At 38.6% G+C, this 61,409-nt stretch overlaps 2 protein-coding genes across 2 annotated transcripts; both read right to left on the reverse strand.

Annotated features, from left to right (window-relative positions):
* Window positions 1-7,236: 7,236 nt before the first annotated feature.
* On the reverse strand, window positions 7,237-23,978 carry LOC121386405 (BTB/POZ domain-containing protein 2-like). Its single transcript, XM_041517291.1, has 3 exons — window positions 23,915-23,978; window positions 12,726-13,013; window positions 7,237-8,737 (listed from the first exon to the last, which is right to left on the reverse strand). Exons 2-3 carry the CDS (start codon window positions 13,004-13,006, stop codon window positions 7,645-7,647), a joined length of 1,374 nt encoding a protein of 457 aa, XP_041373225.1. The 5' UTR covers window positions 13,007-13,013; window positions 23,915-23,978; the 3' UTR covers window positions 7,237-7,644.
* Window positions 23,979-26,924: 2,946 nt separating this feature from the next.
* LOC121386653 (tyrosine kinase receptor Cad96Ca-like) lies at window positions 26,925-54,675 on the reverse strand. The gene is made up of 11 exons (XM_041517632.1): window positions 54,561-54,675; window positions 49,047-49,210; window positions 48,430-48,495; window positions 46,865-46,930; window positions 42,383-42,551; window positions 40,531-40,641; window positions 38,713-38,888; window positions 34,825-34,947; window positions 34,026-34,137; window positions 32,805-32,901; window positions 26,925-29,900 (listed from the first exon to the last, which is right to left on the reverse strand). The coding sequence occupies exons 1-11, from the start codon at window positions 54,613-54,615 to the stop codon at window positions 29,723-29,725; spliced, it is 1,317 nt and encodes a 438-aa protein (XP_041373566.1). The 5' UTR covers window positions 54,616-54,675; the 3' UTR covers window positions 26,925-29,722.
* Between the last annotated feature and the right edge of the window lie 6,734 nt (window positions 54,676-61,409).

The raw sequence follows: 61,409 nt of genomic DNA on the forward strand, positions 1-61,409 counted from the left end.
GCCAATGCACCACAACTGGTATATCAAAGACTGTGGTATGTGCTGTCCTGTCTGTGAGATGGTGCATATAAAAGATTCTTTGCTACTAATGGAAAAATGTTGCGGGTTTCCTTTCTGAGACTACGTCAAAATTACCAAATGTTTGACATCCAATAGCCAATGATTAATAAATCAATCTGCTCTAGTGGTGGCATTGTTATTAAAACAAAACAAACTTTTATTGGCACTCAGTTGTTACTAGTCCGTGTCATTTTATCACAAATATCAAAAATTGAGGGAACAGTATCTGGCTGTCTTACTGGTCCAAACAGGTCATTCATTAACCATGTCCCAAAAGGTCAATGCATAATACTACTAAATAACATGGGCAAAATATAGCCAGAAGGCTTACTATTAAATATATATATTGTTTTAATTCTTTTTCTAATTCTAGAAGTGAATTTCCAATTCCTAGGAACAACATGTAAGTGGATCAGTAACTCTCAACGAAGTGAAACGTGTGACAATTATGGAACAACAGTGTAAAGTGATATAGTTTGGATCAGTACATCACTCTCACCGAAGTAAGTTTGCTTAAAGTCAATGAACTGTGTAGTGAGACCTAATTTAATGTTTTTTTGAAGGTGTGTGATCTGAAAAATATGAATTACTGGGCTAACTTTAGTGATTAAGTTGACATTATATGTAATGTATTTGATGGCTATAATGCATACGTCAGTTATGGACTGTCACCCGAACTCGCAGTTTGCGCGCACATGTACATGTGTTCTAATATGCTCGTTTGATGTTAAATGTTTAACGCTGTTCCTGAAGTTGAATACAGTTTAGAATTTAGCATGGCCTCTATGAATCTGTTGTTAAACAACGTAACTGTAACCATGACGCTGCTGCTAAACAATGTCGTCGTAACCATGACGCTGCTGCTAAAAAAATGTAATTGTAACCATGACGCTGCTGCTAAACAACATCATTGTAACCACATCGACACTGCATGTAAACAACGTCATTGTAACCACGACGCTACTGCTAAATAACGTCATCGTAACCATGACGGTGCTGCTATACAACATTGTTGTAACCACGACGCTGCTGCTAAATGTCATTATAACCACAACGCTGCTGCTAAACAATGTAATTGTAACCACAATGCTGCTGCTAAATAACATCATTGTAACCACATTGACACTGCATGTAAACAACGTCGTCGTAACCACGACGCTACTGCTAAATAACATAATTGTAACCATGATGGTGCTGCTAAACAACATCGTTGTAACCACAACGCTGCTGCTAAACAACGTCTTAACCACGACGCTGCTGCTAAACAACGTCTTAATCATGACGCTGCTGCTAAACGTCACTGTAACCACGATGCTGCTGCTAAACAACGTCACTGTAACCACGACGCTGCTGCTAAACAACATCATTGTAACCACGTCAACGCTGCATGTACATGTAAACAACGTCATTGTAACCATGACGGTGCTGTTAAACCGTCATTGTAACCATGACGGTGCTGCTAAACAACGTCGTTTTTACCATGACTCTGCTGCTAAACAACGTTACTCTTTCATTGGTTAATTAAGTTAACCATTTTCATTTGGCACCATTGATCGTTGTTAAATACATGTATATGTAAACGACTTTAGTTAAAACCATTGTAATTTGTTTAGTATGTGTCCAGGATTTCTGCCAGAAAATAATTCAAGGGTACGTAATAAAAACAAAAGATTCCATATCAGGTGGACATGAGTGTGAAATGTTTGAAATTGGACATTGCATTTTATGTCCTTTTTTCCCCCTTTTGTGAGTCCCAATAGCCGATGGGTATTTTATGCTGGGGTGTCGTTAAACAAACATTTATTCATTTATTCATGTGCTTTAACAAATGGTAAACAACAGGCCCTGTGCTTATAAACCTTAAAGTCTAGACTTTAATAAAGTCCAGACTTTAACGTCATGGCAACGCCATTCAAATAGCATTACGTTAAAGTCTGGATTTTATTAAAGTCTACACTTTAAGGTTTATAAGCAAGGGCCCTGGAGTTCTCAGACTACCATCTATCTAAAAATTACACAAATATTAAAATTAATAGTAAATTAATTTGAAAGATTTTAAGATACATAATTGTACCCATTGTACCCAGTAGCAGAAACCCAGGTGTCGTTACTGGTACTCATAATTACACTGTTTATAGTCCTGTAAAAATGTGTTATCTTAATTAAAGTTACATTGTTCTCACATGTTTGAAAGTTGTTCGATTGTTTTAAGAAATTGTATTCGTATTTCTATGCAGTGTGTTTTATTAAATAAGATGTTCATGGGCAATTCCATAAATGTACGGCCATTTAAACTAATATGCTTCGTTTTCATCACTTTCAATTAAAAAAAAAGAAGGGTTTTTTTAAATTTCAAATTTTATTAGTTTTATTATTGTATATCAACTAATATCTATTATCTATGAAAGCAAAACATTGTAGGCTTTTGTCACTTTAATTCAACAGCTACATGTATCTTAGAGGGGATTACTTTCTGTCGCAGCCTTAAATTGGGGAAATTCAGTTGGTTCTCTCTCTCCCTCTCTCTCTCTCTCTCTCTATATATATATATATATATATGCCCCTCTCTCTGTCTCTCTCTCTGTGCTCCGCAAGGCTCAATGGGTAGGTGTAAACCACTTGCACCGACCAGTGATCCATAACTGGTTCAACAAAGGCCATGGTTTGTGCTATCCTGCCTGTGGGAAGCGCAAATAAGATTCCTTGTTGCTAATCGGAAAGAGTAGCCCATGTAGTGGCGACAGCGGGTTTCCTCTCAAAATCTGTATGGTCCGTTACCATATGTCCGACGCCATATAACCGTAAATAAAATGTGTTGAGTGCATCGTTAAATAAAACATTTCTTTCTTTCTTTCTGTCTCTCTGGTTAATTTTATTACAAAAGTACTGAAATTAAATTTAAGAGTATGCATGTTCGTGTGAAATAAAAGTAAATCATTTCACAGAAGCGGTGATATTCTACTCTATGCTATTTTTCTTTAGCTGTGATGCAAAACTATTCTCTGCTAGAACTGCATATCATTATGTATTTATAATCTGTTTTCAAGAAAATGAACAGATTACACTAAGGATTGTACTTGCTTCACAATGCTGTACCTTTTCCTAAACCATTAGTCATCTGAGCTATCTACCCATTGGGCTATTTTTTACGTTCCAGCCTGCGTATCACAACTGGTATATCAAAGGCTGTGGTATGTGCTATCCTGCCTGTGGGATGGTGCATATAAAAGATCCCTTGCTACTAATGGAAAAAAAAGATAGCGGATTTTCTCAATAAGACTATATGTCCAAATTATCAAATGTTTGACATCCAATAACCGATGATTAATAAAGCAATGTGATCGAGTGGTGTCGTTAAACAAAACTAACTTTACTGAGCTATCTACTCCATTTTTATAAGGGCAGGACGTAGCCCAGTGGTAAAGCATTCGCTTGATGCACGGTCGGTCTTGGATCGATCCTCGTCGGTGGTCCCATTAGGCTATTTCTCACTCCAGCCAGTGCACCAAGACTGGTATATCAAAGGCCGTAGTATGTGTTATCCTGTCTGTGGGATGGTGCATATAAAAGATCCCTTGCTGCTAATCGAAAAGAGTAGCCCATGAAGTGGCAACAGCAGGTTTCCTCTATCAGTATCTGTGTGGTCCGTAACCACATGTCCGACGCCATATAACCATAAATAAAATGTGTTGAGTGCGTCGTTAAATAAAACATTTCTTTCTTTTCCTTTTGTATTTATAACGTTCCTTTGAAATACGTGTACATGTGGTTGATAAAGACATATTTGTTGTTGCAAGTTTTTGGCGGTTTTATTATCGTTGTTGTTACTTATTTGCGTATCTGTGACGTGTTGTATGACATGGTGGGATCAATTTCATGCATTATGAAAAAGTTTCCTCCGATGACTAGGAGTCAGAATTACCAAATGTTTGACATCCAGTAGCCGATGATTAATTAATCAATGTGCTTGTTGTTAAACAAAACCAACTTTAACCTTGGGCTTACAGAGTTCTTACATTGTTTAAGTTATTTGATGGTTTTAAGAAATTATAATCCTATTTCTATACAGTATGTTTATTTAATTAAATAAGAAAGAAAGAAAGAAAGAAATGTTTTATTTAACGACGCACTCAACAAATTTTATTTACGGTTATATGGCGTCAGACATATGGTTAAGGACCACACAGATTTTGAGAGGAAACCCGCTGTCGCCACTTCATGGGCTACTCTTCCGTTTAGCAGCAAGGGATCTTTTATATATGCCCTATCCCACAGACAGGATAGTACATACCACGGCCTTTATTGAACCAGTTATGGATCACTGGTCGGTGCAAGTGGTTTACACCTACCCATTCAACCTTGCAGAGCACTCACTCAGGGTTTGGAGTCGGTATCTGGATTAAAAAATCCCATGCCACGACTGGGATCCGAACCCAGTACCTACCAGCCTGTAGACCGATGGCCTGCCACAACGCCGGTCTAATTAAATAAGATGTTCATGAGCAAATCCATAAATGTATGGCCATTTAAACTAATATGCTTGGTTTTCAAGCGCGGTCGGTCTAGGATCGTTCCCCGTCGGTGGGCCCATTGGGTTATTTCTCGTTCCAGCCAGTGCACCACAAATGGTATATCTCAAAGGCTGTGGTATGTGCTATCCCATCTGTGGGATGGTGCATATACAAGATCCCTTCCTACTAATGGAAAACTGTAGTAGGTTTCCTCTCTAAGATCATGTTAAAATTACCAAATGTTTGACATACAATAGTCGATGATGAACAAATCAATGGGCTCTAGTGGTGTTGTTAAACAAACCAAACTTCTTTTTTGTTGTTGTTCTTATCATTATTAATTGTGTGGATTTTATTTTTATTTATTTTTATTATTACATACATGTATCTATATCTATTATTGGAGGAATGAAAGCAAGACATTATTTGGTTGACTACATCTTCCTAGATTCGAGTTACGAATGTACAAGTAAGTTTACTGATTAATGGAGTCTGCCATCTTTGAAAAGAGTCAATATCAGATGTATTGTATAGCAAACATTTGTCAAATTCTATATTACCCAGTTTATTTTTATTGTTTTACTTTTTCTTGGATTTTATATTTGTAATTATTATTATTATAAAATATTATATACTTTAAAAAATGTTTATTGTTAATATTTTCTTCTTTCTAATAAAATGTATTTATAAAATAAAAATATGTATTTTAACACAAATTGGTTTTTAAGACTTAATTCAATGTCTAAAATGTTTAAATTAAAATTTTGTTTTCAAATAAATATGTTGTTATTCTTCTTCATCGTCATTTTATTAATATTATTATCTTCTTCTTTTTTCTTTCTTTTTTTAAATCCCACTGACCCCTTTCCTTTTTTTCTCCTTTGAATTGTATCTAATTTTTTCCTGATCTATGTTTCAACTTCTTTTGCTGTCCACCTCCACATCCCAGTCCTTGTCTCTCCAAACCACAGCACATGCTTGTCTTTTGTGGCTATCCGTGCAACACCTGTCATTCCACATCAGCTTTTAGCCGTGGGCTTAGTCTGAGGATGAGGGTGCATGGAAGTACACAGCACAGGAAGTTGAGACAGGTAGGCGATGGTGTCGATAGCTCAGAAGACGGGTCAGAGGAAATTAAAGTTCAAGAATGCTGTCCTGGGCACACCTCGGCTATCTGAACCGTTTATGACAGTGGGTTAGTAGTTAGCGAGAGAAAAGATGGTGTAGTGTTCTTACACCTACCAATCAGTGTACATATTCTAATGAGCTCCGTCTGTCATGTCATGTCATAGGGTTTTACGTGCACATTCAGAGCAAGCTGTTGTAGCGCACGCCCGTCGTGGGCTTGGCCGGCTCTTCCGTTCATGACAGGAAAGGTGGGGGGAGGGGAAGGAGGGACCGCCTGCACTGGCAGGTGCAAGGGAGCACCAACAGCCTGATTGAACCGCTAGTTTTGCTTTAGTAAACTAGTCTGGGAGTGGCAGTCCTCTTTTTGGTACAAGAGGGATGACATCTCCAGTGAAGGATCTTCTCGGGGGGTGTCTGTCTACCTTTTGACAAGACACTAGATAGAGATCCACTGAATCAATAACTATTTTGTCAAATACCCATAGTGCAGAGATAAGACCCAGGGCTCTGTTCCATGAAGCGATCTTGGCCCTAAGATTACCCTAAGCCCATAGCTACCCTATGTACTTGAGTTGATCTTAGGGCTAAGATCGCTTCGTGAAACAGGGCCCTGGTCATGTGTTACGGTTTTGTTGTTCAGATGCAACTTGTGCTATGTTGTTTTACCTCTTCTAATTAAAGTACTACAACAGAGAATCCGCAAGACCGTGTTTGGGGGTAATGACCAATTTTAATCAACAATAAAATGCATTTTAAAGGCATATTGTCACAGACCACTGACCTATTTAATGGTCTACCAAAGTATTACCTGAACAAAAATAATTTGATCTGTCCCTAAATGTACTTTATTCAACCATCTTCATAACCACCATACTCCATTTATTAAATGAATGAACGAATGTTTAACGACACCCCAGCACGAAAAAATACATCGGCTATTGGGTGTCAAACTATGGTAAATGTAAACACAATGTGATGATCAACATCATCCATTTATTAATGACATTTAGTAAAAATAATTGAATTATGGCAATGGTCCATAATTCAAAAACTAAAATTGCCGAGAGGGATGACATGGATTTCACTCCATCATGGTTAAGGTGATGCGATACCTAAATTTGGTTTCCAACAATTTATGTAATTTTTATTTATTATCCATTTTCAGAGAAATAAGTCCTTAAATCTGTGACAGTATGCCTTTAATATTCACATCTAGTAAAAACTTTCACTTGTGAATAAACAAAATCAGATTTGGAGTCTTTGCTGACGCCATTACAAATAGAACACTGATGCTGCACATCTACAATGGAAGCCTTCCTATTTATGTATGCGCGCAAAGGTGGATCTATGGGTGGCCCTAGCCCCCCCCCCCCCCCCTAAATTTTGCAATAGTTACAATCTTATTATATATTAATTTTCGCTTTTTTACGATCCCGTCCAGTTTCCTTGGCATTCCACCTCATGTCACTGCCCCCCCCCCCAATGGATTTTCTTGATACGCCACTGGCGCGCATATATGTTAAATGAAAATAATCACTCAAGAGCTATTTATTTATTAATTATCCTGAACAACAATTAGTAAAATGGAGAACCTTCAAGTCGGTGTTTAGGGTAATGGTCAATTTTAATTGACAATAGAATACATTTTAATAGTCACAAATAGTAAAACCAATGTCTTCCCTCTCTCACCCCCACCCCCCACCAAACCATCTTACTGTATTGAAATCGAAGACGTGATAGCCATATCTGTTACTGCATGTAAGTTGATCGAAGTACATCGCTCGTACATATTCAATTTCCAGTTGCCATGCAACTTAGTCAATAACAGGGTCATCCCCAATCCAGAAGCACACAGCCACTATACGGATGGGGCAACCATTATTGTGGCTTGGACACTTAGGTTGGTCAACTCAGTGTTTACTGTACTGCTGCCAGTTATAAGATCTCATGCTAAGAAAATCAGCCCTGGTATCTGTCCTCGTTTCACGCCTGTATAGGGGTTATCTCTGTTACTATGTTTAGATTTCTGGTAGTCGAAAAACGAGCACTTGGTGGGTATCATACATCTGTGGGAGTTCCCAAAGGCGTCAAATCGTGCTGCAGATCTGCCAAAGTCCCCATAGTACGAGTCAGGACCGTTGATGTTAACAATGAGGTTGTATTTCTTATTCTGGGTCAGTCTTATGGGACGAGGAAACCCCACGTCATATGTTGGTGTCTTAGCCAGGACTGTCTTTGTGACTGACGAACCATCGATTATGTCATCTGTTGTCGGGTCCGTTATGAAGGCTCTGATGTCATAGCTTTGAGTAGTATTGTCAAGAGCACCGTACAGCTGAAATCCTAGCAGCGACACATTTTGACTGACAGAAAACATGATCCCATCGTCATGGTTACCAGAACAAGGAATCCGATAAAGAGTGCTGAGGGTGAGACGCCCTATGACAATTTTGTCTTGCCAAATCACCCCCAGGCGCTGGTCGGCACTGAATGGTGAAATGTCTTCATCAGGACACACCCAGTAGGTGAAGATCTTGAGTCTTTCTGCGTCAGTCAGCACGTTCATTGGTACTACATTTTTCACGAAATATTTCTGATCAAGTAAGGGAAACCGCACGTGTTTCATGGCTTCCCCAAGCACTTCACGTCTGTTATCTGGAGTTAATTGTTTGTTCTGTTTCTTGCACGCTCTCTTGCTCCAAGTCACAACTGATTCAAAGACAGATTTCTCATCAGCGTTCAGTTCTTCTGCTTGTATAATCTCAACCAAGCATTCACGACAAAGGTAGGCAACTCCTGCCGATTTCAGAGCTGCGTCACCATTTTCCAAAATATACGTCAGAGTTTCTTCTTTCAGGTTCTTCTCCTCATAAAAGTGAGCATGTTCCATAATTAGGCATGCGTTGTCTGACTTCATTGATGACGACAAATACGTCAGACACAGCTGTTCCAGGGTTTTCACGTCATATTTCTTCGACAGGTACAGCAAACCGGTTGCATTGGCAAAATCCATGGTGACGTCATCAGTATAGAGATATCTGAGTAATAAAAACAAGAAAAATATTAACTTCCTTTACCTGCAAACCGCAAGATGACTAAGGGGCTGTCCATAATTTTCAACATTTTCACGAGCCCCTAACTCCCTCCCGCGCGTACGGTTTGTACGCTCGTGAAAATGTTGAAAATTATGGACGGCCCATAAAATATGACAACAATTCAAACTTAAATAATTAGTTTATTTACATAGCATAAAATAAAACAAAATAATTATATAATGTAAGAAACAGTCGGTGTGACCTTTCAATAGGATACATTTGTACGTGATATTGCTGACTTTTCAAAGTTTTAAAGGGACATTCCTGAGTTTTCTGCGTTGTAAGATGTTTCCAACTAATAAAATATTTCTACGATTAAACGTACATATTAAATATATTTTCTTGTTAGAATATCAGTGTCTGTATATTCAATGTGTTTCTGGTCGTCTTAATATTTGTAAGAAGCCCAAACTGGATTTTGTCTTCAAATAATTTCGTACATACGAAAAAATAATATCTCAGGAAATGAAATGAAATTTAACCTAGTACAAATATTAGAACGATCAGAAACATTTAATATACAGCCACAAATATTTTATGTAGAAAAATATATTTGATATGTAATTACAATAGTTAAAAAGTCTGTTAGTTGATAACATCTTAAAAATTCCAGCAAACTCAGGAATGTCCCTTTAACAAGAAAGCAAATGACACAACTATATATGAAGGATCCTATGTTGTCCTAAAGGACAAGGAAGGAAGGACATGTTTTATTTAACGACGCACTCAACACATTGTATTTACGGTTATATGGCGTCAGACATATGGTTAAGGACCACACAGATATATATAGAGGAAACCTGCTGTCGCCACTTCATGGGCTACTCTTTTCAGTTAGCAGCAAGGGATCTTTTATATGCATCATCCCACAGACAGGAAAGTACATACCACGGCCTTTGTTACACCAGTTGTTGGACACTGGCTGGAACGAGAAATAGCCCAATGGGGCCAGCGACAGGGATCGATTCTAAACCAACCACGCATCAAGCGAGTGCTTTACCACTGGACTACGTCTCGCCCCCCTAACAGATAAAGAAAGGTTTTATTTCACGATGCACTCAACACATTTTATTTATGGTTATATGGCGTCAGACATATGTCATATGGTTAAGGACCACACAGATATTGAGAGAGGAAACCCACTGTCGCCACTTCATGGACTACTCTTTTCTATTAGCAGCAAGGGATCTTTTATATGCACCACCCCACAGGGAAGTACATACCACAGCCTTTGATATACCACTCGTGGTGCACTGGCTGGAACGAGAAAAAAGGTCAATGGGCCCATACCGACCGTGCATCGAGCGAGTGCTGTACCACTGGGCTACATCCCCCCCCCCCCACCCCCCAACAGATAATTACCATGATTAAGGTCAGGTATGTCATGGTCACAATGACACAATAAAATAAAAACCTATAATTATCATTATTATGGTAGGTCATTAAGAGATGTCGGTAAATAACGCTTAGTCTGTCCCATCATTCTATTAAAAACATTTTGTAAATAATTTCAGTTTGAATTGACGTAAGAAGAAAAGTAAAAGTGTTTTAAAAATATCAAAGAAATACAATTTGCGTGTGCAATTTACAAATTAATCGGCTCGGAAATAAATAACTTGTAAATTACATAGTATGAAATTTTTTTTATCTCTGTGGAATAGACTATAGGTATAAATAGTCCATGAATGCAGTTATAAATTTTAAAATTAAAACATATCACATTATCAGAAGTGTGACATCATTTGACATTCGTTATTTTTTAGGACATACACAGCTAACAAATATATGTGTGTGTCAAGAATTTAAAAGAAAAAAAAAAAAATCTTTTTTTCTTTAACAACGCACTCAACACATTTTATTTACGGTTATATGGTGTCAGACATACATGTATGGTTACAGATCACACAGATTTTGAGAGGAAACCCGCTGTCGCCACTACATGAACTACTCTTTCCGATTAGCAGCAAGGGATCTTTTATTTGCGCTTCCCACAGGCAGGATAGCACAAACCATGGCCTTTGTTGAACCAGTTATAGATCACTGGTCGGTGCAAGTGGTTTACACCTACCCATCGAGCCTTGCGGAGCACTCACTCAGGGTTTGGAGTCGGTATCTGGATTAAAAAACCCATGCCTCGACTGGGATCCGAACCCAGTACCTACCAGCCTGTAGACCAATGGCCTAACCACGACACCACTGAGGCCGGTATCAAGAATTTAAAGTCATACGACCGACTGCTCCTATAGGACCCTACTGCCATATCATCCAATGAAAAAAATATAATTACTCTGTGATGTCACGCATACATGTATGTTAACCTGAAATTGATTTATTTGTGATGCATAAATTGACTATCAGCACTATGGCCGTAAATAAATTTTAGTTGGAAAAGACATTTACATTTAAATTTAAAATTGGCGTTTCAAGATATATGTAAGAAATAGAATACTGAATTCGTGTCCATAATTTGTTTAAAAGCGTATACAACGTGCTTTCGGTTGTTAGATACTTTTGCTAACAACTTGTAAGATAAATGGTAACAAACGGCGACTCCTGTATTATTCTCTATATAAACAACTTGTAACATAAATGGTATCAAACGGCAATTCATGTAATATTCTGAATATAAAGGAAGGAAATGGTTTATTTAACGACGTACTCAACTCATTTTATTTATGGATAGATGTATATATGGCGTCAAACATATATGGATAAGGACCACACAGCTATTGAGGGAGGAAACCCGCTGTCGCCACGTCATGGGCTACTCTTTTCAACTAGCAGCAAGGGATCTTTTATATGCATCTTCCCATAGACAGGATAGCACATATACTACAGACTTTGACGTACCAGTCATGGTGCACTGGCTGGAGCGAGAAATAGCCTAATTCTAAATAAAAACCACTCAAGATAAATGGTATTAAATGGTGACTTGTGTCATATTCTAAATATAAATGGCTTGTTGTAAAATAAATGGTATCAAATGGCGACTCGTGTAATATTCTAAATTATATAAACAGCTCGTTGTAAGATAAATGGTATCAAACGGCGACTCGTGTAATGTTCTAAATTATATAAACAGCTCGTTGTAAGATAAATGGTATCAAACGGCGACTCGTGTAATATTCTAAATTATATAAACAGCTCGTTGTAAAATAAATGGTATCAAACGGCAACTCGTGTAGTATTTTCTACGTATCATCCCTCAGGTTATGCCAGTGAGGATTTTACCAGTGAAATTATTTGCTAACACTCGGCCTTCTGAATATGCCATTGGTATAATCACCGTGCATTTTTAACGTCATTAATAGTGGAAAATATACATGCAATACAGGCACGATCGAGCAGGGGACTAGGGAGTATATACGATAACCCCCCCCCCCCCCCCCCCCCCCCCCCCCCAGGGCTGGCTCTGGGTCAGCAAAATGTTTCGCCAAATTGACTACTAAACTTCAAAAACTGCAGAATCCCAGTTATTTTATAACAAAATATCAATTATTTCATGAAATTATTTCGCCAAATTAAAATAAAATTCGCAAATTGTTATTGAAATTCACAACTGATGAATTTGGTGACTGCCAGAGCTATAGCCCTGCCCCACCCACCCCTCCCAAACAAATATCACAATAAAAATATTTTATTAAATTATTCACATTTACCAGCTTTTGTCTTGATCATATTTATTATAGGTGAATGCAGATAATATTCCCTACATAATAATAATGATACAAGTAAAAGACACAACCATTAAACATACAGGATATCATAGCCAGGATCCTTATTCATAAAGCTCTCTTAGGCTCTGCTAGACAACAAAGCATCCTCTTTGTAAGTCTTTTAGCATTGTACTGCGAGATCGCAAAGTTGCGAGAATTTAGTGAATAAGGCCCCTGGTGTTATGTCAAAAAAACAAAAACAAAAAAAAACATACTTCAGGAATTTTTCAAAGAGGTCAAGTTCCACATCCGGAATGACGATTTCATCCTGCTCTGCCAATGGTCCGTTGAACATGGCCTCAAACACGCAGCTCCGGATGCTGAGAATCAGTCTGTGAGCCTGGACGATATTCTGTTCTCGCCCCACCTTGAACGTCACGTCAGTAAGAACTTTATTTTCAAGAGAGTATCTCAGACACTGAGTGATGGATTTTTCTCTCGGCCAGCTGTTCACGAATCCCGACTGAGATAATCGAGGTCTTTTTCGAGTTGTCATCTTGTAGCTGAAAATATTTTTAAATTTTATTAGCGTCACAGGGCCCAGGTTTCACGAAACGATTGTAGCTACAATCAAACTTGGTGATGTACAATAGACTTTATGCCACAGAACATAAAATTCATATCCAGTAACTGAAAAGGTATTTTATATATACACTAGAATCTGAGCTCGATCTCAGAAGGGTCGTACATATACACGTACCACAATGCTCGAACTAAAAAAGAAGTCCCCAAGTTTTTTTTATTCGGTAAACCCTTATATAATTGATGATGGATCAAACATGCCTAGGGTCGACTATAAGCCTTCGCTCGAACTAAATTATCGGTGCCGTCTGTGTTATTAGCTATATTTCCCTCGAACTGGTGATCCATCAAATATCAAATGGAAAACCAACCGAAAAGGACCAACAATTGCTGTGCTTGCACAGTTGGTTATTACAACCTTCGGATTAATTATTTAGGTGGAACGAGCTAGAGATGAATCAGAGAATCGCAACAATAGCCATGCAATCCTTTCTTTACCATACTTGTCATGTTGTTTGTTAATCGGCTATCGGTAATGATCTTTCAAGTACAGCTAGTGTTATGGTACCTGAACTGTAATACCAATCAAACAATATGTGCACAAAATGACTCGACATGAAGCGTTCTTTTGAACACGTCTACAAGACCAGTTTTAAATGAAACAATAGGCATGTTAATCAAATGTCATCACTTCAGCAACCACATATTTAAATAATACCGACAAGGGCTTCTGCAGCACACAGTCGGAGTAATTTCTAATACATTCTTTCACTAGCTCTGATATTTTACTATATATAACACCTTGGTGAAATGTTTAAGTTTGTAGTTACCAAAATAATATGTATCTAATTCAACTTTCTAACAGATGTTACGGAAATATCCGATGTTGGCCGAATGATTCGGTCAAACTACCCGATGGGTCAAACACTTTCTCGAGCACCAACATGGTTCAAGCCAACGGGATTCAACCGTGTGTATATATACACATATATATAATATATATATATATATACATGTATGTGTGTATGTGTGTGTGTGTGTGTGTGTGTATTATGTATGTATGTATGTATATGTGTGGGTATATATATATGTGTGCAGGCTTCGAAATTCACGACGGCTCCACGGCATTTGCCGTACTGCCTTGTGCCTTTGCCGCGATGCCTCAAAAATACCAGTTACTTTACGGCTATGAATAACCGTGCCCTGCCGTGGTGCCCCTTTTGTGTACGTTTTTTTTTTTTTCAAAACTTATATAACCCTAACTTTTATTTTAAAACATTAAACATGCAAGAATTCGATGTAACTCGGTAGTGTTTATATACCGTTTTTTGGTCATGTATTATAATTGCACATCGAACGTAACAAATGATAAATTACGGTTGAAACGTACAGCGTTACGGGGAAAAACCCCACAGTAAATTGCCGAGTTTTAACGTCGTACATTTACGAAAAAAAACGTAAATAGCCGAAAAAGAATCCCGGTCATTTTTTTTTTTTAAATAGGCTAAACCATGCCTAGAAGAAAAAGAAGACTAAAGATGACAAAAATTGCCAAAACTTTTTCATTATTTCAGGTAAAAATTATTATTATTATTATTAGCTGCTTTCAACCAGACCGAGTGGAAAAACGTCCGCTAGACTGGTTTATGCGCTTCACAATAAACCAAATGGCCATGTTGAGAACCAGTCAAATAGTTCACGAACGTTAGACAAACGTTTGATGGCTGAACTTGGGGTTGTTGTTATTGATATTCTTCATGACAAATTTTGAATTTTTGCTATTAATTTCAGTTTTGTTTGACGTAACAAGAAAAGTAAAAGTGTATTGGAAATAACAAAACAATTTACAAATCAATCGGCTTAGAAATTAATAACTTGTAGTAAATTTCATAGTAATAAAAAAGGCGTTCCCTGTGGGACGGACTTATAGTTTTAATGTTTATTAGCCTATTGAACGGACCCATGCTAAACTCACTCAAATTAATTTATTCCCAATTAACTGAAACACTGAAATAAATGTGAACTGTTTAATGTTTGTGGTTATTCTTGAATATTCCGTTTATTTAATTATTACTCATGCTCAGCAGTTGATAGGCCTATACATCACTGGCGTTGGAAGCGAGGAAGGGGGTACTTTGTAGCAGCATCAATGGTTTATATATTAATTTTATACGTGTGTCTGTGTGCCCACCCACCCCACTTTTTGGTATCTTCCTACAGGCTACACCCGTGTATATTAACAAATTCTGGGTACTAGGCCTAAGCAGTAGCCAACAACGAAAATTGTACCACGTCTTCTTCAAATGACCTTCACCTTTGCATGCGAAAAAAACCCGCGATGACTTGTAGTATCGAGCATGTGGTATCGAGAAATCCTTGATTGTTTTGTTGAGATCGCACGTTGTTTTTGGAAAATACACTTACAATGTATGAGATGACTGGAGTTACGATAATACGATATATTTTCCTCTATAGGCCTACAGTATTTAGCAGTTTGTAATAAAAGCCGCTTAATTGCCACACACGTTACCGTACTGTCATGCGATCTCGTGTGTCACCAATTACCGTGGTACCTAATAAGAGCACATGTTAATGATTCCAATTTCAAACAAATTAGTTATGCTCATATCCATTCAACGTCCAGGCATGTCTAGTCTGGGTCCAGTCTCTAACAACGCCAGTGATTGGGTCCAGGGCACGGCGTAAGAAGGTGCCAAAAAGTGGGGTGGGGGTGTATAAAAACCATCGCTGCTGCCCCCCCCCCACGCAACCCCACCCCCCCCCCCAACCTCCATTTAACACACAAACACACACACACACATATTAATCCATAAATGCTGAAAACATACTTAAGAAAATAGACCATGGTGTCCTCCGACAATGTTTAAGTTTTTGTGGATACGGTCACATGACAGAATGGGATTTCCCTCCACATTTTTTATTCTATAATTAAATGGGTTATTTGGTTAATCTTGTTATTACAATTATGTTTGTTGGAGAAAAATTTGAAATTAGAGTGGATTTTTTTTATTATTATTAAATATAGAATTTACAACAAAAATAATATAAAGATTAAATTTTTAAAAACCTAAATGATTTGGTTTGAACATTTATTTATTTAATTATTTGTATTTCAAATAATTTAACACTGAACATTTCATCCCTTTTCCTAAAGCTTTGATTGTATTGTTCTGAAACGTAATACACACATTCTCTTGGTAGTCTCCACAAAATAGTAAAGATGTCTAAACTTGTAAAAACGTTGTTATTGTTGAGTTTTTTTGTGGGTTTTTTAATTAATGAGATTGTAAAATTGAAATAGAAATCTTGATTGGTTAAATCTGAAACTTAGTACCTGTATTCTACAGTGATTCTCTGGAGATACCTTCACAAACTAATAGATACAATTAACAGATCTACTTTTATTATAGATTATTTTATTTTATTTCTTTAATGTTACTGTCCAGCCATTCAAATATAATTTTCTTTCAGTCATACTCCATCTGCTCAGATGGTCCGAAACCAGTGGACTTTGATCCATTACCTGCTGTAATGAGATGGAACAGAAGCAGTGTTTGTTCAAGGATACCAGATACGTCATAATCTCTCTCCACCAAAGTTGTCTTTAAGGACACCACAAAAAATTAAAATACTGTTTTGTTTAATGACTCCACTACAATACTTTGATTTATTGATGAATGACCAATTTAACAGAATTACAAATAAATGTATTTTTTCTGGTTAAATTGAATTCCTAAAAAAAGACTGCCTTGGTGCCCTTTGAAAATGTATGAACGTAGCCTTTGTGCCTTTTAGGTTAGCCTTGGTGCCCTTCATTTCCTAGATTTTAAAAGGCTATTATAGCCTGCCCTTTTAACACCGAATTTCGAGGCCTGTGTGTGTACATCACGGATGAATGGTGAAGAACTTGAGGAACGCCTATTCATAGATAATAATTAAGTATGAAGTGTCTGAGAGTTTTAAGAGAGACTGGCACCACAAAATTATGCGACAGGCTCACAGATAGGCAGTCTAGATCAGACAACACCCATGCCTGGCACTAATAGTTGGCCTAAACGTGCTACTGACTGTTGAAGCATATATTGTCAGGTGAATGTGCTGGAAATGGAGAAGTATCAAGAGACTTTCTGACAGATGGCACTCGTGCACTATACACCATTCTGGTTTCTAAATTTGTATTGTCGTAACGCACCAATCGGTATATCCACTCTATTATTCCAGACATAATTGTGTGCATGTATGTGACTGAAGTGTAAAATGGCTAAAAATTAAGTAAATAATAAAAATCTACAAAATTTTGCAGTTGGTGGTTTAAAAAAAAATGAAAGAAACAAAAAGAACAAAATAATGTTCAGTCAAATCGTGGGTTTTCCCCAACCATGTAGGCTACTCCCTACTGTCCGTACAACTTTCTATCATATATCTACCATGCCAAAACCATTAAATGTGTACATATTTGACTGATAACACTTGAGTGTTTGCAATAAAAAACAGTAACAGCATTTAATAAAGTTTTTATTTGTAACACACCACGTTCCATTCTTCGCTGTTTATACTTCCGGGTTCTATTCAGTATTTGTTATCGCGATTTAATATGAAGATATACATGTTTAAAACCACAAATTATTCGTTGGCAGAGTAGTGTAAATTCAACCAAATTTGTCAACATAATTATTTTTAATAAATTATTTCAATGGAATAAGAAAAACCCCCAAACCCAACCCAAATAAAATTATTTTCCTAGCTTGTTTTAGCATGGTGCAGCACCATGCCTCAATAGTCTAGCACCATCTTGCCTTAATCAGCACCATGCTGCCCCGAGATTAAACAAGCCTTTTTCATTAATTAATTCTAAAATTGTCTTTATAATTAAACACCAAAAAAGGTATTATTAATTAATAAAATATGCATTTTATATCTTTTGCCATTCATTTATTAAAGCAAGCACATAAATTACATTAGTGTTTATTTCAATTTATTTTTGTGTGTTTTTAATGAAAAACAAGTACCCAGAAAATGGTAAAAATGCCCCAAAAGTGTTTGGGCTGCCATGCCTTGTCTAATTTCTAGGGAAATCACTAAAAGTTATGGTAACACAAATAAAAAAAAATAATAATATAAAAAATATATATATATAAGCAGCAGTATTATTATTTAAGCATAAATATAGAACAGAAAATCAAATTACGTTTGGTGCATATATGACGCCTCACTCCCCATTGGTTTCACTATGCTGGCTTATCCAGGTCAAAAACAAAGCCAGTATTTCGAATGTGGGACACCTTTGACGGGCTCCTACCAATCTCGGTTTTCACTGGCTTATCACAAGTGTGGAATTCCCCAACAAGGGATCACGTGACATTTCGCAATTTTTTAATAAATTTAACTGTCTTGATTGAGGGGTCATCTCATATCTCCAAAACATATTTATATCCATAGAGGTATGGTACAACACCTTTCCAGGGGTCAGTGGATCGGGGATTTGCCTTGAAATTTTGATAGTGGCCAGCTGTTGGCATACGCGTTACATGTAAGGGGGTGTTACTAATTACTAACGCTCTAGGGGTAGAGGAAGAGGGTACTATGTTCGATTTACGTAACATTTTTCAAGATGTGACGGTACATGCTCTTAATTTCTTTTCGCCTGCGGCGATATTAATTGTTTTAGAAGGCCGTGTGCAGTTCCAAATGCACTTAGCCCCGATGGGCAACTTGTTACGTAATACCTTCGCGCGATCGTGCATTCCAATATGCACTTAGTCCAGCGGTGGAGGCCATGCGGCCAGTAGTTATGTAATACCTCTGCGAGTGCGGTTTTTACAAACGTGATTTGGCGAATGGCGACAGCCAGTCTGACGATCAGAGAAAAATATACCGACTCTGGGAGAGGTGGAAATATCAAATGATAGGTGAGGTACCGCCTTGTACCCCCAGGCGATATTCGCTGTCTCTGAGAGTTTTGAATAAATAGCTGGGATTTTAGATATATCGGGGAGAAACATTTGGAAGTATCCAGGGGCACGGACGTTGTCCACTGAACGATCTATATTAGTTCAGACGGGACTTTGGTAAATATATTTTTTCTGCTCTGTGTATAACCTTGATGTGATTGATGTGACTTTAAATATTTTAATACTGTATTATACCAATATTATTTAGACGGTGCTGCCGGTCATCTGACGCAGTATTCTGTAGGCTCACCGTTCTGATATATATATATAAAGCTTAGCCAGTCATCCTAGAGGACCTAGGTAAACTGTAGGTTATTGTCTTTATTGTGATAGGTACCAGTATTAATTCTGTATTACAAGGTTATTGAATGAGTAGTTAGGGTTAATTAAAAATTAACCAGTTAGGAATAGTGTTGTAATTCCTTTATTAATTAAGTTCCCCTGGAAGCGTTTCTCCATTATCGCACGTGTGTGTGTTAGCGTTTCTCAATTATCACACGTGTGGGTGTTGTGTCACGGTGAAGTGATTAGCATATTGTGTAAACTAGACACCTAGAGATTAACTAATTAAGTGATCAGTTCTGGGTTGTTATTATTTGTTGTTAATTAACTACTGCGGCAGTACATTTGTCAGCGTAGGTTAATACAGATTCCAAAGTGTATTGTGTTTTTGTTGTGTTTTCTAGTGAACTAAACGTGCTATAATAATATATACTTTATATAAGATCTTATCTCTGATCATACCTAGACGAGCCACATTAGGGTATACCGCCCGTTACAGAGAGATCTAATAGATATACAGTTAGGAGAGATATTTGGACAATCGTGTTTTATTCAGTTACGGGTATTATAGAATCCCTGTGACACAAGACTATATGTTATTTTTATTCATTGCTTAGACCTAAAGGTGTTTTTTGGAAATGCGCGGTCAGTCTAGGATCAATCTACATGTACTTTACTATATTTTATTTTTAAAAAAAGAATCGATCTAATTTAGTATATTTTATTTTTTAAAATATATACATGATTAATGTGTATACAAACTAAACTTTGAAAGTTCTACTAACACTTTATAAAATATTAATTCTGAAACAGGAAGGTACGATTGTCGATAATACGTTGTCAAGATCAAACCAGTTTTAACAAAAGACTCTAGTACCGTATCCTCAACCGAACGTTCTTCGTACAGCACAAGATTTCTCTTTTAATTTTTTGAGACAAACCCTACAATTTGAAATCAGCAAACGCATGTGTTAACTGAAACTGACAACAGGCCGTCGTTTGTGCTTTGCTGAGCTATGGCGGCACAGGCGACAAATCAAGCGTATACTTTTGACGATCTCCATTCATAGTGAACACTCAGAAGTTTTTTAAAAGTGTGTTTGAGCTTGTATTTAATTTTTGCACATGATGTTATAATATGGTAACCAGAGAATGTAACTTTAAACTGGTGATTATATCATCGGTGTCTGGACTGACTCATTATTCGTTGAAACTGGCCTCGGTGGCGTCGTGGCAGGCCATCGGTCTACAGGCTGGTAGGTACTGGGTTCAGATCCCAGTCGAGGCATGGGATTTTTAATCGAGATACCAACTCCAAACCCTGAGTGAGTGCTCCGCAAGGCTCAATAGGTAGGTGTAAACCACTTGCACCGACCAGTGATCCATAACTGGTTCAACAAAGGCCATGGTTTGTGCTCTCCTGCCTGTGGGAAGCGCAAATAAAAGATCCCTTGCTGCCTGTCATAAAAGAGTAGCCTATGTGGCGACAGCGGGTTTCCTCTAAAACAAAAAACAGTGTCAGAATGACCATATGTTTGACGTCCAATAGCCGATGATAAGATAAAAAATCAATGTGCTCTAGCAGCATCGTTAAATAAAACAAATTTTACTTTTTTATCCGTTGAAATCGTGGAAAGACAACAATCCTGCCCCTCTAAGAAAAGAAACACACACACTTTAACATGCCTCTAAAGAAACTTGTTTAAAAGTAACAAATAATTGGGAGATGAGGCGAACTGACAAATAGTTGGGGGCTAATTGGTACATGGGACGAACAGGTCAAATTGGGGCAAACTGCCTTGGGGGTGAAACATCATGGATTCTAGCAATCGTAACTGCAGGATACCAGACGTTTCGCCCCCATGCATGCCCCCAAATAGGATGTCAGTTCGCCACCACGTGCATAACCAGTTCGCCCCCACAAAAGGGTTAGCCAAAGATGCATAATCAGCATCAAGGTTATGTAGCTGATTAACCATTGTTTTAAAATCAAATAAGGTGGAAGTTTATATCGTTTTATTTGTGATAGTTTGTTGATGCTCATAATTCTTTTTACTCAAAATTATTTTTTTATTCTTAAAACAGATCCTATCTCTGGCAGGAATGTTGATGATGTGGTTTATATGTGTAAAAGTGCTCTTTTGAATTTCATGAAACACTATATACACATGTATATGTGTGTATATATATATATATATATATATATATATATATATATATTATACAATGGACTCTGTCTAAACCGGACTCACTTTGTACTGTCAAAATAGTCCGATTTACATAGAGGACCGGTTTAGACAGAGTTCATCCAGAGTTATGGTTCTTGAATGATTGACAACTCGCAATCAACAACAATGACATTTGAACCCATGGATAGTTGGGAAACACTGTCATACAACCCAGACTTGCAATCAATTATTTCAAACATAAAAAATATACCTAAAGGGACATTCCTGAGTTTGCTGCAATTTTAAAGATATTATCCACTAACAGAAACTTTTTAACAATTGTAATTACATATCAAATATATTTTATAGTCGCTGCATATTAAACATGTTTCTGGTCGTTCTAATATTTGTACTAGGTTAAATTTCATTTTATTTCCTAAAACATTATTTATGCGTACGTACGAAATTATTTGAGTACGAAATTATTTGAATACAAAATCCAGATCTAACAGCCTACCACAATAAGAGTAAACTTCACACAAGTGCATGTAATTACTCGGCAAGTGACAATCATTGTTCAACTAATTAAGCAGCCTGTCGTTCAGTCAAATCCCAATCCGGTGTAGACAAAGGTAATTAATGCATGAACGGTTTTTTTGATCCAGAGTCCAGAGTAGACAGAGTACGGATTAGGCAGAGATTTACCTAAGAGATAAACGGTAGTTGGACGGGGCTTTAGAAATGGACTGGTTTACGCAGAAATCCGGATTACACAGAAACCGGTTTAGACAGAGTCCACTTATAATATATATATTATATATATATATATATACTGACACACAATGAAAACGCAAAACAGATATTTTTCAATATTTTGTTGCGAGTAATGAAAAATATATTTATTGGACTTAAAATAACAATTTATGAGAGGAAGCCATTGATTGGTACTTTTGTCTGGGTTTTAATCCTGGTTTTGTTCTCGTTACACATACAATAGCAGAAACACACAAAATGGTGTTAAATGTATTCACTACATGCTCAATCGGGCTGCATGCAATGCACGTGAAATGCCAGTATTTGGACACATAAAAGTCACGTAACAGTGTCATATTCCTCGTCACATTAAGAATGCCACGTCTCAGAGAAGAACAAAGGGAGCGAGCGTTGGGCATGGTTCAAGAGGAGACTTCGCAAAGCCAAGTTGCTTGGACTTCAGAGTCCATCCATCAATTACTGGACGACTTGCTGAACGTCATCAACAGACTGGGAGTGTCCGTGATCGACCTCGACCTGGTCAACGTCCCGTTACGACCCCACGCCAAGATCGGCAGATTCCACGACACCACCTTCATGACCAGTTCAGAACTACGACGATGACAGCAAGCAACACAACAGGATGTCATAGAAGGCCTATCCATCTGATGACGGTCATCCGTCGACTCAGAAAGGCTGTACTCAGATGCAGACCCCCGTACAACGGTAACATCATGACACTGCGACATCATGCTGCGAGACTACAGTTTGCTCTCCTGAATGGTAATCATCCACCATCTTCCTCTCATAAATTATTTTAAGTCCAATAGATATATTTTTCATTAATCACATAAAATATTGAAAAATATCTGTTTTGCGTTTTCATTGTGTGTCAGTATATAATAATTATATATATATAAATATATATATATATATATTAATTAATTAAACAGGTGATTATATCATCGGTGCCAATACAGTGAATACTGACTCATGATCCATCCAAATCATGGAAAGACAACAATCCCTCCCCTCTTAACTCTAAGAAACGTAACACACACACACATACACACACACACTTCAACATGCATCTAAAGAAACAATAAAATAATTGTTTAAAAGTAACAAATAACTGGGAGTTGGGGCGAACTGATTAAAAGTTTGGGGCAAACTGACAAATTGTTGGGGGCGAATCGACTTGCGGGCGAATCGACTTGGGGGGGGTGGGGGTGGAATAGCCCGAGTACTCTGACTGTAAGAGAGCTAGACGGACATTTGGACATTTATACGCTCTCATTACAGTAAGAGACCAAGCTATGTATCTTTTTGGCAATTCCCGACAACCAAAAAGTTGGCAAAGATTTCCGCTCTAGAGTCTAAATTCTAATGCCACAACAATCCTATGTTTGACATCAAATACCTTTACATCGATCATCGGGCGAACTGACAAATATTTGGGGGCGAACAGGCAAACATTTGGGGGCGAAATGGTAGATGGGGCGAACTGGTACATGGGGCGAACAGGTCAAACTGGGGGTGAACTGACTGGGGGGCGAAACGTCATGGATTCGTGTTTCCTGTACTGTAGCCCGTACACTGACCTCCACATTCCCGTGATACGACCTACATGTAACAATCAGCGAATTATTCGCTAGCAGAAGACATGTAACACAATAATGTTGAAATTTAGTATTAAAGTGAACATACCCTCAAATTCGTCCTTCGTGGAAATGTGCGAGCTCTGTGAAGTTGTTTCCTCGTTCCTCGTTCCTTATTCAATATCGAATAAGTAACTGGAAATTCTGTTTCACATTCGCTTTGCGCGTATTACATGTTTAAATTTATCGACTGGTAAGGTCTGTCTGAAACCTTGCAATATTGTCAAAAACAAGTGAAAATTCGGTATTATCGTTATTATCAGAAATATTTTACAAATAAATGAGTTGCAGCAACAACAACGACTATTAGTATTACTGCTACTACTACTACTACTACTACTACTACTACTACTACTACTACTACTACTACTACTACTACTACTACTACTACTATATACGAGTATGCGTTTTCTGCCAATTTTCATTATGGCGACAGGCCATAGACGAACGACGTCGTGACGATGGGTTAGACGGCATGGACCACCACCCCGTTGCATTAGATATGTACTTATAATATGTCTGAACATTTTCAAACCTAGTCTTGCCCGGTGCATGGGATATGAGTGCCTCAAAATATATTGTATATACATGATTATGCGTTTTCTGCCAATTTTCATTATGGCGACAGACCATAGACGAACGACGTCGTGACGATGGGTTAGACGGTATGGACCACCACCCCGTTCCATTAGATATGTACTTAGAATATGTCTGAACACTTTGACACATAGCCTTGCCCGGTCCATGGGGTATGAGTACCTCAAAATAGATTGTATAGACATGATTATGCGTTTTCTGCCAATTTTCATTATGGCGACAGGCCATAGACGAACGACGTCGTGACGATGGGTTAGACGGCATGGACCACCACTCCGTTGCATTAGATATGTACTTAGAATATGTCTGAACATTTTCTCACCTAGCCTTGCCCGGTCCATGGGGTATAAGTGCATGTAAATGCATTGCATATATACCAGTATGCGTTTTCTGCCAATTTTGATTGTGGCGACAGGCCATAGACGAACGACGTCGTGACGATGGGTTAGACGGCATGGACCACCACCCCGTTGCATTAGATATGTACTTATAATATGTCTGAACATTTTCAAACCTAGCCTTGCCCGGTCCATGGGATATGAGTGCCTCAAAATATATTGTATATACTTGATTATGCGTTTTCTGCCAATTTTTATTATGGCGACAGGCCATAGACGAACGACGTCGTGACGATGGGTTAGACGGCATGGACCACCACCCCGTTGTATTAGATATGTACGTAGAGTATGTCTGAACATTTTGACACCTAGCCTTGACCGGTCCATGGGATATGAGTGCCTCAAAATATATTGTATATACATGATTATGCGTTTTCTGCCAATTTTCATTATGTCGACAGGCCATAGACGAACGACGTCGTGCTGATGGGTTAGACGGCATGGACCACCAGCGGGGTGATGGCCCATGCCGTCTAACCCATCGTCACGACGTAGGCTAGGCGTCAAAATGTTCAGACATGTTCTAAGTATAAACGCATAAACATGTATATATGCAATGCATTTACATGCACTCATACCCCATGGACCGGGCAAGGCTATGTGTCAAAATGTTCAGACCTATTCTAAGTACATATCTAATGTAGCGGGGTGGTGGTCCATTCCGTCTAACCCATCGTCACGACGTCGTTCGTCTATGGCCTTTCGCCATAATGAAAATTGTCAGAAAACGCATAATCACGTATATATGCAATGTATTTACATGTACACATACCCCATGGACCGGGCAAGGCTAGGTGTCAAAATATTCAGACATGTTCTAAGTACATAATATCTAATGCAACAGGGTGGTGGTCCATGCCGTCTAACCCATCGGCACGACGTCGTTCGTCTATGGTCTGTCGCCATGATGAACATTGTCAGAAAACGCATAATCACGTATATATGCAATGCATTTACATGTACTCATACCCCATGGACCGGGTAAGGCTACGTGCCAAAATATTCAGACATGTTCTAAGTACGTATCTAATGCAACTGGGTGATGGTCCATGCCGTCTAACCCATCGGCACGACGTCGTTCGTCTATGGCCTTTCGCCATAATGAAAATTGGCAGAAAACGCATAATCATGTATATATGCAATGCATTTACATGTACTCATACCCCATGGACCGGGCAAGGCTATGTGTCAAAATGTTCAGACCTATTCTAAGTACATACCTAATGTAGCGGGGTGGTGGTCCATGCCGTGTAACCCACCGTTACGACGACGTTCGTCTATGGCCTGTCGCCATAATGAAAATTGTCAGAAAACGCATAATCACGTATATATGCAATGCATTTACATGTACACATACCCCATGGACCGGGCAAGGCTAGGTGTCAAAATATTCAGACATGTTCTAAGTACATATCTAATGCAACAGAGTGGTGGTACATGCTGTCTAACCCATCGGCACGACGTCGTTCTTGTATGCCCTGTGGCATAATGATAATAATAGTAATAGTAGTGGTAGTAGTAGTAGTAGTAATAGTTGTTGTTGTTGTTGTTGTTGTTGCTGCTGCTGCTGCTAATTTATTGGCAAAAAGGAGTCAAATATTTGTGATATATTATAATACCGAATTTTCACTTGTTTAGACAAGATGGCAAGGCCTCAGACAGACCTTACCAGTCGATAAATTTAAACACGTAATCCCATAGACAGGATAGCACATACCACAGCCTTTGATGTACCAGTCGTGGTGCACTGGTTGGAGCGAGAAATAGGTGTGTATTTGATTACGAGTCATTGTCTACCGGCCTCAGTGGTGTCGTGGTGAAGTCATCGACCAGGTTAGCAGCCCGGTACCGGCGCCCACCCAGGGCAAGTTTTAACAACTCAATGAGACCACTATACCCTCGTCTCTCTCTCACTAACAACTAACTCACTGTTCTTGACAGTCAGCCCAGATAGCTGAGGTGTGTGTGTGTGTGTCCAGGACAGCGTGCTTGAACCTTAATTGGATATAAGCACGAAAATATTCATTCAGAACACAACATAACACAACAGACATGGAAAATGCATCGTATTAAAATCACAGGGTATTGTGATGTATTTTTATTTATCAAAAGCAGTTAGTAACACATAAATACTGAGTATTATACTCGAAAAAATAATCATCATCTTTGGTTGACTAATAATGATTTATTGCATGAAACATCAGTATTGTCATTTTAGCCTTTTGGCAGCTAACTGAAAATGACATAAGGGCTCCGAGGAGAAAATGTACTTCACAAGGAAGTGTTACCCAAACGTCAAACTTTTTTAAAGGTGTTCGTATATAAAAGAATAAAAAAACGTAAACATTTTTTTTTTAATCATGTACATGATCGACCCCACAGAATCCATAAACTATTTCATTCAAATTTATAAATTTTCCTCAGTAAACTTTGCCGTCTAAATTTCGTATGATCTTCGTGTATCATCCAAATATTTCTCATCAGTAAAGAGTCTTTGTAGTATTGTTTGCATACTCTGTCCACTCTCATTAAAAATGTATCACAGTATCTCACCAGTAAAGGCTTTGTAGTATTGTTTGCCTACTCTGTCCACTCTCATTCAAAATGTATCACACTTTCTCATCACAATATCACACTTTCTCATCAGTAAAGGGTCTTTGTAGTATTGTTTGCCTACTCTGTCCACTCTCATTCAAAATGTATCACACTTTCTCATCACAATTTTCACACTTTCTCATCAGTAAAGAGTCTTTGTAGTATTGTTTGCATACTCTGTCCACTCTCATTCAAAATGTATCACACTTTCTCATCACAATATCACACTTTCTCATCAGTAAAGAGTCTTTGTAGTATTGTTTGCATACTCTGTCCACTCTCATTCAAAATGTATCACACTTTCTCACCAGTAAAGAGTCTTTGTAGTATTGTTTGCATACTGTCCACTCTCATTCAAAATGTAGTATAGCTGCATACTCTGTCCACTCTCACTCAAAATGTATCTCACTTTCTCACCAGTGAGAGTCTTTGTAGTATTGTTTGCATACTCTGTTCACTCTCAATCAAAATGTATCTCACTTTCTCATTAGTAAAGAGTCTTTGTAGTATTGTTTGCATACTCTGTCCACTCACATTCAAAATGTATCACACTTTCTCATCAGTAAGGAGTCTTTGTAGTATAGTTTGCACTCTGTCCACTCTCATTCAAAATGTATCACACTTTCTCATCAGTAAAGAGTCTTTGTAGTATTGTTTGCCTACTCTGTCCACTCTCATTCAAAATGTATCACACTTTCTCATCACAATATCACACTTTCTCATCAGTAAAGGGTCTTTGTAGTATTGTTTGCCTACTCTGTCCACTCTCATTCAAAATGTATCACACTTTCTCATCACAATTTTCACACTTTCTCATCAGTAAAGAGTCTTTGTAGTATTGTTTGCATACTCTGTCCACTCTCATTCAAAATGTATCACACTTTCTCATCACAATATCACACTTTCTCATCAGTAAAGAGTCTTTGTAGTATTGTTTGCATACTCTGTCCACTCTCATTCAAAATGTATCACACTTTCTCACCAGTAAAGAGTCTTTGTAGTATTGTTTGCATACTGTCCACTCTCATTCAAAATGTAGTATAGCTGCATACTCTGTCCACTCTCACTCAAAATGTATCTCACTTTCTCACCAGTGAGAGTCTTTGTAGTATTGTTTGCATACTCTGTTCACTCTCAATCAAAATGTATCTCACTTTCTCATTAGTAAAGAGTCTTTGTAGTATTGTTTGCATACTCTGTCCACTCACATTCAAAATGTATCACACTTTCTCATCAGTAAGGAGTCTTTGTAGTATAGTTTGCACTCTGTCCACTCTCATTCAAAATGTATCACACTTTCTCATCAGTAAAGAGTCTTTGTAGTATTGTTTGCATACTCTGTTCACTCTCAATCAAAATGTATCACACTTTTTCATCAGTAAGGAGTCTTTGTAGTATTGTTTGCATACTCTGTCCACTCTCATTCAAAATGTATCACACTTTCTCATCAGTAAGGAGTCTTTGTAGTATTGTTTGCATACTCTGTCCACTCCCATTCAAAATGTATCACACTTTCTCATCAGTAAGGAGTTTTTGTAGTATTGTTTGCATACTCTGTCCACTCCCATTCAAAATGTATCACACTTTCTCATCAGTAAAGAGTCTTTGTAGTATTGTTTGCATACTCTGTCCACTCTCATTCAAAATTATCACAATATCTCACCAGTAAAGAGTCTTTGTAGTATTGTTTGCAAACTCTCTCATTCAAAATGTATTACATTTGCTCATCAGTAAAGAATCTTTGTAGTATTTTTGTGTACGATGTCCCCACCCATTTAAAATATATCACAATTTCTCGTTGGTGAACTGTCTGTGTATATTCTGTCCACCCATTCAAAATGTATCACAATTTCTTCTCAGTAAATAGTCTTTATAGTACATTGTATTTGTACACTCTGTCGACCTTTCCCCATTTAAAATATATCACAATTTCTTGTTGGGAAACTGTCTGTGTATATTCTGTCCACTCATTCAAAATGTATCGCAATTTCTTGTTAGTAAATAGTCTTTATAGTACATTGTATTTTATACTCTGACGACATTTCCCATTCAAAATGTATCACAAATTCTCCTAAGAAAATAGTCTTTGTAGAGTTGTGTGTACTCTGTCCACTCCTAAGTGAATATTCTTTGCAGTACCTGTATTTTGTATACAATGTCTACTCCTAAGTAAATAGTCTTTGTACTGTTTTGTATTGTCTGTTCACTTCTAAGTAAATAGTCTGTGTAGTATTGTCTATATGCTGTCCACTAGCAGTCAAAGTGTGTCACAATTTCTCATCAGTGAACAGTCCCTCGAGTATTTCGTACAATCCATCGCCCATGTTCTCCAGTCGGATGTAGTCCCCCTCATCCTCCAGGATCTGTTCAAACGTCACGATGACGTCGTCAAACGAAGGCCGGTCTGAGGCTTTAAACTCCCAGCACTCCTGCATTATTTTAGATCTGAAAATAGGGTGGGTGGGCGAATGGGTAAGTTATATAAATATTGTGATTCATTGAGGAAGAGAGAGAGTTAGTCAAGGAGTTCTCAAGCATTATCTTAGATCTGAAAATACAGAGGGTGGGCGAATGTGTAAGTTATATAAATATTGTGATTCATTGAGGAAGAGAGAGAGTTAGTCAAGGAGTTCTCAAGCATTATCTTAGATCTGAAAATACAGTGGGTGGGCGAGTGTGTAAGTTATATAAATATTGTGATTGATTGAGGAAGAGAGTGAGTTAGTCAAGGAGTTCTCAAGCATTATCTTAGATCTGAAAATACAGTGGGTGGGCGAGTGTGTAAGTTATATAAATATTGTGATTCATTGTGAAAGAGAGTGAGTTAGTCAAGGAGTTCTCAAGCATTATCTTAGATCTGAAAATACAGTGGGTGGGCGAATGTGTAAATTATATAAATATTGTCATTGATTGAGGAAGAGAGTGAGTTAGTCAAGGAGTTCTCAAGCATTATCTTAGATCTGAAAATACAGTGGGTGAGCGAGTGGGTAAGTTATATAAATATTGTCATTGATTGAGGAAGAGAGTGAGTTAGTCAAGGAGTTCTCAAGCATTATTTTAGATCTGAAAATACAGTGGGTGGGCGAGTGTGTAAGTTATATAAATATTGTGATTGATTGAGGAAGAGAGTGAGTTAGTCAAGGAGTTCTCCTGCATTATCTTAGATCTGAAAATACAGTGGGTGGGCGAGTGGGTAAGTTATATAAATATTGTGATTGATTGAGGAAGAGAGTGAGTTAGTCAAGGAGTTCTCCTGCATTATCTTAGATCTGAAAATACAGTGGGTGGGCGAGTGGGTAAGTTATATAAATATTGTGATTGATTGAGGAAGAGAGTGAGTTAGTCAAGGAGTTCTCCTGCATTATCTTAGATCTGAAAATACAGTGGGTGGGCGAGTGGGTAAGTTATATAAATATTGTGATTGATTGAGGAAGAGAGTGAGTTAGTCAAGGAGTTCTCCTGCATTATCTTAGATCTGAAAATACAGTGGGTGGGCGAGTGGGTAAGTTATATAAATATTGTGATTGATTGAGGAAGAGAGTGAGTTAGTCAAGGAGTTCTCCTGCATTATCTTAGATCTGAAAATACAGTGGGTGGGCGAGTGGGTAAGTTATATAAATATTGTGATTGATTGAGGAAGAGAGTGAGTTAGTCAAGGAGTTCTCCTGCATTATCTTAGATCTGAAAATACAGTTGGTGGGCGAATGTGTAAGTTATATAAATATTGTGATTGATTGAGGAAGAGAGTGAGTTAGTCAAGGAGTTCTCAAGCATTATCTTAGATCTGAAAATACAATGGGTGGGCGAGTGTGTAAGTTATATAAATATTGTGATTGATTGAGGAAGAGAGTGAGTTAGTCAAGGAGTTCTCCTGCATCATCTTAGATCTGAAAATACAGTGGGTGGGCGAGTGGGTAAGTTATATAAATATTGTGATTGATTGAGGAAGAGAGTGAGTTAGTCAAGGAGTTCTCAAGCATTATTTTAGATCTGAAAATACAGTGGGTGGGCGAGTGGTTAAGTTATATAAATATTGTGATTGATTGAGGAAGAGAGTGAGTTAGTCAAGGAGTTCTCAAGCATTATCTTAGATCTGAAAATACAGTGGGTGGGCGAGTGGGTAAGTTATATAAATATTGTCATTGATTGAGGAAGAGAGTGAGTCAAGGAGTTCTCCTGCATTATCTTAGATCTGAAAATAGAGTGGGTGGGCGAATGGGCAAGTTATATAAATATTGTGATATTGTGTCTTTATTATTTTATTGCATTTGTATTCTACTTTTGTCTCCCGTAAACCCTATCTTGTCTGTTCTGTCCTTTTCTGTTCTAAGGAAGAGAATGAGTCAATCCAGGAGTACACCAGCATTACTTCAGGTCTGATAGGGTGGGATTTTGTTCAATCGGGTGAGTGATTGCGTCGCAGGATCAAACCACCTCGGTGGACCCATTAAACTGATGGGTTTTTTTCGTTCCAACCAGTGCACCACAACTGGACAAAGGCTGTGGTATGTGGGGGGGGGGGGGGGTTCTGTGGGAAAGTGCATATAAGAGATCCCTTACTGCATTAGGACAAAATGCAACGGGTTTCCTCTGATGACGAGTCAGAATAAACATATGTTTGACATCCAATAGCTTATGATTAATTAATCAATGTGCTCCAGTGGTGTCGTTAAACAAAACAAACTTTTTTTTAGGTCCGATAATGGAGTGGATGGGTAAGTAACTGAGTGGGTACCAAAGCGACTATCAATACCTATTACAAAACAGATTAGTCAACCATCAACTCCCTGTTGAAAAGGGCAGGTGGGGAAATAGACCACGAGAAGAAAGGGAATGTACCCTTTGTAACCAAAATGAATTAGGTGATGAATATCATTATCTGTTTAGCTGTTTGCTGCTTAGCTACCTGCCACGGTGGCGTCATGGTTAAGTCATCGGACATAAAGGCTGGTAGGTACAGTATTCGCAGCCCGGTACCGTCTCCCACTCAGAGCGAGTTTTAATGACTCAATGGGTTGGTGTAAGGCCACTACACCCTCTTCTCTCTCACTAACAACTAACAGTTAATAACTAACCCACTGTCCTGGACAGACAGCTGAGGTGTGTGTGTGTGTGTGTGCCCGGGACAGCGTGCTTGAACCTTAATTGGATATAAGCATTGAAATAAGATGAAATAAAATGTTTAAATGCTGCTGAACTTGGGACAGGTGCCCTTACATAACGTCCCTTACGTCCCTTATGTGTTTGTGTGGGGGTTTTGGGTAGTTTTTTCTTACTTTTCTTTTTAATATTTTTAATAATTATATTTTCTACTTCTTTATTATTATTATTTTAATTTATTGTCCTTACATCTCGTCGTTACACTGTGGAGGACTTTCTTGTTTGTTCTTCTCAAGGACGAACGTGATTACCTCCTTAACAGACATCCCCGGATACGGACTTGACCCTGAAAACAACACTTGTCTTAGTTTAAAGGGGCATTCCTGAGTTGTAATTACGATTGTAATTAAATATCAAATATATTTTTCTGCATAAAATATTAGTGGTTGTATATTAAACATGTTTCTGATCGTTCTTATATTTGTACTGGGTTAAATTTCGTTTTATTTCCTAAAATATGATTTTTTCGTACGTACGAAATTATTTGAAGACGAACTTCAGTGTGGGCTTCTTACAAACATTAAGACGACCAGAAACACATTGAATATACAGACACCGATATTCTAAACCAGAAAATATATTTAATATGTAAGTTTAATCGTAGAAATATTTTATTAGTCGGAAACATCTTACAATGCAGCAAACTCGGGAATGTACCTTTAAACAAAAAGGAAGGGGAAAAAAGAGATTTTTTTTTTTTTTTAAAGGAAGAAAAGAGAGAAATGTCGGGAAAAAAAACGAAAGAAACTACAATATTTATGTCTTTAAATTTGAAAAGAAACATTTTGAATTTTGTTTTTAAAAATCAGAAATATAAATACAGGTGTGTGTATCTGTGTATCTGTGTGTGCGTGTATATGTATCTATGTGTATGTATATATATATAGGGGTCGGGTGACAGTTATATATTAATTCACCTTTCAACTGGGGATGCATAGTTTACAGAGTTTAGATGCAGGCCATGAAGTGCACACTTCTTACAATATTTAACGAAATCATCCACATCCAGCTGCAATGCAGTGCCAAATTTGAACTCTTATATATTAATTCCGAAAACTCTCTCTCTCTCTCTCTCTCTCTCTCTCTCTCTCTCTCTCTCTCTCTCTCTCTCTCTCTCTCTCGATATATATATATATAGATAAATAGATAGATACTGAAACCACTCTAAACCGGACACCCTTGGGACCAATAAAAATGTCCTGTATTTAGAGGGATCCGATTTAGAGGGGTACAGTTCTGTACTGGTTTTTATAAAGGAACTCTGTAAAACGTCCTGTTTTGAGGGAATTCCAGTTTACAAAGTGTCCAGTCTAGAAAGGTTTCACTGTAGATAGATAGATAGATATTGGTCAGTGATCGAAACTATAGAAATGTATCCGGCCATTGCAGGTTTAAAAGCTCTAAACTCACCAAGAGTGACAATTTCCCAGAGCAGTACCCCGTAAGCCCACACGTCTGACTTGTGTGTGTGAATCGTGTCACGGAGAGACTCAGGAGCCATCCATCTGATAGGCAGGGGTCCCTGAAAAAGTGATTTCACGTTGTACTATACGAAATACAATCTCATAGACGACAATGTTAACGTATGTGGTTAAAAACACTATATGCAATATATCAACCAAACTATGACCCATAAATATGAAATGTTTTTCCTCTTGTAGTTTTCAGTTCTTTGCTTTCAAACATCAAATGTTAGTCATAATATTAACTGGACCATTGTCACAAGTGAGTACTTTCACAGTGCGTGCCATCACAGCTGTATATATTCCACCGAGCTCTATCCTGTGCAAGTCTTAGGAGGAGCAGTCCTCGTACAGGCAGTGCAAGAGGGATGAAATATCCTGTTGCGGGTATCCTATATATGATCCAGTTGCGGATCCAGAAAATTCATTTAGGGGGCCCCAATGACATGAGGTGAAATGCCAAAGGAACTTTGGGGGAGGTTTGGAGGGGGATGGTAAAAAAAGAGAAAATTAATATATAATAAAATTATAACTATCGCAAAATTTAGGGGAGCCCGGGTTACTGCCACCCCCCCCTCCCCCTAGATCCGCCTTTGTGATCATTATTAAAAACTTTGATAATGCGAATGTATATTGTATTGTTGTTGTGACCCCACCCTCCAAAATATTTTAAAAAATATATAAAAATTAATTTTTTTTTTTTTTTTTAAATTAATTAAAAATTTAAAGTGGAACTTGATCTTCACCTTTGATGTGATATCGTAAATATCAGCACTCTCTATGTCTCGTGCGAGACCGAAGTCAGAAACCTTACAGACTTTGTCCTTGTCCACCAAGACGTTCCTGGCAGCCACATCCCTGTGAACAATCTGCAAATAATAAAACTGCATTTGGTTTCTTTGTTTTGTTCAACGACACCACTAGAGCAAATTGATTTATTAATCATCGGCTATTGGATGTCAAACGTTTGGTAATTTTGACACATATTGTCTTAGAGGAAACCCGCTACATTTTTCCATTAGTAGCAATGGATCTTTTATACGCACCATCCCACAGACAGGATAGCACATACCACAGCCTTTGATATACCAGCCATGGTACACTGGCTGGAACGAGAAATAGCCCTATAGACGACCGTGCATCAAGCGAGCGCTTTACCAGTGGGTTACGCCCCACATTTGGTAACTGTTGCCAATTCTTTGCAAGTAATGTTTCAATAACATATTGTTGTTGTTTGTTTGGGGTTTTTTGGGTTTGTTTGTTTGTTTGTTTGTTTGTTTGGGGTTTTCTGGGTTGTTTTGTTTTTGGAGGAGGTTGTTCATTTTTGTTTAATCATTTAAATTTCACCCAGAATGTATTTTGAAGTTTTTAAATCATTTTACTTTTTATACAAAGTTTTAAAATATACTTACCTTGATTTTTGTATTGTACAACGTTTTGTTAATATACTTACCTTGATAAGCGTACGGGGGGGGGGGGGGGGGGGGGGGGGGGCAACTGCCCACCTAGTCCTGTAGCAAAACCTCAAATTCGGGCACAAGTGATACAGATATTCGGGTAAAATGTATTAAAGGCATACTGTCACAGATTTAAGGACCTTATTTCTCTAAAAATTAATAATAAATCAAAATGACATTAATTTTTACATACCAAATCTAGCTATTTGTCACGGGCATTCTATAATTCCCGTAACTGAATAGAACACGATTATCAAAATCTCTCTCCTAACTATATATCTATTAGATCTCTCTGTAACAGGCGGTTAAACCCTAGTATGGCTCGTCTCTAGGTATGCTCAGAGATACGATCTTATATAAAGTATATATTATTATAGCACGTTTAGCTCACTAGAAACACAACAAAACACAATACACTTTGGAATCTGTATTATCCTACGCTGACAAATGTACAGCCGTAGTAGTTAATTAATAACAGCAATAATAACAACCCAGAACTGATCACTTAATTAGTTAATTTCTAGGTGTCTAGTTACACAATATGCGAATCACTTCACCGTTACACCACACCCACACGTGTGATAATTGAGAAACGCTTCCAGGAGAAGTTAATTAATAAAGGAATTACAACACCATTCCTAACTGGTTAATTTTTAATTAACCCTTACTACTCGTTCAGTAACGTGTGATAATTTAGGAACGCTTCTTGGGGAACTTAATTAATAAAGGAATTACAGCTCTATTCCTAACGGGTTAATTTTTAATTAACCCTAACTACTCATTCAGTAACCTTGTAACACAGAATTAATACTTATCACAATAAAGACAATAACCTACAGTGTACCTAGGTCGTCTAGGATGACTGGCTAAGCTTTATATTACCAAATACTCGTATAATGTTAGAACAAGAAGTCTACGATTTACTTCGTCAGATGACCGAAGACACTGTCTAAAGAATATTGGTATAATACAGTATTAAATATTTAAAAGTCACATCAATCACATCAAGGTTATACACAGAGCAGAAATAATATATTTACCAGTCCCGTCTGAACTAATATATTTCGTTCAGTGGACGACGTCCGTGATCCCCTGTAGCCTTCCTAATTCGTTCTCCTCGATATCTCTAAAACACTAGCTATTTATTATAAATCAGGATTTTGCCTGGGGGTACAAGGCGGTACCTCACGTATCATCTCATATTCCAACTCTACTAGAGTCGCTATTATTTCTCTCTGATCGTCAGACTTACTGACGCCATCGTCGCCAAATCACGGTCGTCGAAACCGCACTCGCAGGGGTATTACGTAACTACTCGCCACATGGCCTCCACAACTGGACTAAGTGCATATTGGAATGCCCGATCGCGCGAAGTATTACGTAACAAGTTGCCCACCTGGGCTATGGGCAATGAAACTGCACACGGCCCTCTAACACAATTAAAATCGCCACAGGCGAAACAAATTTAAGAGCATGTACCGTCACACTATTGTATCACTTTAACTACATCATGATCGAGTGAAATTCATGTCAACCCTCTCAGCAATGTTAGATTTTGGAATGGACCACTGCCATAATTCAATTCTTTTTACAAAATATCATTTATAAGTGGAGTATGGTGGTTACATAGATGGTTGAATAAAGTACATTTAGGGACAAATCAAATATATATATATACATGTATATATATTAAGTAATACTTTGTTAGGCCATGTAATAGGTCAGTGGTCTGTGACAATATGCCTTTAACCTGAGACGTTTTTACTATGTACTTTCATCATTCTACCCACAAAATTAGTTATAATCCATGTAAAAATGCGTAATGCGTAATGCTGATATGAATAAATGTTGTTATCTAGATTCTGGCATTTTCGTTTAATTCGGGCAAAAGCCAGCCTGCCCCCTTACCAAAATGGAAGCCCGTACGCCTATGTGTATTGTATTCTGTTGTACGTTTCCCACAGCTTCTTACACTGTCTTACACAATTATACAAAAACATTTCTTAAAGGGACAGTTTGCTGCATTGTAAGATGTTTCCGACTAATAAAATAGTTCTACGATTAAACTTACATATTAATTATATTTTCTTGTTTAGAATAGCAGTGTCTGTATATTCAATGTGTTTCTTGTCGTCTTAATATTTCTAAGAAGCCCAAACTTCATATTTTAGGAAATAAAATTAAATTTAACCTAGTACAAATATTAGAACGATCAGAAACACGTTAAATATACAGCCACTAATAATTTATGCAGAAAAATATATCTGATATGTAATTACAATCGTTAAAAAGTATCTGTTGGTCGATAACATCTTTAAAATTGCAGTAAACTCAGGAATGTCCCTTTAATGGAAATAATTATTTTGATATTCTTACCTTTGTTTGACACACAATAAAGAATCTCTATTTTTGTGCTGGGGTGTTGTTAAACATATATTGTTTTGATTTTTCTCTCTCCTCTTTTTTTATTATTATAATTATATATATTTTTTAATTTTATGAACATATTATTACAGTTTATTTTGTTTAAGATGGCCATAATAAAGTTTAAAGTTTGTTTTGTTTAACGACACCACTAGAGCACATTGATTCAGCTATTGGATGTCAAACATTTGGTAATCTGACATATCATCGTAGAGAGGAAACCTGCTACATTTTTCCATTATGTGAATTTTCCCACAGACAGAAAAGTACATACCACGGCTTTTGACCAGTTATGGGGACGGGGCGTATCCCAGTGGTAAAGCTCTCGTTTGATGCGCGGTCGGTTTGGGATCGATCCCCGTCAGTGGGCCCATTGGGCTATTCGCGTTCCAGCCAGTTTGGTATATCAAAGGCTGTGGTATTTGCTATCCTGTCTATGGGATGGTGCATATAAAAGATCCCTTGCTACTAATGAAAACATGTAGCGGGTTTCCTCTCTAAGACTATATTTCAAAATTACCAAATGTTTGACATCCAGTAGCCGATGATTAATACACCAATGTACTCTAGTGGTGTTGTTAAACAAAACAAACTTGTTTTTGACCAGTTGTGGTGCACTGGTTGGAACGAGAAAAAAACCCTGGCCATAATAATTTGCATATGTAATAGAGTATAATTCCAATAATAATTTGCACATGTAATTAGAGTATAATTCGTTGTTCACCTATTTACTTTGAATGCCGTGTTAATTACCTTGCTATTTTCTAAATGTCGTAGGCCACGCGCTGTCTGAAATGCAAATGATAGCAAATCCTTCTGCGATAGAGTATTCCCTTGTTCATCACGTGATAGTCTTCCCGGTCGGCATTTCCGTAAGTAGGTCAATAGGTCAGTACCAGAAACATACTCCATGATCATGAGTGCTGGTTCTGTGGAGACAGAATCTAGACCAGTAGAACTAATTTTAATCGGATTGCTAACAACACTGCGTAGTCTCCAATGTCCAGGTAACATTTCGTCAATCTAATTAAAATTAGCTCCACTATTACATGTGGATCTAACACCAGCCAGTTGGAGCTCATGTCCATCAATCAAAACCTTACTTGCAGAATCCTGCCAGTGATTTAAAAATAATTTGAAAACATTACGAATTATCCTGAAGGTATACGATATGTTTCATGTGAATTACGAATGCCTTATTTAGACCAGTAGAACTAATTTTAATCGTATTGCTAACAACACTGCGTAGTTCCCAATGTCCAGGTAACATTTCGTCTGTAAATAATAATTTAAATATTGAACAGTCACACTTCGCCTTTTATAACGTTATTTGGGAGCATACAAATTCTAAAAATATCGGGCGAGTCTATTTTAGTGGCCGCAGTACAGCGAACCATACCAATACGTACGGGGTGGGTTATCAGTCTTCAATTTTACATTAAAAATTATTTTATAAAAAAAACCCAAACTAAATCAGTCTTCAGTTTTACATTACAAATTATTTATTTCGTCAAGCCACCGGCCCGATCAGCCGCCGTTGGAAAGAGGAAGGCCGTCGCTCAGCCGAGCGACCAACCTGACAAGGCCCGGCCTCCACCTTCACAACCACCGCCCCCCTCCGACTCGGAAGCCGTCTGGAAAGTTCAGATCGGGAAAATTAGGTCCGGCTTCCTGAAGTTCGTGCAGGGGGACACCTCGGATCCGTCATCCCTGATGGGCGGACTAGTGAAACCAGAACTGAAACAACTGCCTGATGGAAGCGCTTACGAGCTACACACATTAAATCTACAGCCGGCAAGACGGGGTTGGTACTAACTCAGCGCCGAGAAGGAGTCTACCGACAAGCGGTCCTGGTTAGAGAGATGGATAGCCACACCATCCACAGGATCGTCAAGGCCCTTTTCGGCAACGACTACCGGAGTGTCATAACCATCCTCGCCGACCAGAGATGGAAGCACTTCATCCCCGCCTTTGCCGGCTCTCCGCTCATCGGTTCGCCGTAGACCAACCTCCAACGGCCTTAACGAGGCCACTCACGTGGACATATATATCGGACTTTAAACATTTAGACTTTCGTTCAAACTTTTATGTCGAAATTACTTCTTTTTTTTTTAAATATTATTAAATAGTCCGATCCTCTCTTCTTTCTCTTATTTATTTTTGGACTGTCCTTCTAAAATGCTCCAAATTATATAAATATTCGGCCGAGCAGTCAATTCTTTTTATTTTTGGCTTGTAATTTTTTAATTTTTTTATTCTATTAACTTTTTACTAATTGCTATTTTCAAAATTCTGCCCATTTTCAACACTACACATTTAAAAATGTATCAAATTCGCTTTCGCTCGTTAGATACATTTTAAAATAACTCGTGAGATAAATGGTATCTAATGGCGACTCATGTATTATTCTCTATCTACTAACGAAACAAAATTAACAGGGTTTCTTCTCTATTTGTCAAAATTATTAAATCTTTAACATCCAATAGCCGATTATTAATAAATTGATAAAATGACCAGGGATGGGGGTGTAGTGGAGTGTGGGGATATCTTAGAATCATTGCAAATATATACCTCCTACAGTACAGCATCCAAGAAAGGTGACGACGTTGACGTGTTTTCGTAGTTTCTTCACTATCAGCAGCTCGTGATAAAAATCCTGTTTCTCCGCATCCGTGGCTGATTCTAAAAGAGAAATAAAATTAATTATTACACGAAAGAGTGTGCTGTACGAAATTTATGACACACCAATGAGGGGAATAACACTTTCTCAAATAAACAAATATTGTTTTGTTGTTTGTTGTACCACAAAATATAAATTGTTTTGTTTAACACCACCACTAGAGCACATTGATTAACTAACTCTTGTCATTTTGTCTTATATACACACACACACATACACATACATACATACATACACAATTTCAGCGCATAACAAAACTCTACTTCAACAACACAGAGACAAAGACGCCGTTCCCTCCAGAGAATGCAACTGTAGACGAAGAGCTGAATGTCCACTTGAGGGTAAATGCTTGCAGAAAGGAGTAATATACCAAGCTACCGTTAATACACTCGATGACAACAAGCAAGAAACATACGTTGGTTTGACCGAGAACACATTTAAGACGAGATATACCGCGCATACGAGCAGTTTTCAAAACGCAACACAGAAGAACGCAACAGCGCTAAGTCAGTACATTTGGACACTGGAGGATAGATTCACCCCATACACCATTAAGTGGATTTTTTTTTATCCAAAGCAAAGCCATACTCTCCAGCGAGCAAAAGATGTAACCTCTGCCTGAAGGAAAAACTGTTCATAATGTATAAACCTGAAACCAGCACACTAAACTCCAAGAATGAACTCGTATCAGCATGTCGACACAGACGCAAATACCTTCTGTGCGCATACCACACATCACCTATAGACCTGCATAGTGACGTAACCTCGACGTCATAGAGTCCATTACGTCATCAGCTTTCCGTTGACGGTGTAATTAAATCTACATCTGATGAGTGAGAGCAATTCAACTCTCTCACGAAACAAGCCTGTCATGTAGAGACAAACATACACTTTTAACGATGTATATATATATATATATATATATATATATATATATATATATATATATATATATATATATATGCCTACATATATATGTATGTGTGTGCGTGTGTATATATATATATATGCAGTTTTACAGTGACATAACAGCACATACCAGGGCGTGACGTAGCCCATTGGTTAGGCGCTCACCTGACGCGCGATTAGTTTATGATCGATCCCTGCCGGTGGCCCATTGGGCTAGTTCTTGTTCTAGCCAGTGGACCACGACTGGTATATCAAAGGTCATGGTATGTGCTATCCTACTTGTGAGATGGTGCATATAAAAGATCCCTTGCTACTAATTGAAAATGGTAGTGGGTTTCGTCTCTAAAACTATATGTCTGAATGTCCAAAGGTTTGATATCCAAGCTGATCAATGATTAACAAGCATTCTGAGAGTACTCCTACAGCAATACATGTCCCCTACCGGGCCAAACAAATTTTCGTATCTCCTAAATTCAAGAGCCATAACTCTGCGAAAAATGGGTAAATCGCCATGGAAGTCCAACTTGGTCTGTAACAGTACATGATAAAGCTATACACAAAATTCCAGCTCAATATCTTGAGGCATTGTTAAAACAACATCTGAAAAACTATATGTGGGAGAGACAGACAGACAGACAGACACACACACAGACAGACAGACAGACAGACAGACACATACACAGACAGAAAAGGACGGAGATGAAACCTATAGACCCTTCAGTTGGACCGGCAGGGGACTAATAAATCAATACGCTCTAGTAGTGGTGTCGTTAAACAAAACAAACTTTAATGGTTTCTAATGACAGAACAGCACATACCACGACCGAATTGTACCTTTAACCATTTTGATAGCCACCTCGTCCCACCGTCCCAGTCCTCGGATATCCAAAGCCACTGCTTTCAGAACCTTTCCGAATCTGCCCTCTCCGAGCACGTTCCTGGGTGTCACTCGATTCCGTGGAAACTCGTCAGATCCCGGCGTCAGTCGGGAATACTCGCGAGTCTGAAATAGAATATGAATTTGATCTTCTACATAGTGGCAGTCCTCCTGGACGATGCACCTAGCCTGGCGCTTATAAAACTTTTAGAGTGAATTCAAAACACTAATAGGAAGGAAGAAGGAAGGAAATGTTTTGTTTAACGACGCACTCAACACATTTTATTTACGATTATATGGCGTCAGACATATGGTTAAGGACCACACAGATATATAGAGGAAACCCGCTGTCGCCACTTCATGGGCTACTCTTTTCGATTAGCAGCAAGGGATCTTTTATATGCACGATCCCACAGACAGGATAGTACATACTACGGCCTTTGTTACACTAGTCGTGGTGCACGGCTGGAACGAGAAATAGCCTAATGGGGCTACCGACGGGGATCGATCCTAAACCGACCACGCATCAAGCGAGCGCTATACCACTGGGCTACGTCCCTCCCCTCAAAACACTAATAGAGTCTTAGGGCGGGATTTAGCTCAGTCGATTGAGTGCTCGCTTGAGGTGCTTGCGTCGTAGGATCGAACCACCTCGGTGGATCCATTAAACTGATTGGTTTTTTTGTGTTTTTTTTATCATTCCAACCAGTGCACCACAACTGGTCAAAGAGACGTAGTATGTATTTTCCTGTCTGTGGGAAAGAGCATATAAAAGATCCCTGGCTGCATTAGGGAAAATGTAGCGGGTTTTCTCTGATGACTACGAGTCAGAATTATCAAATGTGTCATCCAATAGCCAATGATTAATTAATCAATATGCTCTAGTGGTGTCGTTAAACAAAACAAACTTACGAATGACGTCATTTGAGAATGAGTCTAGACTCGAAATGTTTTATAAGCACAGGCTCAGATAAGGATTCATGAAACCAATCAATAGTTTGTTTTGAGAATGACAACACTAGAGCACATTGATTTATTAATCATCGGTTATTGGATGTCAAACATATGGTCATTTTGACACAGTAATAGAGAGGAAACCCGCTACATTCTTTCCATTAGTAGCAAGGGATCTTTTATATGCACCATCCCACAGACAGGGTAGTACATACTACAGCCTTTGGTATACCAGTCGTGGTGCACTGTCTGGAACGAGAAATAGCTTGTGACTTTGCTAATATTAGTATACCATTTCGACTCTGGCATGTGAAAAAAACACGATTTTAATTATGAAAAACGGTCTTGTTCAGATTTAAAAAGGAATTATGGTAAAGCGCTCGCTTGATGCACGGTCGGTTTGGGATCGATCCCCGTCAATGGGCCTATTGGGCTATTTCTCGTTCCAGCCAGCGCACTGGTACATCAAAGGCCGTGGTATGTGCTATCCTGTCTGTGGGGTGGTGTATATAAAAGATCCCTTGCTGCTAATCAAAAAGAGTAGCCCATGAAGTGGCGACAGCGGGTTTCCTCTGCCAATATATGTGTGGTCCTTAACCATATGCCCGAAGCTATATAACCGTGACTAAAATGTGTTGAGTGCGTCGTTAAATGAAACATTTCCTTGTTAAAGATAGGATCATTCGATATTTACACAAAGCAGCCGACTTGCTTACAAAACAAGTTAAAAGTTAAAGTAGAACAGGCCTAATCCACACATCTCTATAACCATTTTGAAATTATTTAGGTATTTTATTGTTAGTCAAACCCATGTATGGCAGAAAATCAGATTATACCTTAATATACAAGTAAAGTTTGTTTTATTTAACGACGCCACTAGAGCACATTGATTTTTTTATCTTATCATCGGCTATTGGACGTCAAACATATGGTCATTCTGACACTGTGTTTTAGAGGAAACCCGCTGTCGCCACATAGGCTACTCTTTTACGACAGGCAGCAAGGGATCTTTTATTTGCACTTCCCACAGGCAGGATAGCACAAACCATGGCCTTTGTTGAACCAGTTATGGATCACTGGTCGGTGCAAGTGGTTTACACCTACCCACTGAGCCTTGCGGAGCACTCACTCAGGGTTTGGAGTCGGTATCTGGATTAAAAATCCCATGCCTCGACCGGGATCCGAACCCAGTACCTACCAGCCTGTAGACCGATGACCTAACCACGACGCCACCGAGGCCGGTACCTTAATATACGTCAACGGGTATAGAACAATGATGTAATTGGGAGAAAACAAAACTGGTCGAATTGCCGATGTTGCAGCTTTAAAATGACAAACCCTAGTTCTAAAAAACACTACGAAGAATTTTTCATTATCAAAGTACTTTTAAACATTTTATTATTTACAATATTAATTTTCATACACCTGAAGTGGTTCAAGTCATCCGTGTTTTTGTAATACCCCTAAACGCATTTCCCCCTCATTATTCTAAAAAGGCACGTCCGTTTGAGAAATAATAGTTATCGAGACCAGAGGCCCAATTCACAAAGGTCTCTTAGGCTCTGCTAGACAACAAAGCATCCTCTTTGCAAGTCTTTTAGCATTGCACTGTGAGATCGCAAAGTTGAGAGAGTTTAGTGAATTAAGACCCTTCTCTAGTTATTAGGTTCCCCACGAGTACTCGAGTACTCGGGCACGGGCCGAGTCTAGCAAGACTCCGAGTCCGTTTACAGGACTCGAGTACCCATGCAAGGAATATTATAGAATAACACATTAACGTACCTATATGCAATTATTAAGGTTCAAGCACCGTGCAAGGAAGAGCATTCTCATTTAATTATATTTGTTACGTAATTTTGCCATATGCTTGCAGCCAGTTACATTACAGGGCTATGATAATGCGTGCAGTGCAATGCAATACAATGGCATGATTTGGCACCCATGTTCAGCGCTGGAATTAAGATGCATAAGGCTATTTTACTTTATTCCTTAAAGGAGAGGACAATTAAGGCATTTGGCCTGGTATGCATATTCAACGATATATAATGCACATTATTGCTTAATATCAATACGTATAATCGTATAGTTAATTAATAAAACGGTTAAATGTGATGGCTATTATATATAACGGGCGCAGCCATTTTGTACCTTCTCAGTGAGTACGCCCTCTGGCGAGCTGGTGGTTACGTAATACTTAACGCGTAACGTCAGGAATGAGCCTTAGAACTAGAGAAACACAATCTACCTGTTTTTTGCGGGATGATAAATAGTCATGCATTGCAATGTTCTGTAATAATACACATCCCAGTAAACCAGCAATAAGTATATCAATATATACATATATTATTTTTCAATACAAAATAAAATACCATTGTCAAAGTGGCTACACAACAAGTCGAAACAATTAACAATGTTTTGCCCATGCATTAACATACGTACTGAAATGATACACGGAGTGTTTTCTTAGTTAATTGGTCTATGCTGTTAGTCGCTTCTACCTGTGATTCCTAATTGGCAGGTGTGTATTTGATTGGTAACCAGACGAGCCAATTAATTGACGCTGTCTAGAAACAAAAATACATACCGGTATTGTGGAATATTACCTGTCGCCCCTAAAATTGTAATGGACATGGTTTATTACTGTAAATAGTTCTGTAAAACTACTGATTAAGTAGACTATTCCATCTAAAACCACAGAACTGACTAATTACATAGTCCCAAAGAAAAGAAAATTATCACTTGGGTATCGTGGGTTGTCGTTTTTGCTCCAACGTAGCATATCAATAGGCCTAATAGTGTACATTTTTCCTTTGGATTATTTAACAGAGAAAAATACTATAACCCCATTTTGTTCCGTTAATGCAACTTGAAATATATTTAGTTAAATAGTTTATTATATTATTACGTCATTTATGCTGTTTTACAAGTCAGGTTGATCAAAGAGAAGCGCCTTGTCGAAAATTACTGCTTTTGTTTACACTGTACATACAGGAAATGGTCAGGAGCTGACGTGACTTCGCCCCAAGCTATCCCACCGGACGTCACAAAAACGAAACAAAATGGCTGCCCCCAGTTAGCAGGAATAATGATGTTTTTTTATTAACTCTAAAATTACGCGTTTTTCATTTGCTAAAGTGTCAGTATATGCTGGTGGTCCGGGTATGCATCTTTCCAACACATAAGGCTCTTGTTTGAGTTGACCCTACCTTTAATCTCATTATCATCTAATGTAAGTGTCGGGTACTCGGGTCTAGGTCGAGTTTGACCCTCGAGTACTCGAGTCCAATATTTTGGACTCGTGGAGGCCCTACTAGTTATTGTTTGACGGTAGGCCTATTTCCAGTTTAAACATCACAGACTTTAGCTTGTCACTGTTATAACCTTATCCAGCTGTGTGTTACAGGTGTGTAGATTAACTAAACTTAGTGTTTATTTTCAGGGGCTGAAACTGGGGTGTGCGCCTTTAATATTTTAACGTTTGATACCTCTTGTGACGTCACAGCAGAGCTTTCCTTATGGATCCCACTTGATATTGAAACAATTTCCGGCTCCTGTAACAAAAAAATAATAAAAAAAATAAAAAATAAACAATTCTTAGTATATACAACAACAAAAAAGTTCGTTTGTTTAACAAAAACACTAGAGCAGATTAATATATTAATCATCGACTATTGGATGTCCAGCATTTGGACATTTTGGGCGCGAAGTCTTAGAGGAAACCCGCTACATTGTTTCCATTAGCGGGGAGGAGATCTTTTACATGCACTTTCCCACAGACAGTGTAAAACATACCACGGTCTTTGATATAGCAGACTGTTCAAGATGACATCATTTTGAAATGTTACACACAACCTTAGTGGTGTTGTGATCATTTAAATCAGAAGTACTTGTAAACAGTTTATTATTTACAATATTAATTTTGATACACCTGAAGTGGTTCAAGTCATCCATGTTTTTGTAATACCCCAAAACGCATTCCCCCCCCCCCCCCCTCCCATTATTCTAAAAAGACACGTTCGTTTAAGAAATAATAGTTATCGAGACCAGCTCTAGTTATTAGGGTCTCCACGAGTACTCAAGCACGGGCCGAGTCTAGCACTCGAGTACCCATGCAAGGAATATGATATCAGGGGCGTACCCAGCCATTTTTGATGTGGATTCCAAATTTACAGTCGAGCACCGAAGGTGCGAGTGTCCCCCGCCCCCATGCCTCCAGAAATGTTTTGAAACCTAGACGTCATATGGTGCACTCTGGGTAACTTTTGAGAACTAATTTTACACCTATAAATAAACTATGTGTCGTCATGTTGTATTTGATGATGTCAGTGAGACAGTCTAGGCTATGTGCATGTGTGTGAACTTGACAATGTGCCATTATTCTACAATTTTGTTATCCCTCTCCTTTTCTTTCGCGCGCACGGTTTTCCGTTGTTTTTGGGGTTTTTTTTATTTATTTTATTATTATTATTATATATATTTTTTATTTTATTTTTTAAAATTATGTGGACGCCACTGCGTATTTGCGTACAGGCAGGTACGCGCCTGGATATGATAACATATTAACGTACCTGTATGCAATTAAGGTTCAAGCACCGTGCAAGGAAGAGCATTCTCATTTAATTATATTTGTTACGTCATTTTGCCATATGCTTGCAGCCAGTTACATTACAGGGCTATGATAATGCGTGCAGTGCAATGCAATACAATGGCATGATTTGGCACCCATGTTCAGCGCTGGAATTAAGATGCATTATGCTATTTTACTTTATTCCTTAATCTCATCATCATCTGGTGTAAGTGTCGGGTACTCGGGTCTGGGTCGAGTTTGACCCTAGAGTACTCGAGTCCAATATTTTGGACTCGTGGACGTCTTACTAGTTATTGTTTGACGGTAGGCCTATTTCCCTGTTTAAACATCACAGACTTTAACTTGTCACTGTTATAACCTTATTCAACTGTGTGTTACAGGTGTGTAGATTAACTAAACTTAGTGTTTATTTTCACCGGCTGAAACTGGGGTGTGCGCCTTTAGCATTTTAACGTTGGATACCTCATGTGACGTCACAGCAGGGCTTTCCTTATGGGTCCCATTTGATATTGAAACAATTTCTGGCTCCTGTAACAAATGAAAATAAGAAAATTCTTAGTATATACAACAACAAAAAAGTTTGTTTGTTTAACGACACCACTAGAGCAGATTAATATATTAATCATCGACTATTGGATGTCCAGCATTTGGACATTTTGGACTCGAAGTCTTAGAGGAAACCCGCTACATTGTTTCCATTAGCGGGGAGGAGATCTTTTACATGCACTTTCCCACAGACAGTGTAGCACATACCACGTTCTTTGATATAGCAGACTGTTCAAGATGACATCATTTTGAAATGTTACACACAACTTTAGTGGTGTGCATACAAAGCAATTGCAAATAATAGTAGGACGATGCCAAAATTCACTATACAAATAAACCCCATGAATATAGCCAAACGTAACAGGGAATGATTTTTCTTCTTCTTAATTTTTAAAAATGTATTATTATTTTAGTATTATTATTATTATTATTATTATTATTATTATTATTATTATTAATATTTTTAAAATTATTATTTTATTATTTATTTATTTTTTGTTATTATTTTATTTTTTTAGAAAATTTTAACTTACTTTTCTTTTGGCCAATCGTCTGCAAACGCAACACATTGCGACGGTAACCAGTGCAAATATACTTAGAAGTCCGAGTCCTATTCCAAGTCCCATCGCCAGTTTGTTGACTGGCGTCGGTTTCGGCTTGCTTGTTGGTGACTGGGTAGATGGTGCAAAGGCTAAATCTAGCACACAAAAACATAGGATGTAGGATAATAAACGAGTTACCAGTTATTATCATATTTATGTCCCGAGTGAAATAATTTTCAGTTGAGACGAAAGAAATGTTTTATTTAACGACGCACTCAGCACATTTTATTTACGGTTATATGACGTCAGACATATGATTAAGGACCACACAGATTTTGAGAGGAAACCCGCTGTCGCCACTACATGGGTTACTCTTTTCGATTAGCAGCAAGGGATCTTTTATTTGCGCTTCCCACAGGCAGGATAGCACAAACCATGACCTTTGTTGAATCAGTTATGGATCACTGGTCGGTGCAAGTGGTCTACACCTACCCATTGAGCCTTGCGGAGAACTCACTCGGGGTTTGGAGTCAGTATCTGGATTAAAAATCCCATGCCTCGACTGGGATCCGAACCCAGTACCTACCAGCATGTAGACCGATGGCCTAACCACGACGCCACCGAGGCCGGTACAGAAACATAAAGGATGTAGGATAATAAACGAGTTACCAATTATTATCATATTTATGTCCCGAGTGAAATAATTTTCAGTTGTGACGAGCTTTATGTCATGACGAACACAATTTTGACAAAAGTTTGTTACTCTATTATATCAACTTTTCTTCTAATTCTTAGATATTAGCGTTTTAAATCTTAACTAATTAAAGGGACATTCCTGAGTTTTCTGCAATTTTAAAGATGTTATCGACTAACAGAGACTTTTTAGCGACTGTAATTACATATCAAATATATTTTTCTTCATAAAATATTAGCGACTGTATATTAAACGTGTTTCTGATCATTCTAATATTAATTTTGTACTACGATAAATTTCATTTTATTTCCTAAAATATTTTTTTTTCGTACGTACGAAATTATTTGAAGACATAATCCAGTTTGGGCTTCTTACAAATATTAAGACATCCAGAAACACATTGAATATACAGACACTGATATTCTAAACAAGAAAATATATTTAATATATTTGATATGTAAGGTTAATCGTAGAAATATTTTATTAGTCGGAAACATCTTACAATGCAGGAAACTCAGGAATGTCCCTTTAAGAGAAACATCTTACAATGCAGCAAACTCAGGAATATCCCTTTAAGAGAAACATCTTACAATGCAGCAAAGTCAGGAATGTCCCTTTAATTGAAGGAAGTGTATTCATCATATAGACCAAATGAAGTGGTTGTAGCGGACGTAGCCTATGCATTTCAATAAAACTTTATAAATAATTGAAATGACATTTGTTGTGGTTCATAAAAAAAATGTCAATTAAGAAAGAAGGAAATGTTTTATTTAACGACGCACTCAACACATTTTATTTACGGTTATTTGGCGTCGGACATATGGTTAAGGACTACACAGATATTCAGAGAGTAAACCCGCTGTCGCCACTTAATGGGCTACTCTTTTCGATTAGCAGCAAATGATATTTTATTTGCGCCATCCCACAGACAGGATAGTACATACGCCTCTTTTTGTTACATCAGTTGTGGAGCACTGGCTGGAAAGAGAAATAGCCCAATGGGTCCACTGACGGGGATCGATCCTAGACCGACTGCGCATCAAGCGAACGTTGTACCACTGGGCTATGTCCCGACTCTAAAATGTCCATTATGTCAACATTCAGCTTTTCGACCATCGCCATAAATTAAGAAATTCTTGAAGAAAAAAAAAAAAAATAATAATAATAATAATAATTACAATTTTTAAAAAGAATATATTTTTCTATATAAAATTTTGTTTGTAATATGTCTTTAACGTTGTTAAAATGTAAAAACATTTTCTGTACTTTCATACTATAAATATACTATTTGACGTTAATTGTTAACCAATTTACAAAATAGCTGTTTTTGTTATTTATAATACCAAATAAAACAATATCTTTGCTGAAAAAAAAGATGAAAAAAAAGAAGAAAATCTTGAGTAATGGCTGACTAGAACTAGGGGATGGGATGCAGCCCAGTGGTAAAGTGCACGCCTGATGCGCGGTTGGTTTAGGATCGACCCCTGTCGGTGGACCCATTGGGCTATTTCTCGTTCCAGCCAGTGCACCGTGACTGGTATAGTAAACAAATCTTGTTTTGTTTAAATACACAACTAGAGCACATTGATTAACTAAGCTTGTTTAACACCACCACTAGATCACATTTCGGATGTCAAACGTATGGTCATTTTTAAACAGTGATAGAGAGGAAGCACGCTACATTTTTTCCATTTGTAGCAAGGGATCTTTTATATTCACCACCACACAGACAGGATAACACATACCACGGTCTTTGAGATACCAGTCGTGGGGCACTGGCCAGATTTAGTTTTAGATGCTCTTTTCTGTGGTGCTTTGTTAAGGTAGTTTGTCTTTCGTCAGGGAGCGTTTAGCGGCAAATATTTTGTAATATTTGGAAAGTCAATTGCTGCTGATTTTTGATAACATTAGGAAGGGTTTTTATTAGTAAATAAAACAGCTTGTTCAAGTAATTAAATATCTCTGTCTAATAGCTTATATCATTGTAGTAAACAAAAAAGTGTGTTTTGTTTAACGACACCACTACACTGGCGTAGGAAGCAGAGGGGAAGGGGGGGGGGGGCATGTGCTCCTCCCCCCACTTTTCAGATATTTTGCTTTATAATAGTGTAAAAGTGTGTAAAGCTATTGGATGTCAAACATTTGGTAATTCCTGTAGTCATCAGAGGAACCCGGCTACATTTTTCCTAATGTAGCAAGGGATCTTTTATATACACTTTCCCACAGACAGGAAAGCACATACCACGGCCTTTGACCAGTTGAGGTGCACTGGTTAGAAAAAAGAAAAAAAAGAAAAAAGAAAAAAGAAAAAAAGAAGCCCATTCAGTTTAATGATTACACCGAGGCGATTCGATCCTGCGACACAAGCACCTCAGGCGAGCGCTCAACCGACTGAGCTAAATCTAGCCCCCACCATTGCAGTACGTATTGTTTCTCACTATAGGCCTAATTACAAATCAGCGGGATTCATTTCTTACTCATTTCGGTTTATTATATATCATACGTGGGGATGGGGACTCTACACCGAGGGGCGGGACGTAGCCCAGTGGTAAAGCGTTTGCTTGATGCGCGGTCGATTTGGGATCGATCCCCGTCGGTGAGCCCATTGGGTTATTTTTTCGTTCCAGCCAGTGCACAAAGAAAGAAATATTTTATTTACGGTTATATGGCGTCAGACATATGGTTAAGGACCACACAGATCTTGAGAGGAAACCCGCTGTCGCCACTACATGGGCTACTCTTTCCGATCAGCAGCAAGGGATCTTTTATTTGCGCTTCCCACAGGCAGGATAGCACAAACCATGGCCTTTGTTGAACCAGTTATGGACCACTGGTCGGTGCAAGTGGGTTACACCTACCCATTGAGCCTTGTGGAGCACTCACTCAGGGTTTGGAGTCGGTATCTGGATTAAAAATCCCATGCCTCGACTGGGATCCGAACCCAGTACCTACCAGCCTGTAGACCGATGGTCTAACCACGACGCCACCGAGGCCGGTGCCAGTGCACAACGTCTGGTATATCAAAGGCCGTGGTGTGTGCAGTCCTGTCTGTGGGATGGTGCATATAAAAGATCCCTTGCTACTGATGGGAAAAAAATAGCAGGTTTCCTCTCTAAGACTATTAGCAATTGTTTGACATCCAATCAAATCATCCAATCTCCTTCAGAGAAACAAAAAACATAATTAAGAGAAAGTTCCGATGCACCCACGCTATAACCAAGGATCCAGTCCATCTGGCGAGATACCAAGAGACAACCATTTTCAGGCTAAGAACCAGCCATCTCAGATCTCATATGTACCACCTGAAACTGACAGACACTGATGAATGTCCATGTCAAACAGGACCACAGTCCCCAGAGCACATCCTGCAATTCTGCCCCCTTTACGATGAAGCCAGGATAAAGCACTGGCCGAACGGAGCAACACTGGCTGTCAAGCTTTGCGGTTCCAAAGACGACTTGACAGAGACAGCGTTTTTATCACCACAACCAGACTCCAAACCTAAAGCATGATCAACTATAGCTTGAATGCAGAAGAAGACATCTAACAGCCGCTGTGCTCTAGTGGTGTCGTCAAACAAAACAACCTTCTTCTTTTTTTCTTCTTTTTTTTTTGGGGGGGGGGGGAGGGGGGCAGAGAGCCAGACGTACACATTGTATTAGAAAACAAAACACGTTCAGCGGCTGCACGATTCAGTATACAGCGAAACACTACGGTTCACCGAATTAGTTCACCGATCTACCTGTACAGGTAACAGCCTACTAACAGGTATACGTGACATAGTAACTTAAAATACGATTGTTATAAATAACCAAAAGTGCACTCTAAAGCTGTATGCTAACCAGACGCGAGCGATGCGAACGATGCGAGCGATTATTTTAGAAATCATTCATTTCAATCGCCGTATCCCAACCGCACGCGTACGGCGCGACATATAAATATGTGCGGTTAGGATGCGGCAAATGAAATCAATGATTTCTAAAATAATCGCTCGCGTCCGGTTAGGATACAGCTCAAGTCAACACACGTACACACACGCACACGAACACACAGCTAGAGTAACACGCACATACATACACAGAATATCGCACACATGCACACGCACATAAGCACACATACATTCAGACGCACATTCACACATACATGTATATGTATACACATACCAGTGGCGGAGCGAGGGTGGGGCCCACGAGGGCCATGCCACCCCACCCACCCCACCCCCAATCGAACCTTTTTTTTTTACTGTATTAAATTTTATAAAATCATACATATGTAGTAGTGTTGGTATTAAGAGTTAGAAAGAATAAAATATATGTAAACTGTTTTAAAATTGTAGTGTATGTGAAATGCATTTTAAAACATCCGGTTACACATACATACATAGTGTGGGTTTCCCTCCTCCCCAACGGTGGGGCCCCCCCCCCCCCCCCCCCCCCCCCAGTCTACGAAAGTGACACATACATAAACACAGAAGTACAAATATACTATGACAAACACATACACAAATACGCGCGCATATATACGGGCCTTACGCAATGCTCAAATGCGGAAACCCGCTTATGTTACCCCCCCCCATACCCCCCCCCCCCCCCCCCCCCCCCAGTCTACGAAAGTGACACATACATAAACACAGAAGTACAAATATACTATGACAAACACATACACAAATACGCGCGCATATATACGGGCCTTACGCAAATGCTCAAATGCGGAAACGCGCTATGTATACTCATGCCCATACACAGACACATACATACATGTTCACACACAAACCCAAACACACACTCGCATGCTCTGATTTTTTAACTTACCTATTGTCGAAAATCCACAACACATTAATAACAACAGGTGAATAAAATCTGCCATTACGATCAATCATAAAACAATTGTAATGTACTTAAAATCTTCTATATACCAGTCGCGTGTGGACATTCCCGAGTTCGCTGCATTGTAAGATGTTCCGACTAATAAAATATTATACTATTAAACTTACATATTTAATGGACATTCCCCAGTCGCGTGTCTTTTGACGTTAAACTACGTTCACCCGGGTGACCCAGATAAACTACGGCGTGACTTAATGTTAGTGTACATGTATTCAGGTGTCCCTGTGTGATATACATGTAGCTCACATTATAGACAACCCTTTGAAATGTATTGTTCGCCTTAACCAGGAGCGGGACGTAGCCCAGTGGTAAAGCGTTCGCTTGATGCGCGGTCGGTTTGGGATCGATTCCCGTCGATGGGCCCATTGAACTATTTCTCGTTCCAGCCAGTGCAGCACGACTGGTATATCAAAGGCCGTGGTAAGTGCTATCATGTTTGGGGGATGGTGCATATAAAAGATCCCTTGCTGCTAATCGAAAAGAGTAACCCATGAAGCGGCGACAGCGGGTTTCCTCTCTCAATATCTGTGCGGTCCTTAAACATACTATTGTCCGACGTCATAAACCGTAAATAAAATGTGCTGAGTGCGTCGTTAAATAAAACAGTTCCTTCCTTCCTTGTTCACTTTAATCCTACTGACTCACTTGATCTATGTCACGATGTGACGCAATGTTGGGAATCGCTGGGAATTTCATCATCGGTCATGGATTAAAGGGACATTCCAGAGTTTGCTGCATTGTAAGATGTTTACGACTAATAAAATATTTATACTATTAAACTTACATATTAAATGGACATTCCCGAGTTCGCTGCATTGTAAGATGTTTCCGACTAATAAAATATTTCTACGATTAAACTTACATATTAGATATATTTTCTTGTTTAGAATATCAGTGTGTGTATATTCAATGTGTTTCTTCTTAGAAGCCCAAACTGGATTTTGTCTTCAAATAATTTCGTACGTACGAAAAAACTATATTTTAGAAAAAATAAATGAAATTTAACCTAGTACAAATATTAGAACGATCAGAAACACGTTTAATATACAGCCACTAATATTTTATGCAGAAAAATATATTTGATATGTAATTACAATCGTTAAAACGTATCTGTTAGTCGATAACATCTTAAAAATTGCAGCAAACTCAGGAATGTCCCTTTAAAATCCGTTTGCATCTCAAGATCAATTTTCAGTTACACAATCGGTTAGAATTATATGAACAAAAGGATGTGATTTAGATTGTATAAGGACCATGCACTTGTAGTGTTTATAACTGGAGGAACAATTACAGCCCACATTTTCCCACATATTGTTGTCACTCTATTTATTAAGATGAAAGAGTTTTTGTTTTTTCGTGCAGTTGATTTTAGGGTAGGCGTATACAAAGGGAAAGAAAGAAAGAAATGTTTTATTTAACGACGCACTCATCACATTTTATTTACGGTTATATGGCGTCAGACATATGGTTAAGGACCACACAGATTTTGAGAGGAAACCCGCTGTCGCCACTATATGGGCTACTCTTCCGATTAGCAGCAAGGGATCTTTTATTTGCGCTTCCCACAGGCAGGACAGCACAAACCATGGCCTTTGTTGAAGTACTCACACAGGGTTTGGAGTCGGTATCTGGATTAAAAATCCCATGCCTCGACTGGGATCCGAACCCAGTACCTACCAGCCTGTAGACCGATGGTCTACCACGACGCCACCGAGGCCGGTACACGCATAACAACATACATTTACAATGTGTTTAACACCTGCATTTAAAAAACCTAGACTTCGTGAATTCGGCCCTACTAGTGTTACGTAATATTGGTATCACTAGTTCTATAGTGATGTACATTAAGACAAAAAAATGTATATAAAAACAAAAAAAACACAAAAACAAATAATAATAATAATAAATAAAAAAATAAATAATAATAATAATAATAATAATAATAATAATTGCTATTTGGTACCACTGCATTATACTTTAAAAGTAAGCTGCATTTGATTTAGCTCAGTCGGTTCAATGCTCGCCTGAGATGCTTGCGTCGCAGGATCGAAAGACCATGGTGGACCCATTAAACTGTTTGGAGGTTTTCTCGTTCCAATCAGTGCACCACAACTGGTCAAAGGTCGTGATATGTGCTATCCTGTCTGTGGGAAAGTGCACATAAAGAACCCTTGCTACTAATGGAAAAATGTAGCGGGTTTCCTCTCTAAGACTATATGTCAAAATAACCATATGTTTGACATCCAATAACCGATGATTAGCTATTAATCAATGTACTCTAGTGGTGTCGTTAAACAAAACAAACGTTTAACTTTATCTTATTACGCATTTCATGTTGTAATGAAAACTTCCTGTTACTTATACTTTAAATCCAGTGTCTGATTTCACTTTGAAAGTCACGAGTTTTCTTTCACCACATTGTTGGACTATTTTTACCTTAGTATAGTGTAAACGGATCTTGGGTTGGGCACGATCGTCAGTCGGACGACTTTGAAGCTCTATTTCTGGGGTTTTACACCATAACAATGGATACAGAATAAATACATTATAAAGATGAGTTATTATAGAACTTCCGAGATTTGTCATTCATTCGTTTTAACGTTATGTGATAGCAGACTTTCCCATTAAAATTAGAAGAAAAAACCCAAAACCCCCAAACAAAAAAAAACAAAAAAAACCCCAACATATCGGGATATATGAATACGATAAAAGATAATTTTTTAAGTTTTGTTTCTTTCTCGGATGATAATCAGAAAACCCGTATAACACTCTTCCATTTAGTCCGGCAGATCTCCCACAGCCATGGAAGTTTAAACACGCTAACCTACATATCAGCATATCTGTCCCACAAGCAACCTCAGGAGACTCCCAAGATGACATGGTCAAACGCTCTTTGGGCATTATTGCCGTAGTGCTTGGTGTCAGGTGTTCCAAATTCACGGGTATGAGCGCTTCAGCAGCCACTAGGTTACTATGCTGGTTGGAAAACCTGCAGTCGAGACCTTGAACACGATGAGGGAAAGCGCTCGCTTGATGCGCGGTCGGACTAGGATCGATCCCCGTCGGTGGACCTATTGGGCTATTTCTCGCTTTAGCCAGTGCACCACGACTGGTATATCAAAGGCCGTGGTATGTGCTATCCTGTCTGTGAGATGGTGCATATAAAAGATCCCTTGCTAATAATGGAAAAAATGTAGCGGGTTTCATCTCTGTGACTGTGTCAAAATGATCACGTTTAACGTTCAATAGCCGATGATTAATGAATCAATGTGCTCTAGTGGTGTCGTTAAACAAAACAAACAAACTTCTTGAACACGATGGTCAATAAAAGGATAAAGCACGTTCACCCTGCGCTTTGTACCGGCCTCGGTAACGCAGTGGTTAAGCCATCGGACTACATGCTGGTAGGTACAGGGTTCGCATCCCGGTAGCGGCTCCCACCCAGAGTGAGTTCTTAAGGGCTCAATGGGTAGGTGTAAAGGCCACAACACCCTCTTTTCTCTCACTAACAACTAACCCACTGTCCTGGACAGACAGCCAAATAACTGAGGTGTGTGCCCAGGACAGCGTACTTGAACCTTAATTGAAATGAAATGAAATGGCGCTTTGTGACACGTCTGCGCCGGCATTCGATATGTGACGTTGAATTTTTGACTTGTTAGCGCTCTTGTCCCGATATATAAAAAAGGACAGTCATTTAAAGTTTGTTTTGTTTAACGACACCAGTAGAGCATATTGATTTATTAATAATCGGCTATTGGATGGAATAAGACATACTATAAAGATTAAACCCTGATTTTTTAGTCTATACTATTTACTGGAGCAAAAACAAAAATTAAAATTGAAATTCCCATGGAAGGCAGCATGCTCTCTGACACACACACACACACACACACACCCCACCCCCCCCCCCCCCCCCCCCCCCCATCCGAGGGTACAGCCGTGATGTGACACTTTTTAATTAAATGTGGACAGGTCCAAGTTTTCCAATATTACCGGTAAAAGGCAGGTCATTTCGACCAAATGGGTACACAGTCACCTCTGTTGATGTGATGTTGATGTTTCGCTCCACTAGTTTCTAGATTAAGAGTGCACTACATATAATAGGGAAGTTGTATAAGGGTTATATTAATGATCTTAAGAAATCGGCGTACCATTTAACTCGCTCCATTTCGTGACTGATCTGAATGGAGTCTCTACAACCTGAATAGTTGGGTCTCGACCTCTTGAATGTAATGAATGCCCGTCTCTTTCAGTCCTTCATTTGGATCGGCTGATCTCAACTGAACAACAGTCCCTGACGGTTGGTGTATACTTACTGTTTGCTTATAATTAAGGTTAAAGCACGCTGTCCTAGACACACACACACAGAGAGAGAGAGAGAGAGAGAGAGAGAGAGAGAGAGAGAGAGAGAGAGAGAGAGAGACACACACACACACACACACACACACACACACACACACCTCGACTATATGCGCCGTCTGTCCAGGACAGTGGGTTAGTTACTAGTGGGAGAACAAGAGGGTGTACCCATGGAGTCGTTAAAACTTGTTCTGGGTGGGCTATGAACCCAGTACCTACCAGCCTTATGTCCGATGGTAGTTGGAGATAGAAGTCAGTTATGGTGGCCTTACACCTATTCACTGAATCGTTTAACTCGATCTGCAGGCGCGTGTGCAGGCATTTTAACAGGTGGGGGATCCAGACCGTGGCGAGGGAAGTTTATAGGGGGTGTCACTATTAAATCGAAGTGAATCCGAGTGTTTCTGGTTACCATGGCGTTTGTAATACCGTGAAATTAATTTTCCATAATTCTAAAAACGCAAGACGGGATCTAGCCCAATGGCAAAGCGTTCGCTTGATGCGCGGTCGATCTAGTATCGATCCTCGTCGGTGGACCCATTTGGCTATTTCTCGTTCCAGCCAGTGCTCCACAACTGGTGTAACAAAGGCCGTGGTATGTACTATGGTACCCTGTCTGTGGGATGGTGCATATAAAAGATCCCTTGCTAATAATCGAAAAGAGTAGCCCACGAAGTGACGAAAGCGGGTTTCCTCTCTCAATATCTGGTGAGCGGGACGTAACCCAGTGGTAAAGCGCTCGCTTGATGCGCGCTCGCTTTGTGATCGATCCCTGTCAGTGAGCCCATTGGGCTATTTTTCGCTCCAGCCAGTGCACCACGACTGGTACATCAAAGGCCGTGGTATGTGCTATCCTGTATATGGGATGGTGCATATAAAAAAATCCTTGCTGTTAATCGAAGAGTAGCCCATGAAGTGGCGACAGCGGACTTCCTCCCTCAATATCTGCGTGGTCCTTAACCATGTCCTACGCCATATATAAAATGTGTTGAGTGCGTCGTTAAATAAACCATTTCCTTCCTCTCAATATCTGCGTGGTCCTTAACCATATATCTGACGCCATATAACCGTAAGTAAAATGTGTTGAGTGCGTCGTTAAATAAAACATTTCCTTCCTTCCTTCTGAAAACGCAAGTACCTCCGAGAAGTAAACTGGTTTTGGAGACAAGCTGCAAGTCTATTTTTACAGGATATTTCTCCAGTTTCAACGTTACAGAATCCTGTTTCACTTTATTGCAGGGTACGCAACAGAAACAAAACAGATCATACGTGTCTCTACTAGGTGGTTATGGTTTTGAGATAGATTAATTAAACTTAGTGTCCATTTTCACGGTAGAGCTTTCCGCCAGAGGTGCCGGTGCGATGAACGAAGTGCAGGATAAATCTCCCTCTGTGGTTTTGGGATTTCCCCACCACAACCAGTGCTCTATGACTGGTCCATCAAAGGCCGTGGTATGTACAGTCCTGTCTATAGGAAAGTACATACTTACTTATAAAATAAAGTTTGTTTTATTTAACGCCACTAGAGCACATTGATTTTTTTTATCTTATCATCGGCTATTGGACGTCAAACATACGGTCATTCTGACAGTTTTTTTTTTAGAGGAAACCCGCTGTCGCCACATAGGCTACTCTTTTAAGACAGGCAGCAAGGGATATTTTATTTGCGCTTCCCACATGCAGGATAGCACAAACCATGGCCTTTGTTGAACCAGTTATGGATCACTGATCGGTGCAAGTGGTTTACACCTACCCATCGAGCCTTGCGGAGCACTCACTCAGGGTTTGGAGTAGGCATCTGGATTAAAAATCCCATGCCTCGACTGGGATCCGAACCCAGTATACCTACCAACCTGTAGACCGATGGCCTAACCACGACGTCACCGAGGCAGGTCTACTTATTTATAAAGATCCCTTACTGGGTTATTGATGGATATAGCTGCAGGTTTCTTTCCCTTTGTTTCAATTTCTTTCTCACCCTCGTATTCTCACTTTCACCCTCTCCCTACCAAATATCGAAGGGTCATTTCACATAAGGGTTACTTTTTTCCCTGTCCGGAAGACTGTAACAATGATTCAAACTTGTAATTATTCCAAGGTCCACTTCTGTATATATATATGTACAGCTGTTAATCCGATCTCCACAATCTTCAGACATTTTAAAATTATTTGCAATAAACAGTGTTCTGGGCGGGAAAAAAAATGAAGATACATTTAATATCAAATGGCCCCGAAATAAGCACGTTAAGTTTTCAAAATGTTCGATATGATAGGACTATTATACGCCTTTCTTTTGCTGTTACCAATATAGCACATGAATAAAACACACCTTAGAAGCAAAACATACCTGATCTCGTAAGAAAATAAAGAAATTATAATCATTAATCTGCAGTCGTTTATTTAATTTTATTA

This window comes from Gigantopelta aegis, chromosome 12 (genome assembly GCF_016097555.1).
Source record: "Gigantopelta aegis isolate Gae_Host chromosome 12, Gae_host_genome, whole genome shotgun sequence".
Classification (NCBI taxonomy): domain Eukaryota; kingdom Metazoa; phylum Mollusca; class Gastropoda; order Neomphalida; family Peltospiridae; genus Gigantopelta; species Gigantopelta aegis.

Bases quoted from the DNA above. Each gene is read 5' to 3' on its own strand.
- LOC121386405 (XM_041517291.1), bottom strand. From the start codon at position 13,006: ATGACAACTCGAAAAAGACCTCGATTATCTCAGTCGGGATTCGTGAAC. The intron at 8,738-12,725 runs GTATGTTTTTTT...TTTATTACTCAG, and splicing joins CTCTTTGAAAAATTCCTGAA to ATATCTCTATACTGATGACG.
- LOC121386653 (XM_041517632.1), bottom strand. From the start codon at position 54,615: ATGGCAGATTTTATTCACCTGTTGTTATTAATGTGTTGTGGATTTTCG. The intron at 46,931-48,429 runs GTATCCAACGTT...TTTTTGTTACAG, and splicing joins CTGCTGTGACGTCACATGAG to GAGCCGGAAATTGTTTCAAT. The intron at 40,642-42,382 runs GTACAATTCGGT...TTTCTCTTTTAG, and splicing joins GGCTATCAAAATGGTTAAAG to AATCAGCCACGGATGCGGAG.